A 54143-nucleotide genomic window follows, 5' to 3' on the forward strand; every position below is an offset into this window, starting at 1 on the left:
GGCGTCCACCTAGGCGGTAAGGAACTGATCGAATTTTGGCCTAGGGGTTGCCCTTAGGCACTGGGCTACTAGGCTTCCACCTAGGCGGTGCTAGGCTGTGCCGCTTGGGCTGTGCTAGGCGGGTGCTAGGCGGCCCTAGGCGGGGACTAGGCGGCCCTAAACCCTAATTTATTCTATATTTTGACTATTTTTATATTTATAATTAATTTTTAGACTTTTAATATTTTTATAGGTCATAAAAATAATTTAAAAATAAAAAAAAATAAAAACCGCCTAGGCACTAGTCCTCGGGTCACCGCTCGACTAGCGCCTAGCGTTTTTTAGAACCTTGCTGTCTCAGCCTAACCATATCTTACCAGCCTACTAACACCGTCAAACTCTAACTCAACTCTAACTCAACATCTCTAAATTAAAAAGATAAATTTATATTTACAAAAAATTCAGGTGAATACCAAAGGTCGACTAAAACACTAAAACAACGACTCTTCTTCTTCTTTTCCTTCTTTGTCTGTCTTGTTCTTTGTCTGGAACTCCTCTTCAAAAATATCATAGCTATAATCAGAAAACGACCATGAGTACTACGTTGAACCTCATCATGATTTGAAACCAATTGATCGCATATTGGTATATTGCATCCTTTTGCATTTCCATTTGTTTTTTAGGGTGAATCGTTTCGTAATTCTTACACTGCCAATCATGGAACTTGACTCTTCTTCTTCTTTTTTGGTTGAATCAATTTGTTTGTTTATTTTGACATTTGAGGGCTTACATTTTCTTTTTTCCCATAACGGCAAAGTATCTCAAACTCATCTCCGACTATATATTGTCTGTGAAGTAAATTGAGTTTTCTTAACAATCTGAAAAGTTAGGGGAGGACAACGACAATGAATGATTTTGACCAAAAAACAAAACCCGATCATGCAAGCATTTCACTCTCTCTAATACTTCACTATTGGCATTTAGATTATAGATTTGCATCGAATGCCGTGATATAGATTCTATGGAGCTCCTTATGTATATTGACCAAATGAAACTTTCTATGAAGTCCTCTAATTGCCATCTTGTCACTACTAATTTTTTCGAAAACATTCCAGAACAAAAGTTTGAGAGAGACAGCTGTATCAACATTGAATTCTCTTAACAAATTCACATCACAGATTTAGAAGCCTGCTCATCATAGAACTTCTCCTCTCATGTGAACTTATAAAAAACAAAGAGAGATATCTTGTCAAGGAAAACATATCTAATTGAGGGGGAATATTTTGTCGAGGAGCATATTTCTTATCAAGGAAGAAACATCTCGTCAAAGAGGGAATAATTTATCAAGGAGTATAATTCTTATTAAGGAATATTTTGTCTATTTGTTGTCAAGGAAGACTAGTTGAGGAGGAAATATTTTGTCGAGGAGCATGTTTCTTAGATAAGAGGAAATATCTCGTTGAGGAAGATCTAGTTATGACAAAACCATTCAAGAAAGACCTGCTCGAGGAGAGATTTGATCGAGGAGAGATTCGAGTAATTTCATCAAGGCAAGAAATATGGTAATAAAGAGGGGTAGAACAGACCCTTTTTTCCCTGAAAAATAAGTTCTGCAGAAAAGAATGAAAGGCTTCTTCATCATCCTCTAATTATTCCTTTCTCTTTTTCTTCCGCTCCCATAATAACCACATTGCTTTTCATGTTCAGAACCAATGCCTAATATCTGAGCCAAAGAGGTTGAGTTCTCTTTCCATACATCGACCACGGTCCTAGCCTTCTTAACATTTTTATCTACCTCCCTTGAATTTGATCTCATAGAACTGATAATATGATGATCACTACTAGAACCAGACAAAGAACAAGACAGATGAAAAAGAAAAAGAAGAACAAGAGTTGTTGTTTTAGTGGTCCCGAATTTTTTTGTAAATATAAATTTATCATTTTAATTTATAGATGTTGAGTTAGGGTTGAATTAGGGTGAGTTAGAGTTGAGTTAGAGTTTAACGGAGTTAGTAGGATGATAAGAGATGGTTAGGGCAACAAATGCCAAGTGTCAAAATTCTATAGGGAGACAGGGAAGAGGATGGGGAAATGGGGACAGAAGATTTGAAGCCTCTTTCTATTACCACTAGCTAACACCTACCGACACAGACGCAATAATTTTTTTTTTTTTTTCTGAAGCGCTCGAGGGCGAAAAAATATATACATAATAAGCCAGAATAGGTCGTTACATACCCTTCTGCTACCATATAGACAGACAATAAGATAGTAGTAGTACCCACATTGATACATAGAAAAATAGATCTACTCATTGTACAATCAAGTACCTAGACATAATGGGATCCCCCTTTGGTACTACGCCAGAGGTGCTAGAAGGATCCAGCCCTCCCAACATAACTTATACTCAGTGAATCTAGTCACCTAGAGACCTCAATTGGTGTACAACTAGAGACACTGAGAATTAAGTCGACAAGACCAAGACCAAGTGCTAAAACTAGATGCACAAATGTGCCTAGACTGTCCTTGAAACTAGGGAATTATTGAAAACAAAAAACTAAAGAAAAACTAAATAATAAGGTAGGGCCCAAAAGAACCCCAACCTAAACTTCAGCCTATAATGGGCCCATAGCCAGTGCCCAAGCCCATAAGGTAGGCTGTACCCAGCCCTCCCGGCCTAGACCAGCCTCGCTGCACCTCCATCCTCATCTCCACCACTGTTGTCGGATAGAAAATGACGTAGTTGTCGTCAGAACCCCCGGCGAGGAACGCCACCGAACACCATCCCTATCCCACACCAGACCACACCCTGAGCTCTGCGTCAAATCCAAACCAGCAATCCGATCACTGTCGTCAATCAGTCGAGCAACATCCGATCCGATCCATTCCATCGAACGAGGCCCACCGGATTCCGACCGTCACCAGACACTGCTACGCCCCAGTAGAGCCCCGAGTCCATTCCGATCCCAGTCCGCAGCCACCCCTCAACTACTCATTTCAACCGAGAGAGAGGGAGGTCCATCCCTACATCTCCTCCTCTGAGCCTGAAACACAGCCTCAAAAAACGAATTACCCATCCTGGCGCACCCAAAGTGTGTTGGCTACGCCAGAGGCCGTCGTCATTGCCGGGGCGTAGCAGGACAGGCACTAGCACAGCTATGGCGATTAGAGCGACAGAACAGTCTCTAGGGTTTCTTTGTTTTTGATTAGAAATTCATGTATTGATGTTGCGACATAGACGCAATAATTAGTCATACTTTTGGTTAATGTAATTAACTAAACATTAATATACCCAACAGTCTCACAGACCAAAAATGTATGGAAATGTCTATCTTCCAACTACCTCGAAAGCATCCAAATTGTTCTTGATAGAGACTGGACAAGCATCTACTTGGTTTGATTACACAGACATTAAAAATAAACACAGAGTTGAGATGACATCTGAACCAAAACTCACTCAATCAATTAACTGACGATGGTACCATATGAACATTCTCGGCTTCAAACTTAGAGAAGATGCGGTCTACGAAGGAACTAATAACTATTGATCAAAATCACAAAATGCCAGCTTTACACAAGAATGAATTAATAACTAGAACAAGAAGGTAAACAAACCTGAAATGAAGGAATGAAAAGAAGACGAGGATGAATGCGGGGATTAAGATTGGCTGATTCTGCATTGATGGAAACCGGCAATTGTCCATTCCTTTGAGAAATTCTCAAAGCTCCCCAGCTCCGATTCATATCGAAATAAAAAAATAAAAAATATGATAAAAAAAGAAACACACCACTGCTTTGGCTTTGGCTTTGTGAAGACCGTTCGTCTTCTCAGAGCTGAATGTGTGTTATGTTTAGCTGAAAACGACGCCATCCGACCTTCCCTACTCAACTATTTCAATTCAAGGGTAAAATTCTTTTTCCATGCTGTTTGGTACCATTTTAGATAATTTCATTATTGTTGAAGTAAATCCAAATTGTGTCTGGCCCAAACTCTAGGTTACTTGACCTAATGGTATTAGGGTTTTAATTAGAGATAATCTCAGGGAATATCTTAGAGATATTCATTCATTATATGATTACCTTTCCTTGTATAATTCAGAATCTATGCATGCATTGTAATCCTCTATATAAAGAGGCCTTTATTATCAATGAGAAGACATAACAATTTTCTCTCAAATATCGATTCCTTAAAACACGTTATCAGCACAAAGCCCTAACCCTGAAACCTAAATTCGTAGCCTTCAAATCCTAGAAACCACCGCCGCCCACCTTGAAGCTGTCAACTCCAGGAGTCTAGAACCGGCGGCGCCACCCCCAGAACCAGCCGGAAAACCACCGAACGGGCCTCCGGAAGTGGAAGAAGTTCCTCTGGCCGGTTCAAAGCCTTTTCCTCCGCCTCTGACAGCCATACTCCACCACCAGTAGAGCCTTGATTCCAGATTCCCAGAACCAGAAAAATTATTCCCGGAACTGACCAAAAGATACCCAGACCGACCACCTGAAGCTGCTACACCTTATGAACCGTCGGCTTTCACCAGCCCCTGCTTCAGCCCTATGTCTGCCCAGCCCAGAAGAAAAGAAGCATGCCCAACCCAGAAGCAAAGAAACAAGCTCGGCCCAGAAGCAAGGAAGCAGGCTCGGCCCAGAAGCAAGGAATCAAGCTCGGCCCAGAGACGCATCCCACTGACATCAGCCCAGAGCCATGTCAGCGTCCAGTCAGCTCAGCTACGTCATCGTCAGACCGCCACATCAGCACCGGTACTGCCACATCACCGCCTGCCACTTTTCCGGCCGCCACCGGCCAAATTTTCTGACGACCTATTTAGAGATTTTTTTTTTTTTTTTTCTAAAAGTTCCCGTTTTTTTAGAGTTTTTTTAATCCAATTTCTCTTCTTTTTATTAGGGACTTGCAACCTCCCTTCTTCTACCCCCCCTTTCTTCTTCATAGGGGAGACCAAAAGCCGAATTGTGGGGGTTCGTGCTCACTTCAAGCTTAGAGCTTGTAGAGTCCTCCAAACTTAGAGTATGTTGAGATAAAACGATCGACCACAAACATCATTGTTTCGATCTAATCCAACCCCTCTTGGAATTGAATTTCTTGGAAGCGACTACGCTGAGAAATTTTTATTGTTTTCGTGGTAGCCTTTTTCGCTCCGAAACTAACCCTATTTTCTTGTTGTTTTTCAGGATGAGTAACCTGAACAAGTTGAGCTTCGCTCCACTAGAGACAACAGGCGCAGGATACCACAAGTGGGTCCGTGATGTGCTCCAGCATCTTAAGGCTGATGGGATCCTAAGTACGATCCAAGAGCCAAGTCAGGACGTGCTTACTCCTCAACAAGTTGCTGCTTTTGAAGAAAATAGAGCTACGAGAGAGGCGAATGAAGCTAAAGCCATCATTCTCATGACAAGGCACATGAATGACGCGCTCCAGAATGAGTACCTCAATGAGGAAGACCCAAGAAAACTATGGGTAGAACTCGAGCAGCGTTTTGGCAACGTTCGTGACTCCCTGTACTTGACTACAACTCAGAATCACTTCGAATCAAGTCTTTGATGGAATTCTGTGGGTAGAAAATCACTGATATGATGTTGATCGAGAAAACTCTCTCCACCTTCCCCGTCTCTACATTGATGGTAGCCAAGACCTATCAGATTGATGTCAATGCAGGACGCATCACAAGATTTCATGAGCTTATTGGTGCCATGAACGTAGCTGAAAAGCATAACAACATACTTGTAAAGAACTATAATTCTAGACCTGTGGGAGCCAAGCCAATTCCGGAGTCTAATTATAGTCGTGCCCCTAAGGGAGGGCTCAAGGAGCGAAACCCTAAGGAAAGGGATAATTTTGGACGTTCTGGTCCATATTCTCGCCCTAAAGAGGAAGGAAACCGCCAAGATAGGCGTGCACGGAACCGTGGAGGTAAACGTGTGAAGAGAGAGAGAGGCCAAGCCTCCGGCTATGGTGGTGAAGCCACCAAAGATAGAAGCCGTCCCCAAAACGCTCCTAAAGCTCTTCGATCAAGGGAACCTGACCATAATGATGCTTATCTTAGGTGTGGACTACCCGGACATTGGGCAAGGAAGTGTAAGGCATCCCAGAATGTTGCAAACGCGTACAAGATGTATCGTGAAGCAAGGGAGGCACATTACATGGAACAAGAAGATCAAGATGGCGATCTCGATCTAAGGGTGGAAGACTTCAAAGATCAAGACCCAGAAACTGGCGATTTTGATTAAGTCTTTTTTATTTTCCAAGAGATGTAGGCAATTGCCATATTATTTTTGTAGTAGATGCCAATGGTTTAGTTTTTCTTCAAAGTAAGCTCACCCTAAGTAAGTGTGATGTCTAGGAAGGTTTTGAGATAAGTGGTACTTAAGCGAGCCTTGCTCCACCGACATCTCTCTACTCACCTGGTCACATTTGCTTTGGAGCTACCGAAAGAAGTTAGACGGCTACCATTGTTTTGCATTAGCTAGTTTTTTTGGATTAGATTCTCTCTAGTGAAAGAGACAATGATGTAATTCCGTTGGCTTATTAATAAAAGTTGAGTTCTTTTCTTTATGACTCCTTTTTTGATTACCAGCCTTTTCTTTTAGGAATGGATTCTAGAGAACTGTAATGTCTTGCAGATAGTGCGACTACGCACACCATTCTCCGCCATAGGCAATTATTCTTGGAGATGTTGCCTACATATTCCTCTGTGACTACGATGGCTGGTCCATCAGGATTAGTTCAAGGACATGGAATGGACCAATTCCTTTTGCCAAATGACACCTTGATTAATGTCGCAGAAGCTCTCTACGCTCCTAAGAAAAATTGAACCTTATTGAGCTTTAAAGATATCCGAGCCAACAAATTCCATGCGGAAACGCATACTGAGAACGGAAAAGAGTTCCTTTGCATTACCTCTAATGACTGCAGACAAAAGCGCTTCTTAGAGAAGCTTATGTGTCAATCTAGTGGACTTTATGTCACTACCATTTGACCTATTGAATCCAATAACGTCATAAGAGAAGACCTCTTGGATTCCGACACATTTTGGCTTTGGCATGACCGACTAGGACATCCTGGTCGTGACATGATGCTCCGTATATTAAAAACTTCACACGGACATCCATCCTTTAGAGCGAAAAGAAGCAAGAGTCAAAGATTGATTCCCGGACTTAGTGTGACCGCCACTGAAGCCACCTCTGGCTCGGCTGTCGTCCACCGCAGGCCTAGGGCAGCCCATGTCCCCCTTGACAACGCCAAACAGGGCGTCATCCATGGCAATGGCGCCATGGGTGCCACTTCCCAATGTTCCAATGCCATGACCGGTGATGTAGTCACAAATTTTGCTTCTAATAGCGATTCAGATGCTCATGCCCAACCAACATCCTCATTCGTTGCCTCTAAGGCCCCTCGCTCATTTTGCAAAGCCATTTTGCAAAGCCAGTTCCTAAGGGAAATTAGGACCAAGACCGTCCTACGCAAAGGATCCCAAAATACTCATTCTGTTCTTACAAAGAATCCAAGGGGATATCTGTGGACCAATTCAACCATCATGCGGACCTTTTAAATACTTTATGGTATTGGTTGATGCGTCGACACGCTGGTCACATGTCGCGCTGTTGTCCACTCGAAATGCTGCTTATGCTAAACTCCTAACCCAGATTATCCGTCTACGTGCTCACCACCCAGAACACCCAATTAAGTCAATTTGACTTGATAATTCTGGGGAGTTTACATCGAAAACGTTCGATGACTATTGCATGTCATTGGGGATTCATGTAGAGCATCCAGTTCCCCATGTTCATACCCAAAATGGTCTCGCGGAAGCAACTATCAAACGACTACAAATGATAGCACAAACATTGGTTATGCGCACCAATCTCCTTGTTTCCGCTTGGGGATATGCAATATTGCACGCAGCCACGCTAATTCGTCTACGACCCACTGCCACCCAACCTTATTCTGCGTTACAGCTAGTGACTGGGTACGAGCCTGATATATCGCACTTACGCATTTTTGGGTGTGCCATTTATGTGCCTATTATGCCGCCACAGCGTACTAAGATGGGTCCACAGAGACGAATGGGCATCGATGTTGGATATGAATCTCCAACTATCGTCCGCTACCTTGAACCCTTGACAGGCGATCTCTTTACCACTAGATTTGCGGATTGTCACTTTGATGAGACAGTCTTCTCGCGTTTACAACAGGAACGACAGGAATTGTCATGGTCTGTCCCCACTATGTCTCATCTCGATCCCCGTACCGCACAGTCCAAACTTGAAGTGCGAAGAATAATCGAGCTCCAGAACGTAGCAGACACTCTGCCTGATGCGTTTACTGATGTTGCTAAAGTGACAAGATCACATATACCTGCTGCAAACGTGCCTGCAAGGATTGACCCAAATACTGGATGTAACGCCACTCCCGTGACACCAGGAGATGGCGCCACTGCTCAAAATGGCAGTGATGTGGCGTCTATGGCCGCTAGTCCCGCGAGGAAGTGCGGTAGACCAATTGGTTCGAAGGATACTCACCCTAAAAAGAGAGCGAATGAGGCACAAACAAATCCTTTGATCATCGATACTCAAAATCCATCCCATGAAAAATGTTCCGGATTATGGTTATGTCCAAGAGACATCTTTAGGGGACGCCTCAATGTCAGAACCTATCCCTGAGAACGTAGAGATCTCTGTAAATTACATTAGTGTACATGAGACGTGGGAAATAAACTCCATCATCATTGATGATGTATTCGCGTATTCAGTAGCGCGTGAGATTATTGAGACTGATGACATCGAACCACGCTCCATTGATGAATGTCAACGTATAGCTGATTGGCTAAAATGGAAAGATGCGATCCAGGCAAAACTTGATTCTCTAGCAAAGAGAAAGGTATTCGGGCCAGTTGTGCCAATACCGCCCAACACCAAACCAGTTGGTCATAAATGGGTATTGGTTAGAAAGCGTAATGAGAGAAACGAGATTGTAAGGTACAAAGCTCGCCTTGTGGCGCAAGACTTCTTACAACGCCCTGGAATAGATTGCGAGGAGACCTACTCTCCCGTAATGGGCGTTATCACGTTCCGCTACCTTGTCAGTTTAGTAGTTTCCAAAAAACTGAACATGCAGCTTATGGATGTGGTTACTGCGTATCTATATGGGGATCTAGATACAGAGATATACATGAAGGTCCCAGACGGATTTCACTTACCCAAATCAAGTGGCTCTAAACCACGAAGCGCGTTTGCAATAAGATTGGAACGCTCAGTCTATGGATTGAAGCAATCCGGATGGATGTGGTATAACCATCTAAGTGACTACTTGATTGGGAAGGGATATGTCAATAATGAACTATGCCCATGTGTGTTCATAAAAAGAACAAGTTCCGGATTTGCAATAGTAGCGGTTTATGTCGATGACATGAACATAATTGGCACCCTTAAAGAGTTGAGGGAAACCGCTGAACACTTGAAATCCGAGTTTGAGATGAAAGATCTTGGGAAAACACGGTTTTGCCTCGGTTTGAAACTTGAGCACAGTGAAGATGGTATCCTAATTCATCAATCAGCTTATACCCAAAAGATGCTTAGGCGTTTCAATACTGACAAAGTTAAGCCTTCAAGCACCCTAATAGTTGTCCGTAGTCTTGATCCAAAGAAGGATCCATTCCGTCCAAAAGAAGACGACGAAGATGTGCTAGAGGCAGAAGTGCCCTACCTAAGCGCAATATGCTCATTATTATACTTAGCACAATGCACAAGATCGGACATCTCATTTGCCGTGAACTTGTTAGCTAGATATAGCTTTGTGCCAACACGATGCCATTGGACTGGTGTTAAAGAAATCTTTCGATACCTAAGTGGTATGATCGATATGGGCTTGTTCTATCCCTACAGAGAGATGATGGATTCGGACCCATCATATGTCAAGAACGCCACCAACAGTGGTCTACGTTCTCTCTCCCCATCCCAAAACGACATAAGTGTTTTGAAAGGTTTTGCTGATGCTGGGTATCTCTCTGAGCCGTACAAAGGTCGTTCCCAAACGGGTTATGTATTCACCATGGGTAAGACGGCAATATCTTGGAGGTCTACTAAACAGACCTTAGTCGCTACTTCTTCGAACCATGCAGAGATTATTGCTCTTCACGAAGCAGTTCATGAATGTAAATGGCTTAGATCCATAGTTACGTATGTTCGAAGTAATTGTGGTTTGGAATCTACCACAGATGAGCCTACTAGCATTTATGAGGATAATGCTGCTTGCATTGTGCAAATGAAGCAAGGCTACATCAAAGGCGACAACACCAAACACATATCGCCTAAGTTCTTCTACAATCAGCAACAACAGAAGCTCCTCAAGATCAAAGTGAATCAGGTTTGTACATACATGTACATTTTGCAAGCATAATTATCTATAATGAGCTACGCTCATGGTACCGCCAGAGGTACTGATTCCCACCAAGGGAATAGCCTACTGATACACAGCCAGGCGAACTACCGCCTGAGCCTCGGATTGCCCCCAGATCACAGCCAACGCACCGCCACGCGCAGTGCCAAGATAGCATCAGAAGCTCCTGCCGCTGGGAACTGAAGCACATCAGTCCCACATCGAAAACAAAGAGAAGATCAGCCTTCTCCTCCCCTATAAAAGGTTCTCTCCTCTCTCCTCATTAATTACGCATTTAATACTCATTTATTGTTATGCTGTCTATATGCATCGACTGACTTAGGCATCGGAGAAGTGAAGACCGCCCAGCGCGGTCTCCCTCTGACGCCCTATCTTTCATTTGACAGCTAGCGGAGATCACCAAGTCCTCAGAGTAGCGGTCCGCCCACCGAACCCTTGTTAAGCAAAGGTTCGGCTACCGCCGGACTTTGAACATTAACATTGGCGCCGTTTGTGGGAATTCTTGAACAAAAGGTCATCCCACCACAATTACCATGACTAACGGTAGTAGGGGAAACGCTGAAGAGCAGGCGGACCACTCCGCCATCCCCCAACCCACCAACCCAGTGGTAGGCGTTAACTGCGCACTATTCAGCACCCCAGCCAACCCCGACGGTGAGGCAAATCTAAGTAGCAGCCGCCCACCGGGCCAGGATCTCACTGCTCTATACGAGCTGGCACTGGCGGACCTTCACAAGGCAAACAGAGAGCTAGAAGAGGAGCGCAGAGAGAAGGCTGAGGCCCAAAAACAAGTAGCTACGCTGATGTCACGATTTGATGAACTAAAGAGGACGCTGGAGGCAAACGCCAATCCAGCGCAGAGTGAGCAATCACGAAGCACCGAGCGTAGCCGGCCCAACACCGGTACGTTGGTGCCGGGACCAATCATACAGATGCAGGTACCGTTGAACCCACCTGAACTATTGGGGATGGGACCACCGCCCGTCCCCCAACTAATGTTGGAGCAGGAGGCGGAATCACTGCCGCACACCAACCGCTCGGAAGCCAGGGCAATCCGCCTGCCACAGGCTGCAGGCAGGTTCAGCAAAATATCCTGGCAGATCCCGCCAGCAATGCAACAGCCCAAATACTGGAAAGGATGCAGCAGTTGGAGCAGAGATTAATCCGAACGGAGTTGGGCGCCCCGACGCCAATTCCAAATCCGCTTTTCGCGTCCAGACCAGGACCATTCACCGCTGCGATTCTGCAGGCTATCAGACCAGCATACGCGAAAACCCCAAAGATGTCACATTACAGCGGCATGTCTGACCCCTTCGTCCATATGGACACCTTCAAGAAGGTCACCAACAACAAGGGATTTGACGACGCCACCCTGTGCCACTTGTTCAGTGAAACGTTAGACGGTGAGGCAATGAACTGGTTCTTCGAGTGTCCGCCAGGATCCATTGACTCATTCCACGCTCTATCACACGCCTTCCTCTCTCGGTTCATCTTATTATCCGCCGGACACCACAACACAAGTCAGCTGTTCAGCGTCAAGCAAGGGGCAGACGAATCATTGAAGGCATTCGTCACAAGATGGCGAGCGGCAGCATCTCAGTGCCGCGATCTAGACAAAACAATGGCGTCGGCGGCTTTCAAGCAGGGACTCCTCAAGGGGCCATTCCTTTATCACCTAAACTACAATCACCCAAATGCGGTGTATGACCACGTCATGAGTGAAGCGGTAATTCATGCCCAGGCAGAATTCATTACATATGGAGAAACCCCACCGCCACCAACAACACCAACAAAGTCAACACAGCCCTGCTCCAGTCATCAGGAGACCGCTAACAAGACCCCTGCTGCGCCGCCAACTCACAAGAAGAGGGAGTGGCAACAGGGCCACCACCAAAACAAGCGGCAGAAGGACCAACACTACAACAAGGGCAACCGCCCATCCCATGGGGATAACTGCAACAAACAGGCGGAATCCTCTCAGCGGTATGCAGTGTTTACAGTCCTCACAACCTCGTATGAGGAAATATACAATCAGTGCAAGGATCAGATCCCACTGCCACCCCCAGGAAGATACCCAAAAACGGGAAAACCAAGAAACACCGGCAGGTGGTGTAAATACCACGAGGACAGCGGTCACAATACCAACGACTGCAATGCTCTCAAAACAGCCATTGAGACCTTGTACCGTGACGGCAAGATGGAGCAATTCAAGGTGCGCCAACCGCCACCTGTGATCGCCAACATCGAGCCCTTAGGCCGCATCAACACCATCGACGGCGGTTCTCCAATCACCAGCATGTCTCACAGGGCAAGGAAGCGCTATGCACGCGCTAATCACCCAAAAGAAGTCTGCAACATCCGCTACGAAAGATCTGCCAAACTCCCAAAGTCTGGTTGGGAGCCCATTACCTTCTCAGAGGAGGAGGAACGCGGAGTGCATCTACCCCATGACGACCCATTCTTGGTCGACACCATTCTCGACAAATGGTCAGTGGGGAGAATCCTGGTAGATAGCGGGTCCGCTGTCAACGTCATATTCAGCGAGCGAGTCATCGAGGCTAACCACAAGGTACAGGCCATCCTCGACATGAAGGACCCTGAGTGGAAGATACACGTCCAGAGCCTCCAGGGAAAGTTAACAGCACTTTCTCGATTCATCTCCAGACTCACTGACAAGTGTGCCCCATTTTTCAAAGTCCTCAAAACGACTCACAAGAAAGTCATCAACTGGAACCCAGAGTGTCAGGCGGCGTTCCAGGGCTTGAAAGAATACCTGGCGGCAGTCCCACTCCTTTCCATTCCTGTGCAAGGAGAAACACTGTACATATACCTAGCGGTATCAATGTCAGCGGTAAGCTGCGCCATTGTCCGGCGTGAAGGCCAGGAGGAACTCCCAGTGTTCTACGCCGGCAGAGGCATGAACGGAGCAGAAACAAGATACCCTCCCTTAGAGCAACTCGCTCTCGCACTCATCGTTGCCGCCAGACGCCTCCGCCAGTACTTTCAGGCCCACACAATCCATGTATTAACCAATCAACCGCTGAGACAGGTAATGCAGAACCCTGAACACTCAGGGCGCCTCAGCAAGTGGGCCATTGAGCTCAGCGAGTTCGACATTGATTACAAACCAAGAACCGCCATGAAGGGCCAGGCGGTGGCAGACTTCATTGATGAACTCACCGAGTGTCAACTCGAACCCAGCAAGGAGGCAGAACCCGGAACGGAAATGGTAACCGCTGGAGAGCCGGCTCCCCAGCAGTTAGACTGGAACCTGCATGTGGACGGCTCCGCTAGCGCCAAGGCCAGCGGCGCCGGAGTCATCTTAACAGGACCGGGGGGGGGGGGGGGGCTGAACGCGGAGTACGCGCTGAAATTCAACTTCAAAGCTTCAAACAACATGGCGGAATATGAAGCACTCATCGCCGGCCTACTCCTCGCCATTGACTCGAGGGCTGACAGCGTCAACATCTTCAGCGACTCTCAGTTAGTCGTTAACCAGGTCAACGACAGCTTCCAGGCCAAGGACCAACAGTTAGCGGCATACTTGGGGTACGTCAAGCGACTGCTAAAAAATTCAAATTTCACACCATCACACAGATCCCCAGGGAAAAGAACGCCAAGGCTGATTCACTGGCGAGACAGGCAACCGCTCAGCCACATCAAAGTCCAGCGGACACAAGAGTGGAGTGTCTTGACTGGCCAAGTATTACAAAAACCCTGGCGGAGATCTTCAACATTGAGGTCAATCCCAGCTGGATGGACGAGATTATCGAGTACAAGCGCAACGGGACATTGCCAGAGGACAAATTCAAAGCGCGACAGCTCCAGTGGAGAGCAACTCGCTACAACATCCAGAATGGAAAACTTTACCGCCAGGGATTCACCCACCCCAACCTCCACTACTTAACCCTAGAAGAGGGAAAGGTCGTGCTAGCAAGGATACACGGCGGAGAATGCGGAAACCACTCGGGCGCCAGATCCTTGGCCAATCGCACAATGCGACAAGGCTACTTTTGGCCTACACTCGGTGATGACGCCCGGCGGATATCGAGATCTTGCCACAAATGCCAACAATATGCTGATCTCCCACATGCACCGGCGGAACCACTGTCAATCATCATCGGTCCATGGGTTTACTCAATGTGGGGCCTGGATTTGATGGGCAAATTCCAAACCTCCAAAGGCCAGTTCAAGTACATCATTGTTGCTATCGACTACAACAGCAAGTGGATAGAGGCAGAGCCACTGACGGCAATAACTCCCGCCAAGGTAATTCACTTCCTCTGGAAGAACATCTACTGCCGTTATGGCGTCCCACATACAATCATTACAGACAACGGCACACAGTTCAACAACAAGGAACTCATATTTTTCACCGCCAACCTTGGCACCAAAATGAGTTTCGCGTCTGTTGTTCACCCCCAAACCAACGGCCAGGTTGAAGCAGCAAACAAGATAATCAAGAAGCTGCTAAAAAAGAAACTCGACAATGCCAAGGGTTTATGGGCGGAGAAGCTTCCTGAAGTTCTATGGGCCATCAGGACGACCCCAACTTCCGCCACTGGCGAAACTCCCTTTTGTATGATGTTCGGAACTGAGGCTGTCCTACCTGTCGAGGTAACTCAACCTACCGCTAGGGTCGAAGGCTGCTGCCCCGAGACCAACAGCGACGGCGTCAACCTCGACAAAGACCTCCTAAAGGAAAGACGACACAAGGCCCATTTGCACAATCTGTAAAACAAGCAGCGGATATCGCGTTTCTACAACACCAGGGTCAAAGCCCGGAACCTTCAATTGGGGGACTGGGTAATGAAGGAAGTAATTCCACCGCCAACAAAACTCCGCCCAACTTGGGAAGGTCCATACAAAATTGTGGAAGTCGTTAGCCCAGGCACCTTCTACTTAATGGACAAGGATGGCGTCACAACGACCCACCCTTGGAATACCGAACACCTTCGGTATTACTACAAATAGTCATACCGCTACCCAAGAGCATCTTGACTTAGCTAAATTTTTGTTCAATATTTAGCTAAGGGAAGCTACCCAACGGGTACTACCCCGCTTTTGTAAACGTTGATCAGTCAGCTATCAATGAAACGAGGAATTATTCAAACCATTGTTACCAAGTCTAGCACAGAGAGCAACTGGCAACACCTGCAATAGTTAGCGGACCACGTCCGCTACATTGTGCACTTGGACCAATCTTAATTCCTTTAATGTTTCATTGATTGAGAAAAGAAAACTCAAGTCAAAACTCTAGCGGTACAGGCATATCATGACAAACACAACAAAATTTCAAAATATCACTTCATATACGAAGGGCTGGGACTCCCCACCCAAAAGTATTCATTACATCAAAAATTACGCCTCAGCGGCTACAAAAAAGGGGGGGGGGGGGGGGGGCGCTCAACATGAATTTCAGGGATTGGCACGACTACCATCAGCGTCTTCACCTTCGGCATGCGGCGGCGGATTTAGGCTGCTTGTTTGGTTAGACCCTCGAGCGGTGGGACTAGGAGTCTTTATTGTACCATCCGCCCGGGTATGGGCCGCCAGGAATCCAGCACGGGACAGCCTCCGACTGGGTAGGAGGAGTCCGCTGGGAAACTATCCGCCGGACGTGCGCCGCTTTCTCCGCTACCCGAGCGGGCGCCTTCAGCTTGGACGAGGATCACACCATTCGTCGGCGAGGCATTCTGAGCTGGCGGCAGGTTGGGCTGGGACGCCTTCACCCAGTCGATGGCGCCTTTTTGCTTCAACATTTCCAAATTGGCGACGGCACCAGCCTTTCCCGCCTCCGTCAGCGCCTTCTTATACTCCGCCGACTGCTTGAATGCTTCCACAGCGGCGGCCGCAGCACGGCTCCCTTCAGCTCCCAAGCGGGCGACCTCACCCTCCAGCCTCTTTACCTCGGTAAGTCGAGCGGCAGACTCCCGCTACAGGATCTCAACCTTCTTATCCTTGGCAGCCAGCCGATCTTGCAGCAGGGATATGTCTTGCTCCAGCTTGCAGACATGGTTATTCCGCTCCAAATCCCGCTCGACAGCGACCGCCAGCTTGCCGCGAGCATCCACAGCATTGCAATCCGCCTTGGTCAGGTGCCACTCTGTGTCCGCTAGCCTGTCCTTAGCCTCCCTCAGCTCTCTTTGGAGACCCTGGATCTCTTCCCTGAGCTCCCGCTCAACCCGGGGCTGTTTCGACGCCGCCAGGAACACCTCGTGCAATCCAACCGACAGATGACCAAAGGCCGAACTGAATGGCGACTGGTCAACGGTAGTTGGCCGCGCGATCCCCGCTAGGCCGCCAAACCCGAGCCGCTCGCAGAGGTGATAAAGAAATTCCCGCTCATCGTCGGTCATGAACTCTGCGTATGCTGAGAACGAATCCAGATCGCTCGCTGGCACCTCCTTCTCAGCAACCACCGGCGCCTTGGGCGGAACCTGTCGAGCCCTCTTCTGCTGACGGGCCCCGACGGTCTCCACATCGTCCCATTCTTCCTCGTCAGGGAGGTCATTTTGGCGGCGCCTTCGCTGAAGCACCCTTGTGTTTTCAGCAGGAGCAGGCCGTGAGCCCTTTGGCGGTGGCTCCAACCCTGCAATGGTGGCAGTCTCCGCCAGCGTCACCGTTCTGTCCTTGTGTGCCCCGCGCCGGCGGCAATGGTGGCACGGCTGCAGAAGAGCCTCTACTCCCGCCGACAGCCCCACTAGCCATACCAGTCCCCGCCTGAACGACGGGCGAGCCATCGCTACCAAGATGAGAGTGGTGTGGCATAGGCAGCACCACGGGGACTTCGGACTGGCTTAGCGCTAGTGTGTCCGAATTGACGCCGGTATGCTGAGCCGCCAGCCCGGAGGCATACATACTCTCCAAGAAGTTGTCGATTTCAGCACGATCCATGGCGTTGGCGAAAGCGTCGCGGCTCGCTTTGTTACCCGGCGGAGATTCTACAAAAAAGGACGAAGCGACTTAGACTGAGACTGTAACATCCCGTATCTTAATTCACCGGTTTACTAGTCATTTGGACAGTAAACGACAATTTGATTTATTTTTACTCTTTTTCGGTAACTTTAGTGGCCCTAAAAGTTGACTTTTTATTCGGGTCAAAATTTGAGAAAATGTTCTTCATGAAAGTTGTAGAGGACGGTAAACCGAGCGCGTGCATATGTGGTACGTAAAAATCGGAGTTCGTATGTGAAAGTTATAAGCGAAATACTAAAGTTACTGTTCATAGTAAGTTTCTATAAATAGCCGAGTTACTGTGGTAAGTTTCCATTTTCGGAAACTTACCGAGCCTCTAACTTCTCTCTCCCCGATTCTCTCTTCCTCTCCGACCTCTTCACCTTCTTCCGGCCATAACTCCTCCATCCGGCGACGGATTTTTACGTGTAAGATGTCGTTGGAAAGCTCTCTTCCTTCTCTTCATTTCTGGGTTCGTTTCGTAGCTTAATATGAACTGTGGAAGGTGCAGCAACGAGAAGAAGAGGACGGTCACTGTAGCAGTTTTGAGTCAACGCCGATATTTTCCGATTCCGGCAGCCTCCGGCCACCTAACTGGCATCGAAGGTTCGGTTTTTGACATAGATCATTTCCCCTAAGGTCTTTCATTTCAATTTGCAGTGTAGAGGTCGAATTAACAATTTCAATTTCTAGGGTTCTTGGAATTTCTGGAAATTTTTCACCGGCCAAATTGGAGCTCTTCCAGGTAAAATTGGAACTTGTTGTAGTTGAGAAAGAGGTTGGGTTTGTTGAGTAGATGGTGCTGCCAAATTTTGGTGGCCATCGGAGGTGGTTGCCGGTGGCGCGTGGAGGCGTGTACGGCAGTGTTTTAATTTCAGTTTTTAGCCCATTAAATTGTAGAATTGTTGTAGAGCTTGTATGTGAAGTTTGGTGAATTTTGGAGGGGTTTGGAATTATTTGTGAATTTCCGAAGTTTGAAGTTTTGTGATTGAATTGTGGGAAATCCGGCCGTCGGATTTCCCTCGTTTTCGTTGTGGGATATATAAATTGAGGAATTGGTGTTGTGGAAGAGATTTGGGTTGAATTTGAGAAGTAATGGAGATAGGGATTTTCGGGTTTCGTTTAGGTTCGTAATTATTTTATCGGATTGTCGTTTACGGAAATATAATTGTGTTCAGGGCAATGCCGCGAGCTACTGTTAAATGAAGGAACTCGTTTGCGTGGTCGCCCAATAGTACTGTGAGTGGACTTTTGTTTTAAATAATGATGCATGCGTTTATTTTCTTGAATTAATGCTTTACCTAATTAATATATTACTTTCGAGCATACGAATGGATTTCGGAAATTTATTTCGGTTTATCTCGTGGTTTTGCTTTCAATAATGATTTTCTGAGATTGATTATGAATTATCTCGGTTATGACTTTTGGATATTAATTTTGTTATGCTTGGATTCGAAATTATGATTTATGTTGTTTTTCAATAAAGTATTTTCCAGGGTATTTTCCAGAATGGAATATTAGTTCATTATTGAACTTCCTTGCTTATTCATTAGTGACCCGAGAATATTTTGGCGTAGGGGACACGCCGTTGATTTATTGATCTTACCTATTTATTTATCGACTTTCCATTTTGGCATTGGGAATGCCTTGATGATGATTTTAGAATTTGTTTTGTTTCGGTTTACGGGGATTACGATTTATTATTATTTCTCGCCTTTTTGCTATTGATTTGGAGATACTTTTGGCGTGTGGGACACGTCGTTGGAAATTCTTTTACGAGAGATGGGGGAAGCCTTATGTATTTTGGATTTACTGGATTTTCGGTTATGTTTCCATGTGCCATACTGAGGGGTGATTTTATCATGCTAGCATTGATTTTCCGCCTTTGTGGCGCGGTGATGGGATCACCGTAGCCCTTCCGCCTTTGTGGCGCAGGTTACTGTCTCTGTGACAGTAATTCTGTAGCCCAGTATCCTATCGCTACACTTAGTGGCGTAAGGGTATATTACGGGAGTTATGGGAGTTCTTTAGCCTGGGAGGCTATCACCCAACCAAGCCTGAGTGGCTTATTCGTATGGCTATCATCTTCTCCTACTTATACTATTTTTGACTAGCGGGGACTAGTCTGAGTTTCCTTAACCAGCGGGGCTGGACTTATATTTTCGAGTATTGAAATTTCAATCTTTTACTCTGTTGTTGTGACTAGCGGGGCTAGTCGGTTTTCTGGAGTTCAACGTTTTTCGGATTATTTTCTTAAGTGTTTTATAAATGTTGCATGCATCCGGATTTTATATATATCAAAAAATGTGGGAAAGTATGAAGTTTTATTTTGTTTTATTCATATTAAATTATTTATTTTTTTCCACTCACGCTAACGTGTTTTTCAATACTTTTCCCCTGGGCCCTTCGGTTTCAAATGCCCAGTTTGCAGGCGAAATTAGTTGAGGTCGGGCGTACATGGAGTCGAGGCATAGCCAACAGCATTGCTTCCGCGTACTCATTCTATTTCTGTTTTCTTTGTTACCTAGTGGATTAGTATTGCTCTGATAACCTATGGGATTAATATTGTTTTTGGGTTGAGACTGATATTTGTGAAATTGGAGTTGTGATTTGGGGAGCAGATGGCTCCAGAAGATTTAGGATGGATGATTTAGAAGTGTAAATGTTTTCCTACAGGTTTTGGGTAGCCTACTTTTAGGGGAAGTTCCGCCAATTTTTTGGTAGAATCTCTTCTAAAGTGGGCCCCGCAGGGCCACTTCGGATTTCAGGGTGAAATCTGGGGCGGGTCCTGTCAGTTGGTATCAGAGCATTAGGTTGTTAGGTTCTGTAGACTCGTTTCTATTCTGTTACCTTATATGCTTGGTGTTGCCCAGTACCTCTCGAGTGATGGCCCGACTGCAGTGGTTCCCCATCGTGTACTCTTCGGTACTGTGGTATTCATCAAGTGTGTAAGGTACAAAGCTAGTTGGTTTTCTTCTGGTGCTATGCCTCTTGTACGCCGACCTCTTAGGGATTCCGCTGCGTATTGGTCTTCTTACATATGCACCTTTCCCTGGTATTGGTAGAGTAAGGCTACTCTACAGATTCGAGTTGTGCTATGAAATGTGATTCGAGGAAATGTTATGGTTATCCCTTCCTCGATGCCGACAAGTTGTTGGGGCATGGTTAAGGTGCCAGACCGGAGTTTTATTTTGTACTTTATTGGTAGAGATGAACGACCATTGTTTTGGGCTGTCTCTGAGTATTATAACTGTTTTAGAATCCGGTTTTGGAGAATTGAAATTAGTAATAATGATGGTTCTAACCTTGAATTGAGTTTTGGAGAATGTGTTACTTGATACGATCGACTCTGTGAGCGGCATGAGGAATATTACTGGAATTCGATGGAGATTCTTTGTGAATCTCATTGTTGGAAATCATTTATAGAGAATCCACATTGGAATGTATCTCAACTGGACACCTTATGTCGGCATCATTGCGCATCACTCTCCAGTAGACAACAGAGAAAATTGAAGAGATGTCCTGGGTTGTTATGTCTAGAGGCTGTGTTTTCAAGTGGCTATGGTCACTGATGTTGGTAAGTGGGAAGAGATAACAGTAAATGAGAATTTTAAATAGAATGAAATTTTTTAAAAATTGTCGATTTGGGTCGTTGACCTAACCAGGGTGTATGAGCATAGTTTTGCTCGGAATAAAAGAAATTGACTTTAGATACCACAACTTATAGTTTTGTCTACCTGAGTCTTGGATGGTATCGAGTAGGGAGATGAACATGAGTGGGTTTTTATAGTTATGTGTTTGAAGTTCTAGAGATTGGTAGAATGCTTAAGGTTTTATAATAGAGTTACTGTTTTGGTCGGTAAATAATTGGGAGAGTTGGAATCAACTCTTCGTACGTGATATTATGCAAATGGGTGTCCTTGGTTATCCGCTTTTGAGTGAAACAGTTACACATAAGTTTGGGGAATAGCGGTAATGACCTTCTTGGGTGTCCATAGAAGTTCGAACGGAATTACTATGTGATATGGAATTCGATTCGAGTTTTGAATTATGGAGCCTTGAAGGTTGAATTGTGATAGGCTCTTGGTGGAAGTTTTGCCTGACGGATGGGTTGTGATATGATATTAGCGGTTGGTGGAATAACTTTAAGGAAATAAGTTTTCAGTTAGTTCCGGAAATATTTTAAGTCAAGGTTTGACCAGGACTCTTGTTATTTTGGGTGGAAGGTATTGTAGCATACTTTAAGTGATGTACTTTAGTGTTGATTACTTTGAGGAAATTGGATCATTATTGTGGTGGGACCACATTCGGATCCGGATATCGTTTGGTGTGCTACAAGATGTTGGACGGGTGTCCTATGATATATATAAAGGATTGTTCAGGAAAGATCTTGTGAATTGTGTTAGCTACCTTGGGGGATTGATTATTGCTTGAATCGAATATACGTAATGGATTCCTTGGGAGGAATTGAGCGAACTTTGCCACCGTGGTGACCTTTAATTGGAAATGTATAGGAAGTTGTTGGTATGAATGAAATCCGGTCACCACTTATCTAAAGGTAAGACGACTTGAACAGGAAATAGGAGTTGAGTTGGAATAAATTGATTGGGCTTATGTTCTATCAAGGGTTCAATGGATATTTAAGTACTAATTGTTGAGCTACTATGATTGAGTTATGTTATTGGATTAATTCTTGATGAGAAGATTTGAAAAGTTTTTGGTACAATTTTGGTTAGCACAGGAAAGTCATAGGAATTCTTGTTGTAGCTGAAATTTTATAAGTTAAGCGTCGCTCGAGAAGTGGATTCGTGGTTATCTTATCCTCTTTTCGGTAAGGACCGTCGTCCTTTATCAGCATTGGCCTTAAGTTAAATAAGGAGAGTTGACTATATTCTAGTCCTTGCAAGTTCAACGTTGTTTGACATGACTGATTTTTGGTGATTCTTGTAACATCAGATAATGAACTTTTTTGATATCTCATTTTCTTGTCTTGAGAATTAGATTTTCGTTTCTGTGGTACGCAAAGTGTTATTTGTTTAATTAATTGACTTTGAGCTTTTCCATTTGGCCTATTATTCGATTTTCTCCCCAGGTTGTTTTGAGCAAAAGAGTTTTTGCAAATTTTTGCTTAGTAGCGGATAAGACTTTTTGGTAATGCTTGAGGGTATATTTGTACTTTAGAACTGTTGAGTCAACAAGGGATGCTGTGAATTTTGTGGGGATTGTTGCCTCTGACCAGATTCCAGCTTGAGGATTTTTCTTTTCAAATGTTGAATTTCTTTCCTGCTGGTCAGATTTTGGATCAGATTTGGAACAATTTCTAGTGTTGTTTGATGCATCATAGTCCATTAGAGGTATGTGTCCATTAGAGGATTTGACACATACAGAATTTAGAACTTTTCTATAATGTCATACCTGTAGTAGAATTGTTATTAGGTGATGTCGGACAGATGGTTGGAAATGTTCTACTTGGGACTGGTGGAGCAGTTATGAGAGAGAGTTTTTCTAATTATCTAAGGAAGTTATTTTATTTCAGTTTGATCAGAATTCCAATCAAGTATTTAATAATACGGATGGTGGTGTTTTCGGTTGTGAGAATTACATTGGTATATGGATTAAGAATATCAATTGGGGCAACAGAGATCAACGAGAACGACATGGATTCAACCAGATTTTAGATCTATGACTATTAAAGAAGTGTAGCTTCGGCTAAAAACAACTTGAGTGGGATGCATCTTCTTCCGGATATGATTCATTGAGCTGGAGTAGAGTTAGTAGTTATAATTCTTGCTTGCACTGGATTTTTGAGGATGTGGTACATGACGTGGTAGTTAAGCGAGTACTAACTTGTAAGAATTATTAGCAGTTTTGATCGGAGGCATTTGTAAATAGTAAATTTCTTGTGTCAGATTTGATTTAGAAAAGTTTTTCCACATTATCGTATTTATAAAAGTTTTTGAGTGAGGTGTTATATGTGTGGCCAGTATGGTAGCTATCAAATGAGTTTTCTTAGTCGGCTCGGAACGTCATCTCAAGGCTGGACTAATGATTTTAGTCAGATATCAGAGTAGCGCAGTGGAAGTGTAGTGGCCCCATAATCTACTTGGTTAAGAACTTATAGGTTCGTTTGAGGTCGACCTTTGTATGTTTGACAACTACGAGACCTTTACGTGAACGACCTTCGATTAGGAACTTAAGCACAAACAAGGAAGTGCTGTCTTGTGGTAGCTAAGGAAGTGATGTCTTTTGGAATTGTTGATTAGCAGTGACCATCTTGTGGCATGGTTATCACAATGTTGTTGGTAAATGGGTTGGATTTTCATTAAGCGACTTTTGTGAGAAGGTTATGAATGCTATAATTTTAACAGGGTGATTTGTGACGTTAATACCATGTGTTATCTGAGCTAACCATTGAAATGAATTTTCTTTTACACCGGAATTCATGTACTTGCGAGTTTATGGTGCTACATGGTTTAACAAGACAAGTGAATCGATTTTGGACGTTGATAATTTTGGATTATAGGCATGTCTTCATTGCTTTTGTAGTGGGGATCATAAGAGTTTCTGTGGTTGTTGATTTGAGGTTGCGAAAATGAAAGCTTAATCTAAGTTAGAGTGGGTAAGTTTTGAGATTGTGGTATTTTGAATCAATTGGTGTGTTCTTTCTTTCTAACCAGCATGAAATTTCGAGGGCGAAATTTTTATAAGGAGGGGAGAATGTAACATCCCGTATCTTAATTCACCGGTTTACTAGTCATTTGGACAGTAAACGACAATTTGATTTATTTTTACTCTTTTTCGGTAACTTTAGTGGCCCTAAAAGTTGACTTTTTATTCGGGTCAAAATTTGAGAAATGTTCTTCATGAAAGTTGTAGAGGACGTTAAACCGAGCGCGTGCATATGTGGTACGTAAAAATCGGAGTTCGTATGTGAAAGTTATAAGCGAAATACTAAAGTTACTGTTCATAGTAAGTTTCTATAAATAGCCGAGTTACTGTGGTAAGTTTCCATTTTCGGAAACTTACCGAGCCTCTCCCTTCTCTCTCCCCGATTCTCTCTTCCTCTCCGACCTCTTCACGTTCTTCCGGCCATAACTCCTCCATCCGGCGACGGATTTTTACGTGTAAGATGTCTTTGGAAAGCTCTCTTCCTTCTCTTCATTTCTGGGTTCGTTTCGTAGCTTAATATGAACTGTGGAAGGTGCAGCAACGAGAAGAAGAGGACGGTCACTGTAGCAGTTTTGAGTCAACGCCGATATTTTCCGATTCCGGCAGCCTCCGGCCACCTAACTGGCATCGAAGGTTCGGTTTTTGACATAGATCATTTCCCCTAAGGTCTTTCATTTCAATTTGCAGTGTAGAGGTCGAATTAACAATTTCAATTTCTAGGGTTCTTGGAATTTCTGGAAATTTTTCACCGGCCAAATTGGAGCTCTTCCAGGTAAAATTGGAACTTGTTGTAGTTGAGAAAGAGGTTGGGTTTGTTGAGTAGATGGTGCTGCCAAATTTTGGTGGCCATCGGAGGTGGTTACCGGTGGCGCGTGGGGCCCACGCGCTGCCACTGTTGGTGGCGCGTGTGTGAGCCCCCGAAAATTTTGTTTAATTTTTAGAATGTAATTTTTCGCCAATAAGATTTTCGCAAGGTAATTTAAGTGAAGGAATTTATTTTGGAAATTATTTTGGTATCGAGATTACGATTTGGGCCTCATGATTTAAGTGTGGGCCAGAGTTCCTCGTTTTGGGCCTAAGATGAAGTCAAGAATTAATTAAGGAAGTTTCAGACGAAAAGCGAATGAAAGAAAAGTCCCGAGCCCAAAACCCGAAAGAAATTAGCTAGGAGAGTTTCGTAATTCGTCGCAAGGGCAAAATTGGTATTTCACGCACACAACTATAAATAGAAAAAAATTGGAAGCCCTAGTCCCATTTCTCCCTTGCAGCCGCGTCCTTCTCCTTCCCTCTCCCCCGACCTCTCGCTCTCTCTCTCTCGTTCTCCCTCTGCCATCACCGGAGACTCCATCTCCGGCCACCATCTCACCACATCACTTCCACCAGTCGACGCAACACCTGAACCCGACCAAAACCCACCCGGAATCACCGACATGCATCGCCGGTAGCCTCCACACGCGACCACCAAAAGCTGCGACACCACTGCCCTTTCTCCTTCGTCGATTTCCGACCATCACCATGCCACACTGACACCACCGTCCGACTCAGTGGACAAGGAAGAGCGAAACCCGTGAGCATCATCACTCGTCGATGTCGGGAAACCGCCGTACCAGCATCGTCGGAGGCCTCGGCCCTGCATGCCCTCGTTCTCTACTCTCCAGCTCGGATCGAGCTAAACAACCTCCGTAGCTGGAATCAAGGCTTCACGATGCATCAAAGCCATAGACCCTCAGCCTCCGATTTCGGCCAGAGCCCCCGCACGCGTCTCACGCGCCACCGCTGGCACGTGAGCCAACCTAGCGTCACCGTGAGCACCACCAGCTTATTCTCTTCGTTCGGTAAGATGGATTCTATCCCTTCTTCTTAGTGAGGCTTCTACTTTGATCTAGATTGAGAACCCTAACTCGATTTCTTAATTTGAAATCTGTGAGGATTTTGGAATATGTGTTCTGGAGGTTTTGGAGGAAGGGAGGTCTGCAAAATTGTAAGCCTTCGGAGAAGAGAAGTGCTGGGTCAGTTCCATTTGTATTGAGGAAAGGTAAGGATTCAAGAACTCGGTTTTGGAATGAATTTGGTTAAGAGTTGGACTGTTGATCTTGTCATATCTGTTAGGTGCCCAAAGCAATTGTTGGAGCTGGATTGCAGCAATTGGATTTAGCCCTCAGTTTGGAGAAGAAGAAATGGTAAGGGTCTGGGTTTTGAATCTATTGTTGGTGAAACTGTGGTGGTTGTAATCTGTTGTTTGTAGCCTCATGAATGGGAAAGTGTTAAAATGGTGATATGGATATGTTGTTGAGTGGATTGGAATTGATAGGAAATTGTCCTTGTTGATTTAATTATGAAAGCGGTGATTTGGCTAATTGCATGAGAAAAATTATAAATAAGAATGGACCGGTTTTGGATAAGTGAATTAATATGTGGAATGTTCAATTTAAGGTCCGTGAATAGAAATATTCCAAACCTACCATATCCCGGAATTATTGTATAATGAAATTATTCGGGAATGGTGGTTGCTATTTAATAGCTTAGGGTTTAAAGGCTAAATAAAATGAGGTCAAACCGGTTGACCGAAATTTTAGTATGGGAAGAAGTGTGATCACCATATCCCGAATGAGCTTACTATGTTAAATGAATTGTTCGGGAATGGAAATTGCCATTTGTTTTCTTAAGGTAAAAAGGGTAAAGAAATGAAGGTGCAGGTGCTAAGTATAATCACCATATCCTAAATGATTCAAATGCTATATCATTTGGATTTGGATTGTTTGGGAATGGATAATAGAATTTATCAACTAAAGGAAAATTCTATAAACACAAGTTCTAGATCATTTTTCGATTAAAGGATAATCCGATGGACTATAAGGAAATTAAGTAAATGTTTTGGTTGCTCGGTTAGTTGAGTTATAATGAAGTCAGGTTACTTATTGGTTTAATTTTATTATAAAGGACCCGAGCGTGTGCATTTGGAAGTGGACAAAGTGTTGAAAGTCGAGAACGAACCCGAATGTGGGCAAGCACTCCAATTCCAGGTAGGGTGAGCTGTCCCTTCCTTGTTAGAGGCTTTTCAGTATATGTGGAATGCTATACTATGATAGTATGTTGCCTGCAAGAACGTTTTTGGTTGTTCATCAGTCGATGCCTCGTGATACATGTGTTTTCAGAGCTGATAATTGTTGATTGCGAAAACCGAGGCTAGACTTGCATGTTGAGATACTGTACCCTTTGTATGTTTGTGACCTGAAAGTGAATGGGACCTAGACGCGTTGATTCCTAGGGATCCCACGGTGTCGATAACCGTGAACCTCCGGAGGGGGCTGTGCTCCTATGTTTGTCGGGGAAAGGTAAGTACAGACAGTGAACCAGTCATAGGAGACTCAGAGCCAGGAAATGGACACTTTCGCTACTTGTAGTCACAAGGACTACAAAGTAGTTGGCTGGTTCTCTTACTCAGGACGAACCAGATCGGTCACTGATTTATTTTACTTTAGCCGGCAGGTAAGTATCTCGGAGCTCCAAGTGTGTGAAGCATACTGCACATGTTTAATGAAAGAAAACGAATGTTTGTGGTTGCCACTTTTCTTAAAGCATTTTTCGATAAACGTGCACAATATTATGTAGTAAATATTTTCAAGTATATTATTTTTTCAAACCTAGCATGGTTGGGTCGGCCCCTACTGGGCATGCGAGGACGAAAGCTCACCCCTACTATAGTGTGCAGGTTTCGAGCATGTGGTCGGGAAGCGTACAGGGGAGGCACATGGCACGGCTTGGCGCATTTCTCTTTAGTTTTATCAAAAGAAGGTTTTGGTCCTTAATCGGATTTTGTAGTAGCTAGTTTATTTACTTTTTATTTATTTCCTACTCGTTTACAAAAAAATTCCGGGAGACCCGTAACCCTGGGGCGCGTCTCCCATACTTGTAGTTACTTAGTGATCCGTTTTATTTTCCAAATTGGGCTCCGATTGCAAGCCCAAAACTCTTAGCCCATTTCGAATTCCGCTTTTGACAATGTGTTGTTAGGTTGCTAGAATGATTTGTCCAAGAAAGTGTTTTGTAAACCAACAACCTAAACTCAAAAGGCCTTGCGGTTTCGGGTTGATGAGCTATCGAGATGCCATTCGTGACATGTCGATTCCTCATTGGCTCGGAGTCGCGGCGCTGTGGGACCCCCCTTTCGGGTCACCACAGTAAAGTGGTATCAGAGCTCTAGGTTCCGAAATACTTTCGAAATCGTTTTTGCAAAACTGCAACCCTTGTCATAATTTTTTTCAAGTGTCGAATTTGGTTGGGCAAAACGCTCGAATTTCTTGGACATTTTAAAGTATGTTGGTAAAAAAAAAAAAAAAAAAATTCGACGTCCTTCCTTTATTTTATTCTTCCCGGAGGATACCCTATTGCCTTATTTCGCTTGCAAATATTTTTCATTGAGGCTACTTCCGAGTCATTCAAAGAATTTCCAACGGATTTAAAAAGTAAAGATACATTTGAGGTTCCTGGAAAAAGAATTTTGTTTGTTTCCTTGTGGTGCTTTAAAGTTTGGTTTAAATTTTAAATTGCCAATGCCGTCATGATGCCACTCGACCACAAACGCTCCAAAGGTAGTAAGTATGAAAATTGGATAAAGTGTTGGGTAAATTATTAGGGGATTGAGCATTAAGGAGTTAACGAAGTTATATTCGGTGAGTTGATACTCGGAAAAGTAAGTTAGAGATGAAGTTGAAAGGAATATTTGTGTACCCCCATGCTAGTGTTATACAGTAAATTTTATTGATGGATTAAAGTTGTTGTACTACATATATTGTTGCACGTATTGAAAAATATAGAGTGTTGTGTGGAGCAAAGTGAAAAATTGAGTAAAAGTGAGATCATGTCCCCTATATAGTCATTTGGATAAGTGGTGTTCGTATTTTCACTCGATTTCCTCTTCTTCCTTCCGAGCGATGGCCCGACTGCAGCGGTTCCCCATCGATGCTCTACGGAAAGAAAGTGTGATTTTCGAGTGAGGTAGACACCACTCAAGTGTTTCCCAAGTGGTGGATTGATAGGGAAACTTGTAATGGCAACACAAACATGAAATTGATTATTGCTTGAGCTTGGCATCTCCCCAATCTTGTTGTTAATTGGTGGAACGATATGAAGCTTTGTTGCTTTGGAAACTCTAATGTTGTATTGTTGTGCTGACAAGATTACTTTGTGGGGAAGCACAGAAATTCAGGAAAGACCAGTGGAGTCACATAAACTATTCTTGAGTTGTCATTGGTCTGCATAGAGTTGAGAAATTATGTTCCCTATAATCAGGGAAATTGTTGGGAAAATAAATGATTGCGGAACCAGCAACGTACTTGGAAATGTTAGTATGCTTTGAGATCACAAGGTCACGACCTTGTACTGGTATTTAGTAGGATCACTAGCAACGTTTCTAAGAATGGTCAAGAAAAGATCTTTAAAGGATTATAACTTTAGCAGCCAGTTTTCTGTACTTCAAGGAATCTTTGATCGCTTTGAAGTCAATAACGCTACGAATTTCAGAACGTAGACAAGTTGGTAGCACACTCTTGAAAGACAACTTTGATTACGTGGTTAGAATGACGCTGAAATGGTGACGTCAAGGCGTAATTGAAAAGTTCAAAAATCTAGGTGACAAATTGCGCATTTACCTCACGTGTTTGCTTTTGAGACAAGGAATTCGTAACATTTCTTCCACACCAGGAGTTTACATTAACTGTTTTACGTTCTTGCCTCTTACTACAAAAGTTGATTTTCGTCTCTTGCATTACTAAAATGTTTTCCTCATAAGTCAAGAGACTACACCTTAAACAATCAAGTTTTCCTTACTAAAGTGTTCTGTTTTACAAAGCTCGAACATTTTGGGTTCTTCAAAAAAAAAAACAAAAAAAAAAAAACAAAAAAAAAAAAAAACACAAAAAAAAAAAAAAAAAACAAAAAAATTCTACAACCTAGACTTTGAAAACAAACTCAAAACTATCTTCAAGGCTGTTTCAGCAAAATGCATTTGAAATTATTTCCTTACCTACCAAAAAGTTTGTGCCAACAAATCTTGTTCGAAAAGTAGGAGAGTTTACAATTTCCCTATTCTGTTTTCAAGCAAAAAAAAAAAAAAAAAAAAAAAAAAAAAAAATTGAAATTCCAAGAATTTTACTATTTTGTCTCCGCAACTACTCGAAATTTAGTTTTATCCGACCTCTACTACTTTTAAATTTCTGAAATTTTGACGACGGTCTCAGTCAGCATTTCTACATCGAACCTACTGATCTTGATTTGGTTGAAATTGCATATCCAAAATTTTAGTAGTGAACTCATTCAAAATTATTTTCCAACTTCTTGGAAACTTGAAATGTTAGTCTCGTTGTGGCTTTCTCTTATCATTAGTTATCTTTTATGTAAACTGGTGGTTGAAAGAATGTTAGTTCACCTTCGGATTTACTCAGGGCACCCATTTCGAAAGTAAAGGATTACTTTAAAGGAGAATATTTAGAAATTACTTTTTCTTGTTGTCGGACGAGGACACAAGAAAATAAAGTGCTTGTAACCGATTCAACTATTTTGGCTTGACCAAAAATTGAAGGAGCGCTTATGACTTGATTTTTGAGTTTTGACATCAAACGAGTTCGTATGATAGAAATGATAGTTCAAGGTCGAGACCGTTAATGGAAATGCTACGAACTTTACAAATCTCGAGGAGTCAACTTCGATTGGTGATCCTCGAATTTCGTTGAAACTTAGCGAAAAGTATTGTTGCAACTTGATGCCTTGAGCATTGGACGGTTTGTTTGGTCAATGCCAAGCGACCTATTGATTGGTGTCTCATGACGTGTTGTAGGTACTTAGGTGTTGCGATTTCACAATGTGACATCGAATTTACTGAATCGTTTGCTTGGTTTCGACGTCATATGTACAAGCTGCCACAATTGTTTGTCCATGGAGTAAACAGTATCCGCTAAGCTACGTATAAGTGTGCATGAGGTATGACAACCAAGATCGTTGATAACTACGAGGCGGACGACAGCGATGACATCGTTGACGTGTCATTTGTAGTGACGCTCTACGAAACTTATTTAGGTTGACCAATGGAGAAAGCTCGGTTTCTCTCCTTGGTTGCCACTTATATTTAAGGCTCAAATTCCCGAGTAATTTTATACTCTCGTTAAATGGGAATTGAGCGTAGACGTCGATTTGTTTTCGGTGATTTTGAAAAGTAAGCGATTATTGCATGGTTGCAACGAAGTTGCTATTCAGCGAGTTGCTTATCGAAAAGAAGCAAGATTCACGGAATAAAGTGTATCCTATGGAACGTATGATAGGAACACTTACTGAATTGATAAAGATAGCTCCGGAATGGGGATATGAAATTAATGGAAGCACGAATTGTGAAAGTTTTACGAATGTCATTGTGTTGTGTAAGATAATGTGTGACGGGGCATTCCATGCGAATTGTTTACAAGTAATGCTTGAGGATTCTTACACTAAAATGTTGGTCATTTAGTTGTGGAAATGAGGTCGACGAGTGGATTTGCCACTGCTTTGCAGTATGTGGTTATTGAGATTAGTGGTTGACTAAGTGTTAGTCCCCGATTTGTTATAAGACTCTTTGAATTATTCGGAAAGGCTAAAATTATAATGTCTTTGTATATGGCATTGAGCTCAGAGGAGTTGGATGAGACAATGAAATCAAATGTTTGCACATACACACACAATGTGATAGAGGAAAAGTGCAATTTGCGAAAAAACAAATGGTTATAGAGTTTGATGAGGTCGTCCCCATAAGTGGAGTAAGATGTACCATGTGAATGGTAAAGGTTCAAAAAGTATCAGAGGAAGGTAAAACAATGTCTTGTGCAAACTCGAGCCCGAGGTGAAAAGAAGTAACCTCTCTCATTCATACATTGGGTAAATTTCGAGGACGAAATTTATTTTAAGGGGGGTAGAGTGTGAGCCCCCGAAAATTTTGTTTAATTTTTAGAATGTAATTTTTCGCCAATAAGATTTTCGCAAGGTAATTTAAGTGAAGGAATTTATTTTGGAAATTATTTTGGTATCGAGATTACGATTTGGGCCTCATGATTTAAGTGTGGGCCAGAGTTCCTCGTTTTGGGCCTAAGATGAAGTCAAGAATTAATTAAGGAAGTTTCAGACGAAAAGCGAATGAAAGAAAAGTCCCGAGCCCAAAACCCGAAAGAAATTAGCTAGGAGAGTTTCGTAATTCGTCGCAAGGGCAAAATTGGTATTTCACGCACACAACTATAAATAGAAAAAAATTGGAAGCCCTAGTCCCATTTCTCCCTTGCAGCCGCGTCCTTCTCCTTCCCTCTCCCCCGACCTCTCGCTCTCTCTCTCTCGTTCTCCCTCTGCCATCACCGGAGACTCCATCTCCGGCCACCATCTCACCACATCACTTCCACCAGTCGACGCAACACCTGAACCCGACCAAAACCCACCCGGAATCACCGACATGCATCGCCGGTAGCCTCCACACGCGACCACCAAAAGCTGCGACACCACTGCCCTTTCTCCTTCGTCGATTTCCGACCATCACCATGCCACACTGACACCACCGTCCGACTCAGTGGACAAGGAAGAGCGAAACCCGTGAGCATCATCACTCGTCGATGTCGGGAAACCGCCGTACCAGCATCGTCGGAGGCCTCGGCCCTGCATGCCCTCGTTCTCTACTCTCCAGCTCGGATCGAGCTAAACAACCTCCGTAGCTGGAATCAAGGCTTCACGATGCATCAAAGCCATAGACCCTCAGCCTCCGATTTCGGCCAGAGCCCCCGCACGCGTCTCACGCGCCACCGCTGGCACGTGAGCCAACCTAGCGTCACCGTGAGCACCACCAGCTTATTCTCTTCGTTCGGTAAGATGGATTCTATCCCTTCTTCTTAGTGAGGCTTCTACTTTGATCTAGATTGAGAACCCTAACTCGATTTCTTAATTTGAAATCTGTGAGGATTTTGGAATATGTGTTCTGGAGGTTTTGGAGGAAGGGAGGTCTGCAAAATTGTAAGCCTTCGGAGAAGAGAAGTGCTGGGTCAGTTCCATTTGTATTGAGGAAAGGTAAGGATTCAAGAACTCGGTTTTGGAATGAATTTGGTTAAGAGTTGGACTGTTGATCTTGTCATATCTGTTAGGTGCCCAAAGCAATTGTTGGAGCTGGATTGCAGCAATTGGATTTAGCCCTCAGTTTGGAGAAGAAGAAATGGTAAGGGTCTGGGTTTTGAATCTATTGTTGGTGAAACTGTGGTGGTTGTAATCTGTTGTTTGTAGCCTCATGAATGGGAAAGTGTTAAAATGGTGATATGGATATGTTGTTGAGTGGATTGGAATTGATAGGAAATTGTCCTTGTTGATTTAATTATGAAAGCGGTGATTTGGCTAATTGCATGAGAAAAATTATAAATAAGAATGGACCGGTTTTGGATAAGTGAATTAATATGTGGAATGTTCAATTTAAGGTCCGTGAATAGAAATATTCCAAACCTACCATATCCCGGAATTATTGTATAATGAAATTATTCGGGAATGGTGGTTGCTATTTAATAGCTTAGGGTTTAAAGGCTAAATAAAATGAGGTCAAACCGGTTGACCGAAATTTTAGTATGGGAAGAAGTGTGATCACCATATCCCGAATGAGCTTACTATGTTAAATGAATTGTTCGGGAATGGAAATTGCCATTTGTTTTCTTAAGGTAAAAAGGGTAAAGAAATGAAGGTGCAGGTGCTAAGTATAATCACCATATCCTAAATGATTCAAATGCTATATCATTTGGATTTGGATTGTTTGGGAATGGATAATAGAATTTATCAACTAAAGGAAAATTCTATAAACACAAGTTCTAGATCATTTTTCGATTAAAGGATAATCCGATGGACTATAAGGAAATTAAGTAAATGTTTTGGTTGCTCGGTTAGTTGAGTTATAATGAAGTCAGGTTACTTATTGGTTTAATTTTATTATAAAGGACCCGAGCGTGTGCATTTGGAAGTGGACAAAGTGTTGAAAGTCGAGAACGAACCCGAATGTGGGCAAGCACTCCAATTCCAGGTAGGGTGAGCTGTCCCTTCCTTGTTAGAGGCTTTTCAGTATATGTGGAATGCTATACTATGATAGTATGTTGCCTGCAAGAACGTTTTTGGTTGTTCATCAGTCGATGCCTCGTGATACATGTGTTTTCAGAGCTGATAATTGTTGATTGCGAAAACCGAGGCTAGACTTGCATGTTGAGATACTGTACCCTTTGTATGTTTGTGACCTGAAAGTGAATGGGACCTAGACGCGTTGATTCCTAGGGATCCCACGGTGTCGATAACCGTGAACCTCCGGAGGGGGCTGTGCTCCTATGTTTGTCGGGGAAAGGTAAGTACAGACAGTGAACCAGTCATAGGAGACTCAGAGCCAGGAAATGGACACTTTCGCTACTTGTAGTCACAAGGACTACAAAGTAGTTGGCTGGTTCTCTTACTCAGGACGAACCAGATCGGTCACTGATTTATTTTACTTTAGCCGGCAGGTAAGTATCTCGGAGCTCCAAGTGTGTGAAGCATACTGCACATGTTTAATGAAAGAAAACGAATGTTTGTGGTTGCCACTTTTCTTAAAGCATTTTTCGATAAACGTGCACAATATTATGTAGTAAATATTTTCAAGTATATTATTTTTTCAAACCTAGCATGGTTGGGTCGGCCCCTACTGGGCATGCGAGGACGAAAGCTCACCCCTACTATAGTGTGCAGGTTTCGAGCATGTGGTCGGGAAGCGTACAGGGGAGGCACATGGCACGGCTTGGCGCATTTCTCTTTAGTTTTATCAAAAGAAGGTTTTGGTCCTTAATCGGATTTTGTAGTAGCTAGTTTATTTACTTTTTATTTATTTCCTACTCGTTTACAAAAAAATTCCGGGAGACCCGTAACCCTGGGGCGCGTCTCCCATACTTGTAGTTACTTAGTGATCCGTTTTATTTTCCAAATTGGGCTCCGATTGCAAGCCCAAAACTCTTAGCCCATTTCGAATTCCGCTTTTGACAATGTGTTGTTAGGTTGCTAGAATGATTTGTCCAAGAAAGTGTTTTGTAAACCAACAACCTAAACTCAAAAGGCCTTGCGGTTTCGGGTTGATGAGCTATCGAGATGCCATTCGTGACATGTCGATTCCTCATTGGCTCGGAGTCGCGGCGCTGTGGGACCCCCCTTTCGGGTCACCACAGCGTGGAGGCGTGTACGGCAGTGTTTTAATTTCAGTTTTTAGCCCATTAAATTGTAGAATTGTTGTAGAGCTTGTATGTGAAGTTTGGTGAATTTTGGAGGGGTTTGGAATTATTTGTGAATTTCCGAAGTTTGAAGTTTTGTGATTGAATTGTGGGAAATCCGGCCGTCGGATTTCCCTCGTTTTCGTTGTGGGATATATAAATTGAGGAATTGGTGTTGTGGAAGAGATTTGGGTTGAATTTGAGAAGTAATGGAGATAGGGATTTTCGGGTTTCGTTTAGGTTCGTAAATATTTTATCGGATTGTCGTTTACGGAAATATAATTGTGTTCAGGGCAATGCCGCGAGCTACTGTTAAATGAAGGAACTCGTTTGCGTGGTCGCCCAATAGTACTGTGAGTGGACTTTTGTTTTAAATAATGATGCATGCGTTTATTTTCTTGAATTAATGCTTTACCTAATTAATATATTACTTTCGAGCATACGAATGGATTTCGGAAATTTATTTCGGTTTATCTCGTGGTTTTGCTTTCAATAATGATTTTCTGAGATTGATTATGAATTATCTCGGTTATGACTTTTGGATATTAATTTTGTTATGCTTGGATTCGAAATTATGATTTATGTTGTTTTTCAATAAAGTATTTTCCAGGGTATTTTCCAGAATTGAATATTAGTTCATTATTGAACTTCCTTGCTTATTCGTTATTGACCCGAGAATATTTTGGCGTAGGGGACACGCCGTTGATTTATTGATCTTACCTATTTATTTATCAACTTTCGATTTTGGCATTGGGAATGCCTTGATGATGATTTTAGAATTTGTTTTGTTTCGGTTTACGGGGATTACGATTTATTATTATTTCTCGCCTTTTTGCTATTGATTTGGAGATACTTTTGGCGTGTGGGACACGTCGTTGGAAATTCTTTTACGAGAGATGGGGGAAGCCTTATGTATTTTGGATTTACTGGATTTTCGGTTATGTTTCCATGTGCCATACTGAGGGGTGATTTTATCATGCTAGCATTGATTTTCCGCCTTTGTGGCGCGGTGATGGGATCACCGTAGCCCTTCCGCCTTTGTGGCGCATGTTACTGTCTCTGTGACAGTAATTCTGTAGCCCAGTATCCTATCGCTACACTTAGTGGCGTAAGGGTATATTACGGGAATTATGGGAGTTCTTTAGCCTGGGAGGCTATCACCCAACCAAGCCTGAGTGGCTTATTCGTATGGCTATCATCTTCCCCTACTTATACTATTTTTGACTAGCGGGGACTAGTCTGAGTTTCCTTAACCAGCGGGGCTGGACTTATATTTTCGAGTATTGAAATTTCAATCTTTTACTCTGTTGTTGTGACTAGCGGGGCTAGTCGGTTTTCTGGAGTTCAACGTTTTTCGGATTATTTTCTTAAGTGTTTTATAAATGTTGCATGCATCCGGATTTTATATATATCAAAAAATGTGGGAAAGTATGAAGTTTTATTTTGTTTTATTCATATTAAATTATTTATTTTTATCCACTCACGCTAACGTGTTTTTCAATACTTTTCCCCTGGGCCCTTCGGTTTCAAATGCCCAGTTTGCAGGCGAAATTAGTTGAGGTCGGGCGTACATGGAGTCGAGGCATAGCCAACAGCATTGCTTCCGCGTACTCATTCTATTTCTGTTTTCTTTGTTACCTAGTGGATTAGTATTGCTCTGATAACCTATGGGATTAATATTGTTTTTGGGTTGAGACTGATATTTGTGAAATTAGAGTTGTGATTTGGGGAGCAGATGGCTCCAGAAGATTTAGGATGGATGATTTAGAAGTGTAAATGTTTTCCTACAGGTTTTGGGTAGCCTACTTTTAGGGGAAGTTCCGCCAATTTTTTGGTAGAATCTCTTCTAAAGTGGGCCCCGCAGGGCCACTTCGGATTTCAGGGTGAAATCTGGGGCGGGTCCTGTCAGAGACAAACTGAACGAAGGCACAGTATGGCGGAGATTGCTTACCAATGCCACGCGTCAATTGTTGATCTACCAACAACTCCCAACTGGTGAGGAGACGAAGGTCCAACAGGTTGCGATTCCACCAACCGCCTCTGACACGTGCCACACGACACTCCTCTTCACGAGTTAGGTTATAGCGCAGGCCCGCTACAAAAAAGAGGTAACCGTTAGTATACTACAAGGACACACAAGAAAAATCGCCAACTTTGGTCAGCGGAGACCGACAAACAACCTCGGATAGGCTGAAACTCCGACTTAATCCTAAACGTCGGCTCCCCCTCGTTGGACCCCGCTTGATATTCCCACCCCGCCGTGGCAACACAGAAGGTCCCCCGCCAGTAAGACATGGAGTCCTTCAGGTTCTCGATCAGCTTGGGCGCGCCCTGGCGGCGGCTCAAGTTCGCCTGCCCTCTACAACCTTGGCACTTCACATACACCAGCTCGTAAAAGTGCAGCACCTCCGCCACAGTTGGTCCCTCACAGCCGGACAAGCGCCATAGCGAGTTCAGCGCCATCATCAACCGCCACATGTTGGGGCAGATCTGCCCAAAGACGATGCCAAACTCGCACACCAGGATTTGGACGTTTGGCAGTAGCGGGAATGTCACTCCTTGGCGGAAGATCGCCTCGTGCACGGCGGCAAACCCCGCTGGAAGAATCGAAGCCTTCTCGTCCACCGTCGGCGGACAAAGTTTAACCACGCCTGGCAACCGACAACCGATACATCGCTTCAACCGGTTGACGGCGGCAATGGTCATCAGCCCTCCCGCCTCGTCAATGGGGGTGCCATCGGGGAGGACCCACGCTGACTCCGTATCCTCCCCCGCCACCTCTCCCCCGTCAGCGGAGCCACTGGCAGCGCTGTTACTTGCTAGCCGCTCGTCAAGCCTATTTTGGGCAGCGGCAGCCTCCCTTGCCCTAGAACTCTCTGGACGCGAAGCACGACCCATAGTTACTTCCCAGGGTATGGTTTGTAGCGGCTCGATCTCTAGCGGTTCTGGCAGTGAGGTTCCTGCATGGGCAGACGGACGCAACGAGTCAATAAAAATTCTATCCGCCACGCTGAACGACACGTCAGACCTGGAGTCCTCACTGCTTGAAATTTCTATGACGTTAGCCATCCCAAACCCTAAAACCCGAATCAGTCAGTTCACACAATCTAACCTATCCCTATATCAGTTGCATCAAAGAACCTCCAGAACAATTACCCAGAAAATTCCAAAACAAGAACAAACAAACACTCAACCCAGATTCGACCATCTAGCAAATCAGTAAACACAAATTCTCTGCCAAAACACCATAAACATACCCTCAAACCTCACTTTACACCCTCAGAACACACCGGGGGAGAACAGATCGTACCCCAACACAAAAACAACAAAACCCAGAAACAACACAGATCCAATGAAATAGGAGTAGGATTCGAGATACCAACCTCAACACGAACTCTGGTCTGATCGGGAGCGCTTGTCTTCACCGGTAAAGATTTCGTCCTCAAGGTCTGATAACTCAACAGATTTCGTCCCCCGGAGTTCTCTTCACAAATCGCAGATGAACAGAGCTTGAAGACGACGACTCAGGTTTGAAGTTTTCACAAAGTGTCAAATCTCGCTAGGTTCCCCCCTTTTTATGTCAACGTCAAAGAATTCTAGGTCGTCCGCTCAAAAACGACATCACGCACCAGCCGTACACGTGTCCCACGTCTACACTTACTCTCCGGATTAACCGAGGCGTCGCCTCGGTTACAAAATCCATAATTACTCGCATTAATGGCGAGAAGACGGCCAGCCTGAGGAGGCACGCCTCCACACGCTAACCCTTTAGAGGCCAGCCACGTGTCGACCACCTTCAGACGAAGCGTCTAAAGGAAGTAACTGGTAGGGGGGAAGATCACCAAGGTGACGAAGTCTCCGTTAAGCAAAACTCCGCTAGCGGAACTTCTCCCTTGTCATCTTCAAGTGTTGAAATCTCCGCTAAGCGAAACTCCACTAGCGGAACTTCTCCCTTATCATCTTCAAGGTGACGAAATCTCTGCTAAGCGAAACTCCGCTAGCGGAACTTCTCCCTTGCCATCTTCAAGGTGACGAAGTCTCCGCTAAGCGAAACTCCGCTAGCGGAACTTCTCCCTTGCCATCTTCAAGGTGACGAAGTCTCCGCTAAGAGAAACTCCGCTAGCGGAACTTCTCCCTTGCCATCTTCAAGTGACGAAGTCTCCGCTAAGAGAAACTCCGCTAGGTGAACTTCTCCCTTGTCATCTTCAAGTGACGAAGTCTCCGTTAAGCGAAACTCCGCTAGCGGAACTTCTCCCTTGTCACCCTGGAAGCGGGACATCTTCCGCTACACGACATCTCTAGCGAAACTCCCTTTCCATCTTGCAAAATCCGTGCTTTGCTGAGCACAACAGCGCTCAATAAAAAACCGCCAGGCATGTCTCCGCGACGCTGCTTCCTGCTACAACCAGCGGGGGGATTTCCGCCAGCGGCGGATCCCGAGGCTACGCCTCACTCTGACAACGACCGCCACGCGGCGTTAAGGTCAGGCCGTCCCTACGGGACACGGGGACTTGTCAACAGTCTACGACGGCCCTGATCAGGCACGTTGACCCCCGCCACTTGGGTACTAAAGATTGGGCTCGCTACCCAACACCCTCTACTCCGTGCAGCTCCCCCTCAACAAACAATTTACCGACCATCTGGAGGTCCATCTTAGCCGGGGAGTGGGGGACTCCCTGGGGGCTAGCAAGGGCCCACCCGAAAGGGTATAAAGCGTTCGCTCAGTAAATCCATGGTTGACAACGAACTGACGCTAATTATGCTATTGCAAGTCTAGCGGAAGGTAACGCTTCAAACCGCTGAGCAACTCCCCAACCAAGATTGCCCTCCTTGACTGGGGACTTGGGGGACTTGTACATACATGTACATTTGCAAGAATAATTAGCTATAATGAGCTACGCTCATGGTACCGCCAGAGGTACTGATTCCCACCAAGGGAATAGCCTACGGATACACAGCCAGGCGAGCTACCGCCTGAGCCTCGGATTGCCCCCAGATCACCGCCAACATGCCGCCACGCGCCGTGCCAAGATAGCATCAGAAGCTCCTGACGTTGGGAACTAAAGCACATAAGGCCCACATCGAAAACGAAGTGAAGATAAGCCTTATCCTCACCTATAAAAGGTTCTCTTCTCTCTCCTCATTAATTACGCATTTAATACTCATTTATTGTTATGCTGTCTATATGCATCGACTGACTTAGGCATCGGAGAAGTGAAGACCGCCCAGCGCGGGCTCCCTCTGACGCCCTGTCTTTCATTTGACAGCTAGCGGAGATCACCAAGTCCTCAAAGTAGCGGTCCGCCCACCGGACCTGCGTTAAGTAAAGGTTCGGCTACTGCCGGACTTTGAACATTAACAAGGTTCGATCTGAGGACAATGTGGAAGACTTATTCACTAAGTCATTTCCCAAATCCACTTTCGAGAAACAAGTTGCAAGCATTGGTTTGCAGAAGTTATCTAAACTCCCATGATCGTAGTCATCAGGGGGAGACGCATACATCAGGGGGAGATGTTTACATGTTGATCTCGAAACATAAAGGGTGTGTTGTGCTCTTTTTCTCCTTCGACCAAGGTTATTTTTGTCTCACTGGGTTTTTATTACTCGGTAAGGTTTTTGACGAGGCAACGAGAGAAGCACCGTGTTTGGGCGACACAAGGGGGAGTGTTTAAGTAAATCCAAATTGTGTCTGGCCCAAACTCTAGGTTACTTGACCTAGTTGTAATAGGGTTTTAATTAGAGATAATCTCGGAGAATATCTTAGAGATATTCATTCATTGTATGATTACCTTTCCTTGTACAATTCAGATTCTATGCATTGTAATCCTCTATATAAAGAGGCCCCTATTATCAAAATTTAGTGAAGGCTTTAACACCAAATTTTAACTTCTCTTTATACTAGTAGGAATGTGAGCCCCCGAAAATTTTGTTTAATTTTTAAAGGTAATTTTTCCCCAATAAGATTTTTCGCAAGGTGATTTAAGTGAAGAAATCGACTTCGGAAATTGTTTTGGTGACGAGACCACCTATTGGGCCTTATGATTTAAGTTTGGGCCAGAGTCCTTTGTTTTGGGCCTAAGACGAAGTCGAGAATTAACTTAGGAAGTTTCCGACGAAAAGCAAATAAAAGAAAAGTTACGAGCCCAAAAACCGAAAGCAATTAGCTAGGAGAGTTCCGTAATTTGTCGCAAGGGCAAAATGGGGATTTCACAAACAAGAGTATAAATAGAATAGGGGCAACTAGAAAACCCTAGAGCCCTCACTCTCTCCCTCTCGGCAGCGTTCCTCTTTCTCTCTCCCCGACCTCTCTCTCTCGTCCTCCCCCTCTGCCATCACCAGAAAACACAGTTTCCGGCTTCCATCTCACAAAACCACCACCACCAATCGATCCAGCACCCAAATCCGACCCAAGCCCGACCTCTCTTTCTCATCTTCGCTCTCTGCCATCACCGGAGACTCCAGCTCCGGCCACCACCTCACCACATCGCCTACACCAGTGTACGCCGCACCAAAAACTGACCAAAACAGGAGCCTCACCGTCGACATGCATCACCTCCAGCCTCCGCACGGGTTTCTCGAAGCTACGACACCACTACCCTTCCTCCTTCGTCGATTTCCGACCATCACCTCGCCACATCGACGCCACCGCCAGACTCAGCAAGCATTGAGGAGCCAAAAACACAGAAGCTCTGCCACCTACCGAGGATGGACGACGCCGCACGCACATCGCCGGAGTCATGGCTCTACTTGTCTCTGTTCTTCGACTTCCGGCGAGTTTAGGCAACACCACCACTATAAATGAGTTCAGGGTATCACAATTTACCATAGCCCTCTAACTCCGACCCCCCAATTCCGGCCAGAGCCGCCGCTGGCACGTGGGTCACCCATTGCCGCCGTGAACCACCTTATCACCACCGTGCAAACTGCCAACTTGCTTAGCTCGTTTTGGGTAAGCTCAAGTCGAAACCTTTTTCCCCACACTGGTTAAGTTCTGTTGGAAAAGTTATGGACATTGATCTTCAAATCCCTAACTTTGTCATTTAATTGGGATTGTATGAGGTTTTGTGGAGTCTGCGAATTTGGGATTTCTGGAGAGGAGAAGCTCTTGAGTCAGTTTCGATTGAAGTGGGAAATGGTAAGGATTATGTTCAGATTCTGTTTTGGAATGCAGAAATTGATCAATACATGGACTGTTAATTGTGTTGTGCCTGTTAGGGATCAGAATGGATGAAGATGGTGGAAATGCAGCTATGGTGACTCAAGTCCCCGTTTGGAAAAGAAGAAAGGGTAAGTGTTGGTCCCTGCCAAACTGTGGGTTTCGGTATGGTGATTGTAAAATTCTAGAGGTTGTTATCGAATGGAATGAAAAGTTGGTATGCTGCTTGAATGGTTAATGCTCCTTTAAGTGATCGATTGTTGTGAATTTAACGTAAGTGTGGACAAACATGAAATGGCTAAATGTGTGTGGAGAAGATTAGTGTTATTAGTTAAAATGATGACGGAGTTTGAGTTTGTCATATTGTAAAGTAAACGGTTGTTGTGAAAGAAAATAAGGAGCTTGAGTAATTATCAATGTTGAGTGGAAATGGGTAATGAAAATGGTGGATTTTATTTGTTTGAGCTAGATTAGGATGTTGGATTAACGTTCTTGAAATAAGGTTAAAAATCGGAATATTCTAGTGTCGCCATATCCCGAAGTTATCGTAAAAATGTTATCATTCGGGAATGGTAATTACTATTTATTTGCCTAAGGTTTAAAGACCAAGTAAAAATGTCAACTTGGTTGACCCGAATTACATTAAGGAAAGAAGTACGATCACCATATCCCGAATGAGCTTTCTACGTTAAGTGAATTGTTCGGGAATGGAAATTGTGAATTGTTTTTCTAAAGTAAAAAGGTTAAAGAAATGAAGTCAAACTGCTAAGTATAATCACCATATCCTAAATGATTCAAATGCTATATCATTTGGATTATTTGGGAATGGATGGTAGATTTTATGTTAAAGGATAATTCGATGGACCTAAAGAGAATTAAATGAATGCTTTGGTTGCTCGGTTAATTGGTTATAGTGACGTCAAGTTACTTATTGGTTTAATTTTATTATAAAGGACCCGAGCGTGTGCACTTGGATTTGGATAAAGGATCGAAAGTCAGGAACGAACCCGAATGTGGACGAGCACTCTAATTCCAGGTAGGGTGAGCTGTCCCTTCCTTGTTAGAGGCTTTTATGTGTGTGGAATGCACTAGTAAAATAGTATGTTGCCTGTAAATACGTTTTTGGTTGTTCATTAGTCGATGCCTCATGATATCTGTGTTTCCATAACTGATATTTACTGATTACGAAAACCGAGGCTAGACTTGTATGTTGAGATACTGTACCCCATTGTATGTTTGTACTTGTGACCTGAAAGTGAATGGGACCTAGACGCGTAGATTCCTAGGGATCCCACGGTGTCGATAACCGTGAACCTCCGGAGGGGGCTGTGCTCCTATGTTTGTCAAGGAAAGGTAAATACAGACAGTGAACCAGTCATAGGAGACTCAGAGCCAGGAAATGGACACTTTCGCTACTTGTAGTCACAAGGACTACAGAGTAGTTGGCCGGTTCTCGAAGGATGACGAACCGGGTCGGTCACCGATTTGTTTGAGTTTAGCCGGCAGGTAAGTATCTCGGAGCTCCAAGTTGTGTGAAACATACTGCATATGTTTTATAAAAGAGATAAATGTTTGTGGTTGCCTATTTTAAAAGTATTTTCCATAAACGTGCACATTTTATGTAGTAAATATTTTCAAGTATATTATCTTTCAAATCTAGCATGGTTGGGTCGGCCCCTATTGGGCATGCGAGGACGAAAGCTCACCCCTACAACAGTGTGCAGGTTTCGAGCGTGTGGTCGGAGAGCGCATAGTGGAGGCACATGGCCCGGCTTGGCGTATTTTTCTTTACTTTGTTAAATTAAGATCTTAGTCCTTTACCGGACTTTGAAGTCTCTTATTTAGTTACTTTTATTTGTTTTCTATTTGCTTATTTACAAAATCTCGGGAGACCCGTAACCCTGGGGCGCGTCTCTCATACTTGTATTTACATAGTGATTTGTTGTTTTACGAATTGGGCTCCTATTGTAAGCCCAAATCCTTTAGCCCATTTTAATTTCCACTTTGAAAATATGTTGTTCGGTTGCTAGAATAATTTGTCCTGGAAAATGTTTTGTGAATCAACCAACTAAACCCAAAAGGCCTTGCGGTTTCAGGTTGATGAGTCATTGAGATGTCATGCGTGACATGTCGATTTCTCATTGGCTCGGGGTCGCGGCGCTGTGGGACCCCCCCCTCTCGGGTCACCACAAGGAATTTATATTCACAAATCGTAATTCTCTAAACTACTCCAAATTAAATACTATAACCAAAAGAGAACCTATGAAGATACAAATAACTATATCAATCTTGACGGTTTTGCCCAAAAAATTATGGTTTGGTGACTAGGAAACTGTGATTTTCGCATCGACTGATTTTTGCAACGTTAAGCTGTCTCAAGCATTGGGTTTGGAATGTAGAACTTTCGTCCCAAAACAAGTGACGGTAGTAATTGCATTCCTAGAGGATTATAAAGCTAGTTTGAATAATTTGGAGTCAGGTGAACCATGTTATCGTCCACGGTCAACTTTTATTCTCAAATTGTGTTTCATGTTTTGAAGAATTCAGTATTTTTGATCCATTATCCATTTATTTTGAGTTCTTTGAGCCCAAAAAATTTCTCCATCTTTTGAAAAATTTTATGTAGTAAATCATCCAACAATTTTAATAAAGAGGTCAGAGGATATATCATCCTAATAAAACAAAGAAACCCTAGAGACTGCTCTGTCGCTCTAGTAGCCATAGCTGTGCTAGTACCTGTTCGGCTACGCCCCGGTAATGGCGACGGCCTCTGGCCTAACCAACGCATGTTGGGTGCAGCCGGACGGGTAATTCATTTTTTGAGGCCGCGGTGCTCAAGTTCTAATCCGAGACAAAACAGTGTTTTCCCAAAATCTTTAATCTCAAATTTACATTTCAAATACTTAGCAGTTTCCCTTAACTCATCTAGAGTTCCAAATAGGTTCGTGTCATCAACATAAATGATGACACATGGGCATATTTCATTGTTGACATATCCCTTCCCAATCAAGTAGTCACTTAGATGGTTATACCACATCCATCCGGATTGTTTCAATCCATATAGTGAGCATTTTAATCTTACTGAAAATGCACTCCGTGGTTTAATGCCATTTGATTTGGGTAATTGAAGTCCATCTAGAACCTTCATATATATCTCTGAATCTAGATCCCCATAGGGATATGCAGTAACCACATTTATAAGCTGCATGTCAAGTTTTTCAGAAACTACCAAACTGACGAGGTAGCGAAACGTTATTACGTCCATTACGCAAGAATATGTCTCCTCGTAGTCGATTCCAGGGCATTGTGAGAAACCTTGTGCCACAAGGCGGGCTTCGTATCTAACAACCTCATTTTTCTCATTACGCTTTCTAACAAAGACCCATTTATGGCCAATAAGTTTTACATTTGGGGGTGTCAGCATTATAGGCCCAAATACCTGTCTCTTTGCTAGTGAATCAAATTCAGCGTGGATCGCATTTTATTATTTAGGCCAATCTGCTCTTCATTGACATTCTTCAACAAAGCGAGGTTCGATATCATCAAATTCTATAATTCCTTTTACAACATAATTATCAAACATTCAAGATTCATCTATGTAATGGTCTAATATCAGATCATCTAAAAGCTTATACTGTTCTCCAGCAAGAAAAAGTCAATAACTTTGATAAAATCAAAGTAGACATATAAGTACTAGTCAACATTGCTCATGAATCAGCATGTGCTGGAGGTGTATAAGTGGTAAGTTTCCTCTTCTTTATGGTTTTCAGTCTTTGTATTTGAAGCTCATAATTAACCCTTGTTACACATGCTATGCATATAGGAAATTATGGAAATAACTGTCAAAACAGAAAATAGAGAATAATAAAGAGCCCAATTGACATTTCTCCGTTTGTGTAGAAAAATGGTTCAACAGTCTACCTTGAAAAACAAAATACAATACAATTGGTCCCCTTGAAGGATTTCGATATATTGTTCGTATAGGGAAATTAATTAAATCAGATTTATGCCCAATTGACATTTCTCCGTTTGTGTAGAAAAAGGGTTCAACAGTCTACCTTGAAAAACAAAATACAATACAATCGGTCCCCTTCAAACCCTATTGAAGGATTTCAATATATTGTTCGTATAGGGAAATTAATTAAATCAGATTTATGCCCAATTGACATTTCTCCGTTTGTGTAGAAAAAGGGTTCAACAGTCTATCTTGTAAAACAAAATACAATACAATCGGTCCCCTTCAAACCCTATTGAAGGATTTCAATATATTGTTCGTATAGGGAAATTAAGTAAATCAGATTTATACCCAATTGACATTTCTCCGTTTGTGTAGAAAAATGGTTGTGTGGGAAAGTTATTTCTTGGTGCGCCCTCTTTATCTCCTAGAGATTTTGTATATATGACTTAAAAAGGGAAGACTAGACTAATTAAAAAGCATACTCAACCTAGAAAGTGTAGGTGTGATTTAGTCTTAATCTCATTCGCAGCTTTCGTGGGTCAGCAATTTCATCAAGCACCTGCAAGGTGCAATAACACCACTTATTAGACCATGGAATCCTTTTTTTTTTTTTTTTTGGGGTGATCAAAGACCATGGATTTGAGGTTATTACTTCATCTTTTCTCAAACAGCATATATAATTGAAAAAAATAGGAAAGCAGAGATATTTTGACAAACAACAATGACTTGAAAGATGTCAAAGTTCTCACCTCCAGGACCTGCGCGTTACTACAAAAATGTGACCACATCAAAGTTCTCATTTTTTGAATGCTTATTCAAGACTTAAACACCAGTTTGGTTACGTTGAGAAATCAAAAGATATGAAAAGCTGATGAATCAGAAACTTTAAGGCAGTGTTTGGGTAAGATATTTTAAGGTGGGAGATGACAATTCACAGGGATTTTAGAATGCCATGTGATGAGTGCCCTGTTTGGCAAAGAAACATGAAGGAATTTGAAAGAACCGGGACTTTCACACAGAAAAATTACGGGGGATATACAGGGGCGGAACCAGGATTTGAAACTCGGGAGAGGGGGGGGGTCCATATATAAAACATGAGGTATAGAGAATAATAATGTTAATTTTAACAAATCCGACTCACATTATTAAATTTCATAATAATAAAACAATTGAACAAATTAGACATCAATGATAATTTATTACAAAATGAACAATTCTCAGGTTCACCCCTAGGGTGAATGAGCATATTCACCCCCATTGTCGATTAACGCATAATAAGACAGGACCCACCCCGGATTTCACCCTGAAATCCGAAGTGGCCCTGCGGGGCCCACCTTAGAAGAAATTCTACCAAAAATTTGGCAGAACTTCCCCTAAAATGGGCTACCCAAAACCTGTAGAAAGCATTTACACTTCTAAATCAAATCATCCTTATACTTCTGGAGCCACCCTGCTCCCCAAATCAACATCAGTCTCCAATTCACAAAACACACATCTCAACTCGAGTAGCATAAATCCCATAGGTAATCAGAGCAATTCTAACAGAAATGTATAAGAGGAAAACCTAATTCAAAGGCAGATGCGGAAGCCATGCTGATGACTATGCCTCGACTCCGTGTACGCCCAACCTCAACCAATTCGCCTGCAAACTGGGCATTTGAAACCGAAGGGCCCAGGGGAAAGTACATAAAATACGTTAGCGTGAGTGGACAAAATAAACAATTTTTTTAAACCAAATGGATTTTTATACTTTCCCACATTTATTTCCTTAAAACTCTCGATGCATGCAACGATTTAGAAAACAATTCACAAGAAGCTCTTCTCAAGAAATGGGCTAGTCACAAATAACCACCCAGAAGAATTTAAATTCCGATGCTTGAGAAATAGGACCAGCCCCACTGGTTAACGGAAAACGGACTAGCCCCGCTAGTCAAAAAAACAACAATAAAAGGATACGGGGAAGAGAGTTCACCATACGGGAATGGAGCCCCTCAGGCTCTACCTACCCTCGACTGCCACTCACACATAGATTGTGCGAGGAGGAGAACTAATAACCTCTACTTCCACTCACACATAGATTGTGCGAGGAGGAGAACATTACCTCGACTGCCACCCACGTGAGGAGGAGAATAAGCTACCTCAACTGCCACTCACAAACACAAAGTAAGTGAGGAGGAGACCTAATCACATGACCCGAGTATGGTGAGGAAAAACAATCGAAAACCAGTAAATCCATAAAGCTTCCCCATATATCTCACGAGATAAAATCAATGTATTCAACGACGTGACCCCGCACGCCAAGATTACTCTCAAACTCAAAATAAATAAGTGAGAAATAATAATAAATCGACAGCGTGTCCCACACGCCAAAATATTCTCAAATCCGTAACCAAAACCGGAAATTAGTAAAAGCAAATCCCATTTCCAACAAAAATCTCTCAATATCTCCAAGAAACAAACCAAATCCAAAATCATTAATTAGGCACTCCCAATGCCAAAACCGAAAGTCGAAAAATAAATGAGAAAAATCCAACTCCATCGAAACTCATCTTGAAAATCTTCCAGGAGCTTAAATCGGCGATTAGAAATATACTTAATTCCGGAAATTACCTCAGAAATAAGTAATTCGTCAAATAACATTATAAATCATAACCAACCTTTGAACTCATTATTGAAAGCAAAACCACGATATAAATCGAAATCAAATTCCGAAAATTAATTCATTTGCTCAAAATGTAATATGAATAAAACTAGAGCATTATTTAAGAAAATAAATGCATGCATCAATATTTAAAAATAAAAGTCCACTCACAGTACTATTCCGACGATCACGCATTTGTGTTCCGTCATCGAGCAATAGCTCGGTACGTCGTCCTGTACACAATTATATTCCGTGAATAATTATTCAACAATTTAATACGATTCCTAAAATCAAATCCTTACAATTACATCTCCCATTCTCCTCGGATTCAGCCCAAATAATACCACTAATACCAATTCGTTAATTTAAAGGTTCCAAGGCAGAACCGAGAGATATCCGACGGTCGGATTCTCGTAATTCGATAATTGAAACCCTAAACTTAAAAAATTCATAATTAATTCCAAGCTTCTCCAAAATTCACCAAACTTCACATATATGCTCTATGATAATTATAGAATTTAACTAGCTAAAAATTGAAATTAAAAAGCTACCCTAGCCGCCGCTACAGCCGCCCACAGTGGCGGCGCCGCCGCCACTGCCACCAACTCCAGTGGACACCAAAATTTGACAGCGGCACCTACTCAACACACTGATTAATTTTCTCAACTACAACACATCCCAATTTTACCTTTAAACAGTCGAAATCAATTGGTGAAGAAAACCCAGAAATTTAAGAACCCTAGGTTTTCAATTCTGCCTCTACACTTCAAATCTTGATTCGAGGCTAGGGGCAAAATGATCTCCGTGGAAAACCCAAGCTTCGACGGCAAGATGGTGACCGGAGGTGGCCGAAGTCGCCGGAAATCAGCAAAAGTACCCAACTGCCACCGTAGCTTCCTCCGCTCCAAATCGAGGTTCTCCGGCCAAATCGTCGTGAAATACCTCCACAGACGTGACAAGGGGAAGAAACCGAGCTTGGGGGTGGCCGGATTGTGTCTTGGGTCGGCCGGAGGAGGAAGAAACCGGAGGGGGAAGAAATCGGCCGAGAGGGGAGAAAGAGTCGGGGAGAGAGAAAGAGAGAACTTACCCGGTTGGGTAGGTTTCAAATATAGAAATCTACCAACAGTAAATTCTCATATATATATATAACTTACCATGAACAGTAATTTCTACATTTTCTCTTATAACATTCGCATACGAGCTCCGATTTTTACGTACCACATATGCACGCGCTCGGTTTAACGTCCTCTACGACTTCCATGAAGAACATTTTCCCAAATTTTGACCCGAACAAAAAGTCAACTTTTAGGACCACTAAACTACCAAATTAGAGTGAAAAGCGAAAGTAATTGTTGTTTACCGTCCAAATGACTAGTAACCGGGTAAGTGACGATACGGGATGTTACATAATAACTTTATAATTTTCTAATCCAACCATTCATTTTGTATAACGTAATACAAAGATTAGCTTTGTAAAAAATCAATCAAATTGAAGACCTTTCAGTTATTCATTTCTATGAAATACATGGACGGTTCATCATAATAGTAGTAAGTGTTGTTAGAACCATCCATTTGTTTCATTCAATTAGATAATTAAACGATTTCTGATTCGATTGATTTTTTACATAGATGATCTTTAAAGACTAATTTAAGATATGGATCGTTGGATTATAAATTTATTAAATAAAAGTATGTTAATCGATAATAGGGGTGAATATGCTCATTCACCCTAGGGGTGAATATGCTTGTTCACCCAGGGGTGAACCTAAGAATTGTTCAATGAAATATCATCATGACTTGAAGGTGAAATCAAATGAAATCTGGTAAAGGTGTAGGATTATTTGGTTGTATTGGATCTCTTTGGATACACATTGAACTGGAGTAGAATTAATTCGCTATTTGGTTGATCATGCGTGTGGTGACTTACGTGAAGAGTAGGTTTTGGTATTTTGGATGTGCTTAGTAAAATTGCAGACTTGCACCCAATGAGACGAATAACCTATATCTGAACTATTAATCAAGAATTATTAGAAAATCAGAGTCGATTTGGCGTGCTTCAGTGACTATTAGTGAATAATGTGTACTAGCAATCCTAAATGTAATGGAAAGATCCATTCTCGACTTTGTAGAGAGTGGATGCAATTGTGATATTGTATAGAAGCCCATTGTATAGAAACCTAGATTACAATGAGAAACAAAAGCCCATTGTGTAGAAGAAACTTGGAGATCAGCAATGAAACCAGAAGAAATCTCGAGAGATGGAAGCGTCGTGGTCGTTCTTGGGAATTTCAAAGTTACGCCTCTTAAGGTGTAACTTAGAGAAGGGATTGGCCTTGATATATATCCCCCGTAATTTTTCTGTGTGAAAGTCCCGGTTCTTTCAAATTCCTTCATGTTTCTTTGCCAAACAGGGCACTCATCACATGGCATTCTAAAATCCCTGTGAATTGTCATCTCCCACCTCAAAATATCTTACCCAAACATTGCCTTAAAGTTTCTGATTCATCAGCTTTTCATATCTTTTGATTTCTCAACGTAACCAAACTGGTGTTTAAGTCTTGAATAAGCATTCAAAAAATGAGAACTTTGATGTGGTCACATTTTTGTAGTAACGCGCAGGTCCTGGAGGTGAGAACTTTGACATCTTTCAAGTCATTGTTGTTTGTCAAAATATCTCTGCTTTCCTATTTTTTTCAATTATATATGCTGTTTGAGAAAAGATTAAGTAATAACCTCAAATCCATGGTCTTTGATCACCCAAAAAAAAAAAAAAAAAAAAGGATTCCATGGTCTAATAAGTGGTGTTATTGCACCTTGCAAGTGCTTGATGAAATGGCTGACCCACGAAAGCTGTGAATGAGATTAAGACTAAATCACACCTATACTTTCTAGGTTGAGTATGCTGTTTAATTAGTCTAGTCTTCCCTTTTTGAGTCATGTATACAAAATCTCTAGGAGATAAAGAGGGCACCAAGAAATAACTTTCCCACACAACCATTTTTCTACACAAATGGAGAAATGTCAATTGGGTATAAATCTGATTTACTTAATTTCCCTATACGAACAATATATTGAAATCCTTCAATAGGGTTTGAAGGGGACCGATTGTATTGTATTTTGTTTTACAAGATAGACTGTTGAATCCTTTTTCTACACAAACGGAGAAATGTCAATTGGGCAAAAATCTGATTAAATTAATTTCCCTATACGAACAATATATTGAAATCCTTCAATAGGGTTTGAAGGGGACCGATTGTATTGTATTTTATTTTTCAATGTAGACTGTTGAACCATTTTTCTACACAAACGGAGAAATGTCAATTGGGCATAAATCTGATTTAATTAATTTCCCTATACGAACAATATATCGAAATCCTTCAACGGGGTTTGAAGGGGACCAATTGTATTGTATTTTGTTTTTAAAGGTAGACTGTTGAACCCTTTTTCTACACATACGGAAAAATATCAATTGGGCATAAATCTGATTTAATTAATTTCCCTATACGAACAATATATCGAAATCCTTCAACAGGGTTTGAAGGAGACCGATTGTATTGTATTTTGTTTTTCAAGGTAGACTGTTGACCCCTTTTTCTACACATACGGAGAAATGTCAATTGTGCATAAATCTGATTTAATTAATTTCCCTATACGAACAATATATCGAAATCCTTCAACAGGGTTTGAAGGGGACCGATTGTACTGTTGAACCCTTTTTCTACACAAACGGAGAAATGTCAATTGGGCATAAATCTGATTTAATTAATTTCCCTATACGAACAATATATTGAAATCCTTCAACAGAGTTTGAAGGGGACCAGTTGTATTGTATTTTGTTTTTCAAGGTAGACTGTTGAACCATTTTTTTTTTTTTTTGAAAGGAGCTAGTGCGGCTGCCCTCAAACCTTGATAAATGAAACTGCAGAATACAAGGGGGGACATAGAGCCTGAACCCCAAATTACAATAAGCATCAAGAGAACACCCTGAAATAATACCAAGAGTCTCCATAAAAACTATGTATTCTAGCATGCACCAATTAGCAAAGACTGCACGACTGGCTACTCTATTTGCTTTAACAAAGTGGTGACATAATGAAAAGATAACTCTATCACAAAGAAGCATCAATACAAATAGCACAGCTTTCCAACTATGTTGCCGCACGGAAGGAAATCCGGCGACACTTAATTTCATCCTGCAACTATGTTGAACCATTTTTCTACACAAACGGAGAAATGTCAATTGGGCTCTTTATTATTCTCTATTTTCTGTTTTGACAGTTATTTCCATAATTTCCTATATGCATAGCATGTGTAACAAGGGTTAATTATGAGCTTCAAATACAAAGACTGAAAACCATAAAGAAGATGAAATTTACCACTTATACACCTCCAGCACATGCTGCTTCATGAGCAATGTTGACTAGTACTTATATGTCTACTTTGATTTTATCAAAGTTATTGACTTTTTCTTGCTGGAGAACAGTATAAGCTTTTAGATGATCTGATATTAGACCATTACATAGATGAATCTTGAATGTTTGATAATTCTGTTGCAAAAGGAATTATAGAATTTGATTGACAAGACCCGCCCCGGATTTCACCCCGAAATCCGAAGAGGCCCTGCAGGGCCCACCTTAGAAGAAATTCTACCAAAAATTTGGCAGAACTTCCCCTAAAAATGGACTACCCAAAACCTGTAGAAAAATATTTACACTTCTAAACCATCCATCCCTATTCTCCTGGAGCCACACCCTGCTCCCCAAATCACAATATTCCCCAATTCACAAAACACAAAACGCAACTTGAATAACATTAATCCCACAAGTAATCAGAGCAATTCTAATACAAAGGGTAAACAAGGAAAACCTAATTCAAAGGAAAACGCATAAGCCATACTGTTGAATACGCCTCAATTCCATGTACGCCCGACCTCAACTAATTTCGTCTGCAAACTGGGCATTTGAAACCGAAGGGCCCAGGGGAAAAGTATTGAAAAACACGTTAGTGTGAGTGGACAAAAATAAATAATTAAGATGATTTAAATGAAGCAAACTTAAATACTTTCCCACTTATTTAAATTTATAAAACCTCGATGCATGCAACATTTGTAAAATTT

The 54143-nt window shown here is 42.9% G+C and overlaps 3 long non-coding RNA genes across 3 annotated transcripts; all 3 read left to right on the top strand.

The window, feature by feature from the left end:
- Positions 1–17692: 17692 nt before the first annotated feature.
- Positions 17693–19972, top strand: LOC133735816 (uncharacterized). Its single transcript, XR_009859269.1, has 4 exons — positions 17693–17950; positions 18038–18089; positions 18523–18583; positions 19769–19972. It is a non-coding gene; the product is annotated as an uncharacterized LOC133735816 (long non-coding RNA).
- Positions 19973–25865: 5893 nt separating this feature from the next.
- Positions 25866–28218, top strand: LOC133740572 (uncharacterized). Its single transcript, XR_009861311.1, has 4 exons — positions 25866–26048; positions 26123–26193; positions 26954–27036; positions 27719–28218. It is a non-coding gene; the product is annotated as an uncharacterized LOC133740572 (long non-coding RNA).
- Positions 28219–32899: 4681 nt separating this feature from the next.
- Positions 32900–35207, top strand: LOC133740534 (uncharacterized). The gene is made up of 4 exons (XR_009861280.1): positions 32900–33082; positions 33157–33227; positions 33988–34070; positions 34753–35207. It is a non-coding gene; the product is annotated as an uncharacterized LOC133740534 (long non-coding RNA).
- Positions 35208–54143: the final 18936 nt, after the last annotated feature.

Source organism: Rosa rugosa, chromosome 3, assembly GCF_958449725.1.
Source record: "Rosa rugosa chromosome 3, drRosRugo1.1, whole genome shotgun sequence".
In the NCBI taxonomy this organism is placed as follows: Eukaryota; Viridiplantae; Streptophyta; class Magnoliopsida; order Rosales; family Rosaceae; genus Rosa; species Rosa rugosa.